The sequence below is a fragment of the Dromiciops gliroides genome, chromosome 3 (assembly GCF_019393635.1).
Source record: "Dromiciops gliroides isolate mDroGli1 chromosome 3, mDroGli1.pri, whole genome shotgun sequence".
NCBI classification, from domain to species: Eukaryota; Metazoa; Chordata; class Mammalia; order Microbiotheria; family Microbiotheriidae; genus Dromiciops; species Dromiciops gliroides.
Window position 1 is genome coordinate 611,552,601 of NC_057863.1, and position 71,265 is coordinate 611,623,865.

At 48.9% G+C, this 71,265-nt stretch overlaps 1 protein-coding gene across 2 annotated transcripts; it reads left to right on the forward strand.

The window, feature by feature from the left end:
- The first annotated feature begins 3,248 nt into the window (after positions 1-3,248).
- WNT4 (Wnt family member 4) lies at positions 3,249-55,038 on the forward strand. 2 transcript variants are annotated; one of them, XR_006355466.1, is made up of 6 exons: positions 3,249-3,343; positions 34,320-34,555; positions 48,887-49,018; positions 49,173-49,315; positions 49,919-51,303; positions 53,075-55,038. XR_006355466.1 is itself a non-coding variant. In XM_043990816.1 (5 exons), the coding sequence occupies exons 1-5, from the start codon at positions 3,267-3,269 to the stop codon at positions 50,384-50,386; spliced, it is 1,056 nt and encodes a 351-aa protein (XP_043846751.1). In that variant the 5' UTR covers positions 3,249-3,266; the 3' UTR covers positions 50,387-55,038. The 2 variants fall into 2 exon arrangements, 1 of the variants encoding a protein (XP_043846751.1); XM_043990816.1 differs by having other exon boundaries at positions 49,919-55,038.
- The last annotated feature ends 16,227 nt before the right edge of the window (positions 55,039-71,265 follow it).

Here is a 71,265-nt window from a genome sequence, read left to right on the forward strand (position 1 = left end):
GATAGATAGATGCGAAATGGCATTATTATCATCATTAAATCTTCTTTACAACCCTGTAATGAAAATGTTCTCCCCCTTTTTACAGATGGGGGAAAAAGTTGGGTGCAGATAAATGACTTGCCTAAGGTCACTTAATTGTAAGAAAGTGTCTGAAACTAGATTTAAATCTAGATCTTCGGGGCAGCTAGGTGGTGCAGTGGATAAAGCACCGGCCCTGGATTCAGGAGAACCTGAGTTCAAATCCCGCCTCAGACACATGACACTTACTAGCTGTGTGACTCTGGGCAAGTCACTTAACCCTCATTGCCTTGCAAAAAAATAAAATAAAATAAAATAAAATCTAGATCTTCCCGAAGCCAAGATGAATACTCTAACCACTGCACCACCTTACCTCTCCAAAGTAAGCACAAGGATAATAACAATCCATCGGAATGTGTAGAATTCTTCAGTTACAAGTCAGAAGGAACCTTGGAAGCCATTATGTCCAACTCGCTCATTTTACAAATAGGGAAACTGAGGGTGAGAGAATTAATTAATTTGCCCAGGGCCACAAACAGCTAGAAACTGGGAGGATTTGAATCCAAGTCTTTCTGACTCCCCGTCCCTAGTTCTGTCCTTACCACCTCTCAACAACCCTTTGATTAAGGCAGTGATGATCATCCGTTCTTTATATATAAATAAGGAAAATGAGGTTAACAGAAGTAACTCAAGGAGGAAGCATTTATTAATTATCTATTATGTGTGGAGCATTTTACCTCATTTAATCCTCACAATAACCCTGTGATGTATGTTTATATCATTTTACTAATTTAATATTAGCCTCATTTTCTCACAATTTGAGAAACTGAGGCAGACAGAAGTTAAGTGACTTGCCTAGGGTCACATAGGTAGTAAGTATCTGAGGCTGGATTTGAACTCAGGTCTGCCTGACTCCAAGCCCAGTGTTCTATCCATTAGGCCACCTGGGGTCTCGGCTTAAGAAAAATGCTTCAATTCCTTGCCCAACATTCCTCACAGTAAGTATTACTTTTAGTCCCAGAAAGATGCTCCAAGCCCAACCACTGTAGTGGTTCCCATTTCCTGTTTTTCCAATCCTTTGGGGATTCAAAACAATGGTCCATGCAGGTAGCTCTAAAAATTATTTAATGGTGCCTTAAGCAGGAAATAATTGAAGAATATTATAAGTACCATATTAAATTACCCTGAGAGTTCACAAATATATGTTTTTCGTTGTTGAAAGAGGTTCGAGAAAAAAAAAACCTGTTGGGAACCACTGATCCACCCTTTCTTCTTACAAAAGAAGAAACTGAGGCCCAGAGACCTTAAGGGCATTGCCCAACATCACACAGCAAGTTTACTGCAGAACAAGGACTAGAATACAGGTCTCCTGGACTCCAAGTTCAGCGCTTCTCTTCCCCCCCCCCCCCCCCCCCCCGCACTGAAGACTCAGGAAGTATGCGATTAGGTCACCAGAGGAGTGATTCAGAGAACGGAGAGATCGATGTGGGCCAGAATAGTCAGAGAAGGTTTTATTGGAGGGCCAAAGGATAATTGTCATCCCATTATGGTATTTATTAACTTCTCTCGCCCAGCTCCGTACTGGAAGCTGCACCTTGGGTCTTTCTTCTTAAAAGGCTTCTCTGCCTCCCACCCATGACCTCACTACTTTATGAAAGGGTATGGTTTCCAATCCACGGACGGAGAAATGGAAGAGCAGTCATTTGGCCAAGAGGTGGAGCCTCACTCAAACCCTGCGGCTCACTCTTCTCTCATTAAGATCTCCACAGTCCTCATGGGTCCTTTACCCCCACTGTACCTACTGTATAACTCTGGGCTCTGCAGAGGCCTTTTCCAGAGCAGAGAACGCTCCTTCTGACCAACTATCAGACCTAGAAGGGACCATTTAGAAACCTTAGGGCTTATCGATCGTGAATCGATAAGCATTGATTAAGTACCACCGTCCTGGCCAGGCACTAGCCTACCCCCTAATTTACAGATGAGGAAACCAAGGCCGGGAGAACTCTGATCTCCTGACGCCCCCTCAGGGCCCTTTGAGTCTGCCACCCGGATCCCTCGTCTGTTGAATCCTAGAATCACAGAATGAGAAGTGGAAGAAAGGGTCTTTGAAATCATCTAGTAGAAGGATTCCTAATTTGTGGTCTATGAACTTCTTTGGGAATACATTTTACGGGGTCCCATGAGTTTGCTTTTTTTAAAAAATAGTTTGATAACTGTTTTCAGAATTAATTGTCCCCTTTGTGTTTTGTCATATAGATTAAAAAAAACCTTATTCTGAGAAGTGATTGGGGTCCGTGACACCAAAAAAGGGTTAGAAGCCCTGATGCAGTCCAACTCAGTCATTCCACAAAGAAGGAAAATGAAGCCCTGGGAAGGGAAATGACTTGTCCGGGGTCCCAAGGCTGGGATCTGAACCAAGGCCTTCTAAATTGAAACCGAGTGTCCCCTTTCCCTCCAGCATGAGAAGATGGAGAGAGCAGGGCTGCAGACCCCAGAAAGGTCTGAGAGCTGGTTGGATGCAATGCTCCGTACCCAAAGCCCCCAGAAGCGCGGGCAGCCCGCCTCTTGCTCCCCCTGGCCCGGGCAGGGCCCCTGGGTCACAGCCCCCGGGGGCCTCGGGCTGGCCCGGGGGCAGGAAGGGGAAGCAGCCTCGGAGGGCGCCGCGGACCGTCCGGGTCTGGCTCCGAGGCCCGGGCCGCGCTGACCCCCGGGCCCAGAGGGAGGCCGGGCGCAGAGGGAGCAGGGAGCGTGCCCAGCCTCGGGCCGGGCCGGCCCGCCCCCCGGGGGGGTGTCCCGGGCCGCTGGGCCCGCCCAGGTAACCCCATCCTCGGCCCGCCTCCGGCCCGCCCCCCCGCCCGCCTCTCCGCTCCCTCCTGCGCCGCATCTCGGGACTCTGGGGCTGCGCTGACAGTCGGCTCGGCGCGGAGCCGGGCAGCGGGCGCAGCAGCCGCCGGGCAGCCCGCAGCGCAGCGCGGCAGCGCAGAGACCCGGGAGCGCCCCGCCGGCCCCCGCCCGCCCGCCGGCCCCGGCCCGGCCCGGCTCAGCCGGCCCCGCCCCGCCCGCCGCGCCGCCCCCTGCCCTGCCCTGCCCTGCCCTGCCCTCCCCTCCCCTCCCCGCCCGGCCCGGGCCCCGGCCCGGCCCCGGCTCTGGCTCCCGGACTCGGACTCGGAGCCCGCGGGCTGCCCACCTGCAGCCCCGACGGGAGGGTCCCAGCGCGGCCGCTGCCCGGGCCGGGGGGCGGCGGCACGATGAGTCCGCGCTCCTGCCTGCGCTCCCTGCGCCTCCTGGTCTTCGCCGTCTTCTCGGCCGCCGCCAGCAACTGGCTGTAAGTGGGGCTGGGGGAGAGGAGGGAGAGCCTCCGAGCCGGGCTCGGGAGGGCAGAGCAGGGCAGGGCAGGGCGGGCAGGGCAGGGCAGGGGCCGCCGGGCGCGGGGTAGTGTCAGGCGGCGAGGGGCACCGGGCACTGGGGCCGGGGACCTGGGCTGCCCGCGCCGCGCCGAGCAGGTGTTCTTCAGACTCCCTGCCGCCGGCCCCCCGCCACGGAATAAGAGTCCCCCGCGGGCACCCCAGCCCTTCGGGGCCGCTGTCGGCCTGGGCAGCCCCGAGCCGGTGAGGAGCCGGAGCCCGAGCCGGGGCCGGGGCTGGGGCCGGGAAGCGCGGGGGGTGTGAGTGGGAGATGGCAGCTGGGGCTGGGAGAAGGGGTTCCTGTCCCGGGCAGACGGGCGCAGCTCTCCCGACTGCCCCCGCCTCCCAATCCCGGGGCGCTCCTGCTCCCTGCGCCCCGAGTCCCCTGCCCTTCCCCTCTCGGGCTGGGGCTCGGCTGGCTCGGCTCTGACAGGTCTGTTGTGAAAGTCAATTACTGAGAAAGACTCGGGTATTTAATAGCAGGTTAATCCGGAGAAGAGTCCCCCGGAGCTGCCTGTGCTCGGGCTGAGGTGCCGCCGCCGGCAGCCCGCGGGAGAGCTGGCGTGTAGGGACCTGTTTGTGCCCGGAGGGGCCGGAGGGGGGGCGGCGCGGTGAGAGGGGCCCGTCCCGGGCCAGGGTGGCTTCCTAAAGGCGGGGGAGATGTTGCTGACCTGGGTTTGGTCCTGAATCCCTTTCCCCAAGAAAGAACACGGCCTGGGCTGAATGGGAGGACTTCTCCACCCAATCCCCGCCTGCCACCCCCTCGCCCCCGCCCCAGCTCCCAAGCTTGTAGCTGGGCCCCTGAGGGAACTGAGCTCTTCCTACCCCTGCTCGATGGGGGGGGGGGGGGGTGCTGGGCTCCCTGGAGGGTCACCGAAGCCTAGGGTAGGAGGGGGTGTTGGAGCTGCTCTGGGGAAAGAGGCCAGTGCGAAGAGGGGGGGGGAGTCCTTCCTCCTCTCCCTCCCCCCTGGCATCTGCCCCCCTCCCATTCCCCCCAGATGCAGCAGCACCTGCGAGCATAATCCAGCCCTGTTTTATTTCGCTGCCCAGGGAGCCTAGACCCCAATATTGATCCGAAGACTAAAGGGGGGATATAACCAACAGTGTAGCCTGGGGTTTCCATGGAGACCGAAGAGAGAGGAAAAAAATTTTCTCTCTGCATGAAGACTGGAGAACAAACGTCTCCCATGAGTTTGCCTTAAGTGTCCACTGGTTGTTGCTATGAGGTCATTGTGGCCTGCCGGGCCTGCTGGGAAGGAGTTGTGTTCAGTTGGGGTCAGAGCCACCGGGGAGTTTGGGGACTGAGGTGATGTGGAACTTTTCCAGCTGCTCAGGAGACCCACTTGGGGCAGAGCCTGGGGGAGGCTGCAAGTGGCTGGTAGACACTTTTGTTTTTCTTGGATTCCTAATTTGATTAACACTTCGGGAGCTGCCCTGTGGTGCTTACACAAACCTCGGCCAGCGCCATACATCCCGTCCCCCCACCCCACCCCACCCCCGCAGCTGGGTGGGAACTGGATAGCAAACCTCTGAAGCTGGAGGAGGGGACCCCCAGGATTGAGCCTTGGGTGGGGACTGCCGGGGAGAGCCCTAGGTCTGACACCATGTAAGCAAAGTTCTGGCCTCACCGGAGAGTTGGGGTCCCAGGGATCAGTGGCCTAAGCTCCGTCTGAGTCAGGGCTATTTGTTTGTTTTGGGCATCTCGTCAAGGAGCCAAGTGCTACATGCAGCGGGGCCACCTGGGCTGAGGGCTTTCCTACCACCGGGATAGTGGAGAGTGGAAGTGATGGGAGCGATATTTGCTGGCATTTCTACAAGGCTTTCCTAGTTCGAAGGCGCTTTTCCCACAACAGTCAGATGGCATGATCTCCAAAGTCCTTCCCAGTTTCCAATCCTGTGATCCCTCTGATCCTGGTGGCTAGCTAGTATAAATCCGTGCCTTCCTATTTTTACAAATGAGGAAACTGAGGCTTAGAGGAGGGAAAGAGATTTGTCCTGGGTGACAGTCAAGTGACAGAGCCAGGAATCAGTTCCAGGTTTTTCTAACTCGTAGTGTGGATTCTTCCCGCCGCCACTAAATGTCCATTTCTGTGATCTTTTGGGGATACTGAGGGCACTACAAAACTACACACACACAGCACATACCTACACCAGCTCCACCCCACTCCCAAGCAGAAGCCCCTTCCCACTTCCCAGCCACCTCACCACCACCACCCCAGCTTCTCTGGTGGGGGGGGGGGGTCACACAGCCCATGGAGAACTTCAGCAGTCCAGTTTCTATATTATGGGAGCAGGGAGCGGCCGGGAGGCAGAGGTTGGCAAACCTGTTCTCTGGGGCCAACAGGTGGGTCGGGTTGTGGGGCAGCAGATCCTGGGGATAGCCTCACCGGCGCCCCTGCAACCACCAAAGGCCAAAGGAAGGTTTCTGAGGCTACACTGCCCTGAGCATTGGCATCCCGGCTCCTGGCCGTGTTCCAAGATGAGGTCAATCAACAGGCATTCCACATGTTTCAGAGAATCCAGGGGGACTAGACTCTCCAAGTTGGAAAGGACCTCAAAGGGCATCGAGTCCAGTCCCAACCGGATAAATGGTTATTAAATTGAAGTACTGATCATCTCCCAGTGTGTCTGGGGCTAGGCTAAAGGCACACAGAACAGCCCCCCCAAAAAACACACACACACACAGTAGGAAATAGAAAGAAAGAAAAAATAGCAATAACAGCTCCCATTTCTATAACACTCAGGTTTACTAAGCACTTTTATAAACAGGGTGTCCCAACAGTCTTAATGCAGTTTTAAAGTTTTAGAGCTTTCAACTGTACTAAGACTTTTGGGACACCCTGTATATTATCCTATTTCAGCTTCCAAAAAGCTGTTGAGGTGTTATTAGCCCCTCTTTTATAGTGACCATTAAGCAATTTGCCCAGCATGGTACAGTGGATATAACACATGGCTTGGAGGGGAGGAGAACTGGGGTTCAAATCCCCTCTCTGCCACTGACTGCCTGTGCAACCTTGGCCAAGTCACTTGACCTCCTCTGACCTTAGTTTCCTCATCAATTAATAAACATTTATTTAAAACCTGCTATATGGTGGGAATACCAAAATAAAGCAATCCCCACCCTGCAGGAACTGTAGCTAATATTTAAAATGAGATAGCTGTACTGGCTGGGTTCTGAGGTCCTTTCCGATCTAGACCTCTGATCCCCAAATGTAATCCATGGTCACAGGGCTACTAAGTGTTGAAGCCAGTCCCCAGGGCTCCCAACTCCAAGCACCATTTATGCACTTCATGGTGTCACCCCCTTGTCTCATGTTTTAGATAGGCTCTCTGCTTGAGAGCCTTGACATCTCAAGAAGCTTGACATCCATTTGGAAGGCAAGACTAACCTATGAAATAAATAGAGGCTGACGAGGCATTCTGGTGCATTGGAATTTGTCATCAGAGGACCTGGGTTCAGATTCAGATTCGGTTATTTAATGTCTGTGCCAGTCAGTCGATAAATATTTATTAAGCACCTACTATGTGCCAGGCATTGTGCTAAGTGCCAGAGGTTACAAAGAAAGACAAAAGACAGTCCTGATCTCAAGAAGCTCATAGAATGATGAGGGGACAACAAAGAAATGGCAGTGTACAAAAAAGATAAATTGGAGATAACCTCAGAGGAGAGGCACTAACTTTAAGAGGAATTGAGGAAGACTTCTTACAGAAGGTGAGCCTTTAATTGAGAGTTGAAGGAAACTGGGAGGCAAAGTTGTGGAAGGAGAGGGTTCTCTCTCCTTGAGAGACAGCCAGTAAAAAATCCCTTTAAGATAACAGGGCTCATCCTGATGCAGGTGGGCTATGGATACACAGGGAGGGTACAGCTACTCCTTCTAGGTAAGGGGACCTGCTTTAGTCTAGCCACAGAGATGGGTTCTCAGTGCCCTTCTGAAAGCTTGAGCCAATGGTGATAGAACTGCACTGGTTGTTGAGGGAATGAGGTTCTCTTCCTCTTCCTCTTCCTCTGAGGTTCTCTTAGCTACTCACTAGCTAATAGATGGTTTGCTGTGGCTAATGACCATGCACCTGGGGTGCTGTGAGGATCAACGATACAGAGAAAGAGAGAGAGAGAGAGAGAGAGAATGAGGGAAGGAATTATTGTTTTCCTGAGGAGGGAAGGAACAGATGAGTGGAAAGGAGGAAGGCACAGTGGAGTCAGGAAGACCCGAGTTCAAATCTAGCCTCAGCCACTTACTAGCAATGTGACCCTTGGCAAGCCGCTTGACCGTTATCTGCCTCCGTTTCCTCATCTGTAAAATGGGATAATAATAACACACCTCCCTATCTTCCAGGTTTGTTGTGAGAATCAAATGAGATAATATTTGTAAAGCACTAAGCACAGTGCCTGGCACATAGTAGGCTCACACTGACAGACCCTCAGGATGGGCCAAAGTAAGATACCACTCCCAGCCTTGAAGGGCACTTACTCAAAAGACTGCAGCATTTTTCAAACTGAAGCTTCATCCTTCGGAAAGGAGCTGCAGAAAGAGCCCTGGAAATGGATTCCAGAAGCCCTGCATCCAGAAGATCATTGATTTAGGGCCGGAAGAGAACTTAGAAGTAAACTAGTCTAACACTCTCATTTTACAGATGAGGAAACTGAGGCTTATTGAAATGACCTGCCCAAGATCACAGAGGTAGAAATGGCAGAGATTTGAAATCAGATCCCCTGACTGCCCAATCCAGTTTTCTATCCACTGTTACCTTTAGAGCCGACCTTGCCACTTATTAGCTGTGTGGTCTCAGACAAATGAGTTCACATCTCTGAGCTTCACTTTTACTCTTAAAATGAGTTGGAGAAGGAAATGGCAAACCACTCCAGTATCTTTGCCAAGAAAACCTCAAAGTGGGTCACGAAGAGTTGGACAGGACTGAAACAACTGAAGAACAATAAAAAACATATGGGTAGGAGGGTTTGGGGAGAGGGGAAAGACAGTGATAGCAACCTCCCCATTTGGATGCCATGAAGATCATTGTACCTAAAGCATGATGGACTAGGAATAGATATGCAAGTGTGGCTTCTTGTTATCATAGAATATTAGTGCTGGCTCCCAGTGAGTGGATGAGTGCACTGATTCCCTTGGGATCAAGCAGTTTGTGCCACATATTAAGTGCTTAAATATGCTTGTTGAGTGAAGGAAGGAAGAGAGGGAAGGAGGGAGGGAGGGAGGGAGGAAGGAAGGAAGGAAGGAAGGAAGGAAGGAAGGAAGGAAGGAAGGAAGGAAGGAAGGAAGGAAGGAAGGAAGGAAGGGAGGGAGGGAGGGAGGGAGGGAGGGAGGGAGGGAGGGAGGGAGGGAGGAAGGAAGGAAGGAAGGAAGGAAGGAAGGAAGGAAGGAAGGAAGGAAGGAAGGAAGGAAGGAAGGAAGGAAGGAAGGAAGGAAGGAAGGAAGGAAGGAAGGAAGGGAGGAAGGAAGGAAGGGAGGGAGGGAGGGAGGGAGGGAGGAAGGCAGGAAGGCAGGAAGGCAGGAAGGCAGGAAGGCAGGAAGGCAGGAAGGCAGGAAGGCAGGAAGGCAGGAAGGCAGGAAGGCAGGAAGGAAGGAAGGAAGGAAGGAAGGAAGGAAGGAAGGAAGGAAGGAAGGAAGGAAGGGAGGAAGGGAGGAAGGGAGGGAGAGAGGGAGGGAGAGAGGGAGGGAGGGAGGGAGGAAGGGAGGAAGGGAGGAAGGGAGGAAGGATGGACCTGGGCTCATGGAGGAATAAGCATGCACTAGACTGGGAGTCAAAAGCCCTGGGTTCCCATACTGCACCTACTCCTCGACATCTGAACAACCCTGGGTAAGTCATTACCCCTTTGCAAGTCCATTTCCTACTCCTTCATGAAAGGTGCAGAGGCAGATTTGGGCTTGATGTCAGGAAAGCCTTACTAGAACTTTGAGCTGCCCAGGAGTGGAACAGACCACCTTGGGAGGGAGGGAGCTCCCCTTCCCTGGATATATTCAAGCAGAGGGTGATGGATCACTTGTTGGGGATTTTGTGTAAGGGATTCTTGTTCAGTCTGGGTTGGACCCAAGGGATGGTCTCTGAGATCTGAGGTTCTGGGGGTAGAGACAGGACTGGGCTACATCAGCTCCTTCCCCTACAATCTTATGATCTTATACCGGGGCTGGTAAGAGACCTGAACCAAAGGAAGCAAGGTGGGGAAGGAGATGGGGGAGTACTGACTTCCTCCCTGGTCCAGCTTTGTAAGTGCCTGCTCTGTCTGCACGGGATCATGGGATAGGCACCAAGGATTGTGGATGGAGCAGTCTCACTGCTGTCTCCCCTTCTGACTCTTTTCCTATATTCTGTAATATTATGAGAATCCCATCCTCATCGCCATGATAGCAGAACACTTTAAGGTTCGCAAAGTACTTTGCACACATTAGCTCATTGAAGTCTTAAGATGACTTTCTAAGGTGGGTGCTCTTATTCCCATTTTACAGGTCAGGAAGTTGAGGCTCAGATTTGCCCAAGGTCACACAGCTAATAAATAGCAGAGATGGGATTGGAAACCTAGTCTTCCTGGCCACCGAAGCCAGCAGGGTGTGCTCTACAACACAGCTAGGAGGGACCTTGGGGGTCCTCTACTTCATCCCCTTCTCTCAAAGGAAGACCACACTAGAGCCCAGAGATGGGGAAGTGACTAGGGATAAGGCTGTGTAGATGAGAGCGGATGGGGATCCAAAGTCTGCCTTCTATTTTTATTCTTACCACACCTCACAGACAAGTAATCTTCCCCAAGGCTGGAGAGAGCAGGGGAGACCCCACCTGGCCTCCAGAAAATACCTCAGGGTGCCGCCTTTGTACCTCCCAGTGCCCAAGCCTGTCTCAGGGGACACAGTGTTCAGTGCCCAGTCCTCTGGGAGGGAGTGGGTGGGGAGTGGGATGGTTATCCCCATTCTGACTGATTCCCCAGGTGTGTGTCTATATCTGTATGTGTGTCTCTGTGTGTGAAGACCAAGTTCAAGTATGTCTACTCCCTGGGGCATGTCAGAAGGGCACAGGGCCCAGCTGGGTGTAATTCCCCAAACATGGGTGTGGTGTGGTGTGCCACTATGGACTCTGCTGAGCCAAGCTTGCATCTCTATTCCATGTGCGGGGTGGATCTGGAGGGCACGCAGCCGCTTCAGTCCAGGTGTGTGCTCGTTCCCTCACTCTCGATCACAGTTGAGGGTGTGTCCCACTGCCTCTGTGAAGCGCTCCATGATCACTACTGCCTCCTGGAAAGCATCTCCCCCACCACTTCGGACTCCTGTCCCACAGTTCTTTCTACTATACCACCCTCTCATAGAAGCACAGATTTCAGAAGCTACCTAGTCAATCCCCTCATTTTGCACAGGTGGAAATTGAGGCCAGGATTTGAACCCACAGCCTCTGACTTCAAATCCATCACACTTTCCATTGTGCTACAGAGCCTTGCATTAAAGCTTCATGCAAACAACAGTCAACCTTAAACTCCTTGAGCAGGGTAGTATTCAGTAAAAATTGGATGAAGAGCAGAATGAATGAATGAATGACATTTGACTCTAGGAACAGGGGGCTTCAAGTTACATTTTAGAGCTAACATCTAAGTTGTTACTTCTCATAAAAATCATAACATGTAGAGCTAGAAGGAACATAGGAGGTCATCCCCAAGGCCTTCATTCTACAGACAGATAAAATAAAGGTCAGAGGAATTAAGTCATTGAACCTTCAGCAGCTCTCTATTGCCTCTAACATAAGTCACAAACTCCTCAGCTTGGCATTCAAAGCTATTCACAATCTGGCACCAGCCTGCTTTACAAACCTCATTTTCCACTGCTTGCCTTCACGCTCTCCAGGTCCAGTCAAACTCAGCTGCTTACTGGTCTCTGAACTCAAGGTTCCATCTCCCATCTCCATGCCTTTGCATAGGCTGTGCCCCCCCCCTTAGAATGTATTTCCTGCAGCACCTTCTCTTAGAATACCTGGGTCCTTTCAGTTCCAGTTGATTCACAGTTGTTAGTTCTCTCTCCTTCCTCCACCTAGTATTTATTTACCTGAGCTGTATACTCCCCCCCCCACTACCACCCCTACCTACACATACTCTCTCTGTCACACACACACACACACACACACACACGTGCACACACACACACTCACACACATTCACACGTGCACACACTCACATTTACACACACAGACACAGAGAATATAAACTCAAGGCAGGTATGGACTATAGTTCCATTTGTCTTTGTATGCCCCATGGTACCTAATACCATGTGGCACAGAAAGTTCGCACAGACTCAATGTTGGGTGAATTGTATTGAGTAGATATCAGACCTGGGTGGCAAACTCATCTCCTCTGACTCCAAAATCCAGGGCTCCATCTGTTTCCTCGTTCTCATTCTGAGGACCTGGGTCTGGACTTGGGTTTGATTAAGTCCTTGCTCCTACTCATAGACCTGGGCTGTGGTCCCTGCATCCCAGGGTCTGGGCCAGTGTAGTCATGTACGTGGTGAGCTTGTATCTAGAAGCTGCCACACGTGCAGGCCTGGTCCTCCCCTGCCCCAGGCTATGGCCCTCAGAGTCAGGACAGATGCCCTCGCTCCCTCTGCCTCTCAGAGGCCCAGAGCTCAGGGCATTCCAGGAGAATTTGCTCAGGCACCCGGTGAACCAGCTGCTGTCTGCTCCATTTTGATTTTTCTCTGGGGCTCCTGGATTAGCAGCTGAGTGGCTCAGCCAGCATCTGACAAGAAGGGGCTCCCCAAACCTGTCAAAACTCGCCCAGCTCTTGGCCTCTGGCTCTGCTTGGAAAGCAGCATGCTCACAGAAAACCCTGCTCTGGGGCTGCTCTCTCTACACAGACAAGACCCTGGAGTGACTCATAGAGCCAGCTGGGCTCAGCTGAGAGTGTGGGGAGTGGGAGATAGGGGCCAATACCCACCACCCTTCCCTAAGCTTAGCTTCCAAAGGAACAGCAATGTCTGGGTACTAGATACTAGGACTTGGGAAAAGTACCAGAAGGAAAGTCAAGTCCCAGTGCAGCTGTTGACCTTGAACAAGTTACTCCCTCTTCTTCAGACCTTACTGCCCACCTTTGTCATATAAGGGCACTGAATTAGACCATCTCTAAGGTTCCTCCCAGCTCTGACACTCTGTGTTCTAAGGGCCCTCCCAGCTCTGACACTCTTTGTTCTAAAGGCCCTCCCAGCTCTGACATCCTGTGTTCTAAGGGCCCTCCCAGCTCTGACATTCTCTGTTCTAAAGTCCCTCCCAGCTCTGACATTCTAGATTCTAAGGGCCGCCCCCCCCCCAGCTCTGACATTCTCTGTTCTAAAGGCCCTCCCAGCTCTGATATTCTGTGTTCCAGAGTCCCTCCTGGATCAGACATTCTAAGCTCTCACATCCTAAGGTCCTTTCCATCTCTGCATCTTATCACCCTCCATTTCAGATACTGAAACCAAGAGACTGTCTGTGAAATCCACTCCCTCAATAAACCCCAATGCTTTCAACCCAGCTGGAAAGTGACCCCATGACCTGGCTGGGTCAGTCTCCAGATTTCCCCATGGGGATTGCCAGGTTTTATCTCTGTGTCCCAAATCTCATCCTCTGTGACTTAGCCAAGGGCAAAAGGAGGCCCGCTCCCTGCAGTGACCCCCATCAGCCACATTCCCTGAGCCTCCCTTCCCCCCATCCCACCTTCCTTCCAGGCACACTTTACACCAAGCCATTGCAAAAGATTCCAAGCTAGCAGAGGACTCCAGGTCTGAGGGAACTGGGCTGAGCAGAAGCCAGGAGAGAGGAAAGGAAGGAGGGCTGCCTGTGCCCAGAAGAGAAAGAACCTCTTCTGAGAAAAACATTGTGTATGCAGGGAGAGCAGGACCCCACTTCTGGGAAAGAGAGGGGAGATATGATCTCTGGGGGTTGGGTGGCTGTTGCTCTGAGATGACTCCCTTGGGCAGTTCAGTAATAGTAGAAAGAACACTGGACTTGGGGTCAGGAAAGAGCTGGGTGTGAATCTTGACTAAGCCACATAACCTTAGAAGGACAACTAGGGGGCACTATAATGGATCAAGTGCTGGCCTAGAGTCAGGCTCCTTAGTTCAAATCTAGCCACAGATGCTAGCTATGCGACCCTGGACAAGTCACTTAACCCTGTTTGCCTCAGTTTCATCATCTATATAATGAGCTGGAGAAGGAAATGGTAAACCACTAAAGTATTTCTAATATGAGAACCCCAAATGGGGTCACAAAGAGTCAGAGAGAACTGAACAAGAGCAAACATGGGGTTGGGGGAGGAAGGGAAGGAATTACCTTGACTTGTTTTGCCATAACCCTTCTTTTTTGATCTCCTTTGAAGCCTCACCCGGAGCAGCAGACATTTTATTCCTAGTATAGACATATGTCTCAAATGAGTTAATATTTGTAAAGTACTTAGCAAAGTGCCCAGCACATAGTAGGCACTTAATAATGCTTGTCCCCTTCCCATTTCTCCATATTACCTCCTCAAGCATCCCCTGGTTCCTCCTAATGATAACAGTCCCATTTCTAAAGCACTTTTTAAAGATTTAGGAAATACTTTAAACAACTCTATGATGCATGTAAGCGTGACTATTACCATATCATGTGACCTAAACATAAAATGTAATGTTTTTTAAATAGACAAGAACAAAAAGGAGATACTTTTCCGAGCAATAGTTAAGGGGAAAATTCTAAACCAAGTAAGGGACAGAAATGAGCTTTCAAAAGAAGAGACAGTTTCAAACCCATAAAATGTCAACGTTTTTGCACAAATGCCTAGAATAGGAAGAAAAATTATCAAATCAGAAAAAATCATTCTATTGTATATCTCAGTCTGATATCTAAGACAGAGGGAATGGACATAAACACATGTATATAAAATCAAGAGCCATCCTCAATGAAACTGTGGTAAAGGACATAAACAGAGTTTGCCAACAATCATATGGGAAAATTCTCTAAATCATAACTTAAAAGATAAAAACTCTGAGCCTTCATCTTAGGCTCATCAGGTTGGCATAGGTGGCGAAAAAAAAAGACTAAAAGACGGTCAATGTTGGAGGGACTGACAAAGTTCCCAATTGTTCCAACCATTCTGTAAAACATTTTGGAATTCTGGGGGCGGGGGTAAGGACAGGAAATTGCTCACATCCCTTTACTTAGTGTTCCTATTACTGAGCATATACCCCAAGGAGATCAATTATTATATGCAATTATCATCACTTATTTTTTTTACCAAGAAGGAACTGAGGCTCGGAAAAGGTGAAATGGCTTGCCCATTGTTGGACAATTAGGAAGTCCGTTAACTGAGCCCCTAGGTGTCTGACTCTATCTGTCATTCTTCACGCTCTATGTCTCCCTCTCCGTGATTTGAGGGGGCAAAGAGGAAATGACCAAAGGATCAGGAACTACGATTCCGGGGTGTAGTCAGTCCTTCTGTGAACAGAGTAGGTATTTCTAAGGGAAGGTAGCAGGATGGATTGTGGGGTGGGTGAGGGGGAACCTTTGCAAAGCCAGACCTGGAAGAGATTCTCTTTTGGCCAAGCGGAGAGGGCCCAGCCTTTCAAATCAGCTGCCCCGGAGCTCTCTGAACACCAATCTGATTGTTCACTTTTACTATGGCTGAACTAAAGATTGTGTCCTTGGTCCCCTCCTGTCCTAAGGACAGGATCCTTAGGAATTTGTTGGGAAATCCTGAGATGGGGGGTGAAGGGTGGGGAGGAACCCAGCCTGGACTAGATAGGAATCTCCCCCTAAAGTGGGGTTGGTTGTTGGGTAAACTTTGCACCAGTACCCTGATCCTGAGATAACCATTCTAAAAACACCTGGTCCCCACTCCTTCCCTCCAGGCCTGGGCTCCAGCAGAGGTGCAGGCAACCCTACCAGTGTGGGCCCAGCCAGCTCTATACCCAAGGAAGGGATGCTGCCAATCACTGGGGATTCCCCAACAGCCTTGGCTCCTGCTGCTGCCAGCCCCAGCCTGGGCCTTGCCAGGTCCCGTGGGAGCAAGAATCCAGAGAAATGCCCTTTCACCAGCATCTGGAAGCAGGGGAGGGGCAGAAAAGGGCCCCTGGAACTTGGATGGGGAGCTCAGGACCACAGGAAATAGTTAGCATTTATATGCCTTAAGATTTGCAAAACACTTTACATACATTATCTTGTTTGATCAGCAGGAAAGTTGAGTGGTTGTTGGAGCAACATACCCTTCCCATCCTGGGGACACTTCCTAACTCCAAAAGCCTGACCCCTACCCCACTTCCCCTCTCTGAGGATCAAGCTCCCTACTTCTCACATGAGACCGCAGCCACCTTACCCTGGGAGGTATAAAGGCTATCCTTATCTCTATTTTACAGATAGAAAAACTGAGGCTATGAGAGGCTAAGTGAGTTATGCAGGGTCACACAGTTATTAAGGGTCTCAGGCAGGATTGAAATACATTTCTTCCTGACTCTAGGTCCACTGTAACATCTAACTACCTAGGAACAGGAACTGGGGAAACTGAAACACTCAGAGATGGAGCTGAGGAGCAGGGATATCAGGATAGGAAATAGGGGGACTAGACTCCTGCAAAGATAAGTGAGGGGGGCTGGAAGTCATGTGGGGCTGGGCCATCAAGACAGAAAGTGGGGAGATGACTCTCAGAAATAAGATGGGGGGCGCTGGGCCCTCAAGACAGGAAGTTGGGAGCCTGGTGGGCCATTAGGCAGAAAAGGGTAAATGGACTCTCAATAGATACGATGTGAGGGAGCTGGGCCACAAGGAGCAGGTTAAAAGAGGCCATTGGTGTTTAGAGGCATAGTCAGAAGACTTGGTTTTCTGCTCTAATGCTCACTAGTGGTGTGACCTTGGACAGGTCACCCCTCCCTGAGCCTCATTTTCTCCTTCTGGGAAATGGGAATGATAATACTTATACACCCACAACTCAGAGGTGTTATAGGAGAAAGTGCTCAGCTATAGGAAGAGATGTGGCCCTTTAAAGATGGGAAATGAGAAACTACTCCCTCAGAGATAGGAAGTGGGGCAGGGGAAAGGGTTCCTGGACACAGGATAGAAAGTGGAGAGTCAGTAAAACCTGAATTCAAATCCTGCCTCAGACACCCCTGAGCAATTTTTTTTCCACATCTCTGGGTCTCAGTTTCCTCATCTTTAAAATGAGAAGGTTGGACTAGGTGACCCCCTTCTGTCCCCAAATCTATGATCCTTAGGAGATTTGGGCCTTTAGAGATAAGAGACGGGAGGATATGAGGTTCTGAGTCCTCAGGACAGGAACGGCATGACCGGACACTCGGGGAAAGGAAGTTGGCACCTCTGGGTGAGCAGGACGGGGCTCGACTCTCAGATGGGAAGTGGGGTGGAGGCAGAGCTTTCTGAGCCAGGATGTGGAGGGAAGTGGGTTTCCCAAGGATGGGGATGGTATGTTACCCCAACAACCACTCAACTTTCCCATGAATCAGGCTCCAGGGACACAAATGGCCTCATGGTGACTAAGGCGGCCACAGCTAGGTCAGCACTTGGCTCCATCCAGCCAAATTAGCCCAACTGGGCATTCCATCCCCTTCCCACCCACCCTGTTGGTAGGTCTGGCAATCAACAAGGAAGTCCCAAGGGGGAAGGGATGAGAAGGAAGCAATACCTACATACATTGTGCCAAACCCTTCTATTTCTCCTGGCCTGAACCAGTGTCCAGCCTTCACTGCATACTCTTGGCTCTAGACACTGCCCCTGCATCCCAACAGCTCCTCTGATTTTCACCTGGGGGGGAAGCCCAAAAATAACTAGAGGTCCCTAGCCCTAAGACCCCTGAAGACTCTCAGCTCTCCTCAATGAAACAGTTAAGTCCCTCATACACAAAAAGATGACCTTGTACACAGTAGGGTTAATGAGACAAGACCCAACTGGGAACAAAGAGAGCTGGGTTCAAGTCCTGACTCTGACAAAACTGGAGGCAAAATGTTGATGGCCATGAGCAGAGAGGTAATAACTGAAACTGTGACATAGATTCGGTTCATCAAGGAAAGGATTGTAATTGAGTTAGATTCAACAAACATGTAGTAAGTTCTGGCTATGTGCCCCACACTAGACACTAATGATAAAAAGGCAAAAAGTAAGTCATTTCTGCCCTCAAAAGGCTTACATTCTAGTGAGAAGAAGCAACATGTCCACAGATAAGTAAAAATGAAATATATACCGAGGACTTTGGAAAGGGAAGGGAACTAGCAACTGAGGATGGGAGGATTAGAAAAACCCTCTCCAGCTTTGAATTGAGTGTTGAAAGAAGCTAGGGATTCTAAGGGGAAGAACGGGGAGAGGCCATTCTGGACAACCACGAGACAGGAGATGCCTCATCTCTAGTTTTGGCCAGAACATAGAGTGTGTGAAGCCAGGTTGTGAAGGCCTTTGAAGGACAAACAAAAGATTTTTTTTTTTTCTGGAGGCAACTGGAAGCCATTGAAACTTCTTGAGCAGGGGAGTGATGAGGTCAGAACTGTGCTTTAGCAGCTGTTTTGGTAATTGTACATTGAGAGGGGGAAGGCTAGAGGTAGGGAAACCAACTGAGAGACTACTTCTGTAATCCAAACAAGAGATGGTGGCAAAAAGGGAATGGATTTAAGAGATAGTGTAGGGGGCAGTTAGGTGGCGCAGTGGATAAAGCACCAGCCCTGGATTCAGGGGGACCTGAGTTCAAATATGGCCTCAGACATTTGACACTTACTAGCTGTGTGACCCTGGGCAAGTCACTTAACCCTCATTGTCCTGGGGATTGGGGGAGGGGGAAGAGATGGCATGGAAGTAGAATCAATAATATTGGTCAACTGGCTGGATACAGGAGTTGAGGGGGAATGAAGAACCAAGGTCATAGACCTAGGTGACTGGGAGAAGGGTGGTTCCCTCAACAGAAATAGCAAAGTTGGGAGAGAATATGGGCTTAAGGGAGAAGATAATGAGTCCTATTTTGGGATGAGTTTGAGATGCTTTTGGAACATCTGAGTGGAGGTGGCTGGCAGGCACTTTGAGATGTAGGACTGAGCTTAGGAGAGAGAGAGAGAGACTAAGGCAGGGGGTCATGATAGCCATGATGGAGATGACAGTGGGACTCATGGGAACTGATGAGATCACTGAGAAAAGAGGGCCCAAGATGGATAGCTTTTAGGTAAATGGGCAGGGAGTGGGGTATGGACAATAACTGGGGAAAAGGATGATCAAAAAGTAGGAGGAACATGGAGAGAGGGGGGAGAGAAGGGAGAAAGGGAGAGAGAGAGGGAGACAGAGACAGAGACAGAGACAGAGACAGAGACAGAGAGAGCACACCTTGTCATTAAAAAGTAAGAGAGGAAAGATTATCCAACAAGGTGGCGGCAGGGGAATGATCAAACAGGGTCAAATGCTTCAGAGAGATCAAGAAGGATGAAAACTGACCAAAGCCATCAGATATAGTGATGAAGACATTATGGGTGGCCTTAGAAGGATCCGTTTCAACAGAGTGGTTGGGAATCCATAACAGCAAGGGGTTGAGAATTAGACAGAAGGTGAGAAATAGAAGCAAGGAGCATAGATAGAATTTTTCTAGGAATTTGGTTGTGAAAAGGAAAGGTAAGGAAACTGAGGCTAGAAGGTGATAAATGGAAGATCTGGCTCCAATTTGCTTTAACAACATCAGAGATTTTGGAGCTGAAATGGACATTTGAGGACATCTAGTCTAGCTCCCCTCTTTACAGATGAGGAAACTGAGACTCAGAGAGACTCCAAGACCAACCACCACTTTTCTCCCTGGCTACAAAAGTAGGATCAGTGGGTGGAAGTTGTGGAGAAGTAGATTCTGACTTGAATGAGAAACAAACAACAGTTAGAGCTACCCCCCAAAAGAAAGGAGCTGCATTAATAGGTGGTGGGTTCTCCCTCACTCAAGGTCTCCAAGCAAAGAGGTGATGACCACTCATCCAGCATTTTGAGGAGAGGACTCTTGGTCCAGCTTGATGATTCTGTAATACTTGGGGTTGATTTCTGTGCTCTTAGAATCACCAGCCCTCATGGGGCAGAAAGGATCTATGAAGTCATCTTGTCCAACCCATACTTCTAGGTCACTAGATAGTGCAGTGCAAGTACTGGACCTCAGGAAGACCTGAGTTCAAATCCAGTCTCAGACAGCTTTCTAGCTGAGGGACCCTGAGCAAAACAGTAAACTTCTGTCTGCCTCAATTGCCTCATCTGTAAAATGAAGATGGTAATGGCACCTAACTCCCAGGATTGTTGTGAGGATCAAATGACATATTTATGAAGTGCTTTGCAAACTTTAAAGTGCTATATAAACACTAGATATTATTATTACTTGAATTTCTCATCTCATAGGTTGTCATGAAGAAATCTCCCCATAAGCCATAAAGCACCATAGAAGTAATTCAATTCTCAAGAGTCTGTGATTCTACTAGTACTCTCTCCACCAAAAAAAAATCATAGATCACAACCCTACCTCAATACCCCACCATGCCTCAGTATCACAGATCACAGCCTTCTCCTTACCGCATGCCTTTGTACACTTAAAGGCAATGTGGTGTTCAAGGATTTGGGAGTCAGAAGACCTGGGTTCAAATCCCCACTCTGGCTTGGACAAGTCACTTAACCCCTCTGAGCCTCAGTTTCTCCCTCTGTGGAATGGGAATTACAATATCCACCCTAACCATCTCCCAAGGCTGTTGCCTGGGAAAGTGCTTTGTAAAGTTTAAAGTATTACAAAAATGGGAGGGGGCAGCTAGGTGGCACAGTAGATAGAGCACTGGCCCTGGATTCAGGAGGACCTGAGTTCAAATCCTGCCTCAGATACTTGACACTTACTAGCTCTGTGACCCTAGGCAAGTCACTTAACCCTCATTGCCCCACACAATAAAAGGGGGGGCTTTGATTGTTCTCATATAAACAAACCTGTAATGGCCAGCCTTCTGGTGATGGGTCTCCACCTTTGCCTGGTTGGTCCTTTCTCGCTGGGTGTAACTGAAGACTTTTCAGTCAGGGCTAGGGTCTTTGAAAACCCATAGTCCGAGGTGGAAAGGCCCTTAGAGATCACCTAGACCAAGCTTCTCATTCTGAGGAAACTGAGGCCCAGAGAGGCAACCAGTGCCCAAAGTCACCTCACTGTAAGTTCTAGAACAGGGATTTAAACTTATTTCCTGTTGCCTTTCAGTCTACAAAGGAATGTCGTGATCTGTTATCTGTGGCAGGATTCAAACTCAGGGCTTCTGACTCTAAAACCAGGGCACCTATAATGCTTCACACATTAGAAATTGCTAATGTGGACCATGAAGTATGACCTTCATACTATTAGCCCAGATTCACCAAATTGCAGAGTCAGAAAGGACCTCACTGACCATCCTATGTAACCTAAGAACTCAGGAGAAAAATTCCTCTCTACAGCACCCCCAAGGAGCAGTCAGCCAGCCTTTGCTTGGAGACCCACAGGGAGGGGAAGCCCAGCACATCCCAAGGCAGCTCTTCTATCCTCAAATAGTCCTCATTGTGAGAATATTTTTCCTGACACCCTGAGCCTACATTAACCTTAGTGGGGGGAGAGGGGTGAACCAGACTCTGACTTTATTAGTATAAAGAATTTCCAGGGAGAGAATGTCTTCTACTGGGGCACATCAGCAGCTACTCTACAACATAGACTTCCAGTTATGTAACTGGCCTAGGGTCATACAATGAGAGGCAGGATTTGAACTCAGATCTTCCAAATTCCAGGTCCAGTTCTTTATTCACTGTACCACCAGATAATAATAACAATAACATTTACTACATGCCATGAGCTGTGCTAAGAGCGTTACAGTTATTAGATAAGTTATGTTATATCATATCAAATGTGAACATCATTTGATCCTCACAACAACCCTGGGGAGTAAATGCCATTATTATCCCCATTTTACAGATGTGGAAACTGAGGCAAAGAGGGTGAAGTGATTTGCCCAGGGTCACACAGCTAGTAAATGTCTGAGGCTGGATTTGAACTCAGGAAGAGGAGTCTTCCTGCCTCCAGGCCTGGCACTCTATCCACTATGGCGCCCCTAGCTGTCATTGTATTGTACTATATTATATCATATCATGTCATGTCATAACATCTTTTTTTTTTTTTTTATGGGGCAGTGGGAGTTAAGTGACTTGCCCAGGGTCACACAGCTATTAAGTGTCAAGTGTCTGAGGCCAGATTTGAACTCAGATCCTCCTGAATCGAGGGCCAGCGCTTTATCCACTGTGCCACCTAGCTGCCCCCTCATATCACATTTATTATATCATATTATATCATATCATATCAAATCTAAGGATCATTTGAGCCTCACGACAATCCTAGGTGGTAAATGCTATTACAATCACCATTTTACAGATGAGGAAACTGAAACAGAGAGTGGTTAAGTACCGTTACACAGCTGGTACTTATAAAGTAAAGGACTTGGGGACAGCTAGGTGGCACAGTGGATAAAGCACCGGCCCTGAATTGAGGAGGACCAGAGTTCAAATCTGACCTCAGACATTTGATGTTTACTAGTTGTGTGACCCTGGGCAAGTCACTTAACCCTCATTGCCCTGCCCACAACCCCAAAAAAAAGCAAAGGACTTTAAATACATTTACTCATTTGATCCTCCTAGCAGCCCAGTGGGATAAGTGCTTTGGGCCCATTTTACAGGTGAGACATCTGAGGCTCAGAAAGTGTCAATCATGGAGCCAGTAAGAATGTAAATCTGGATTTGAACCCAGGTCTTCCCATCCATGATTAACTAACTGCATCCCCTCCAGACACCACATCCTTTTCAGGCCCCTGCTTGAGAATCCCAGTCACCCCACCTGGCTAGTTTACCTAACCTGAGCCTGATAATGACCAGAGCAGAAAACAGGACATTCCCTAGTGCAGGGGTTGGGGGTGCTCTAGGTGCTCAGATCTAGGCCAGGCCCTGCTTGGAGGTCACTCTATCCCCCTAGGCAACTCACTTCCACAGTCTTTCAGGTGTAGAGTATAAGAAGTGTCCTCCTCTCTAATATGGGGGCGGGGCAGGCCATAGGGGGCAGCTTGAACCTTTCATGAGAAGGGGCCTGAGAGGCCCCCTAGGGAGGAGGGAGGGAATTGAGGACAATTCCCATTTTTTTTTTTTGTGGGGCAACGAGGGTTAAGTGACTTGCCCAGGGTCACACAGCTAGTAACTGTCAAGTGTCTGAGGCTGGATTTGAACTCAGGTCCTCCTGAATCCAGGGTCGGTGCTTTATCCACTGTGCTACCTAGCTGCCCTCAAGTCCTCAATTTCAGATGCAGACTGAGACATATCAGTTTGGGACATGATCAACACAAGGATTTGTTTGGCCTGACCATGCATATCTGCTACAAGAGTTTTGTTTTTTCTTTTTTTTTTTTTTTAATGGGGATGGGAGGGAAAAGACAATAAATGCTTGTTAACTAAAAAAAAAAAAAAGCTAATTTTTTTTTTCAAGTCTTGGGTTTATAGTCAGGAAATCTGAAGGTCACTAGCAGAGGGATTTTGGACAAGTCGCAATATCACGGTTCTTTTTTTTTTTTAGGTTATACGGTACAATCATGTTAAATATATTTCCACATTAGTCATGTAGTGAATGAAAAATCAACACAAGAGGGGAAAACCATGAGAAAGAAAAGACAAAAAACAAACCCAAAACAAGTGATGGTAGTACGCCTCAATCTGCATTCAGACTCCATGGTTCATTTTCCATCATGAGTCTTTTGAAATTATCTTGGGATATCACAGTTCTTAAAGCTCACATGAGACCTTAGGCATCAAATAGCCCACCCTTCTCATTTTACCAAAAAGGAAACTGAGGTTGAGGGAGGGGGGGGGTTACATCAACACCAAGTAGAGGGCTAAGCAATCACTTTCTCTTCTTTGGCCTCAATTTTCTCGTCTCTAGAATGACCAATCCTAGCATTCAGTGTGAAGCACTTTGTAAGCCTGAAGCTGACGGACAAACGTGAGCATCATTATTTTGGGTGCCCTCAGGTGCCTGGCTCAGACAGGAGTCGAGTCCAGAACCAGGTTTGTGGAGGCCCCTGTATCCTCTGCCACTGAGGGAGTACATGCCTCACTGGTTCAGGCCCCTTGTTTGGCCTCCTCCATCCCCCGGGTGGGTGATAATGGTGAGGACCATAAAGTCTCTAACTGTGACCCTGGGGGGAGGGGGGAGGGGAGAGACCAGAGGAGGGAGTGGACAGCCAGGCTCCAATGGCCTGGCGGGTGTCCCAGCCCCGACCTGGGCAACCAGAGGGTCACAGTGGGACCCAGGCTCAGGCCACTCTCAGCTGCCTTGGCCTCCCAAGCCCTGCAGCTATTTCCTATCCCCTTCAGAGGGCCTGGTTTTCTCCAGAGGTTGAGCCAGTTGTAGGAGCTGCTGAGAGGTCCAACTTTTACTCTAGGAATTTGTACATTAAAAAAAAAAATAAGGAAAAAAGAAACCTGGTAGAGCTTGGGGCCGGCCCAGCTAATTTTAGTTTTAATGAAAACAGCAGGTGGCCAAAGGGATCGGATCTTCCTGGCAGGGCTGAGGCCTTTAAGAGTTCCAGGCTGGTGGCCAAGGGGAGCCAGGCACAGGACAGGGGCTTCTTAGAGGACCCTGCCACCCCCACTTCAGGGCGACCCTTTTAAAGACAGAGGAACCGGCCCCCCAGCTGCAGGGAAGCAGAGTCTTCAGAGCCAGCAAGGGTAACCTGACCAATAGCGATGGGCTGGCTCCGGCCCTTGGGCAGCTCAGGAGCAGGTGGTAAATCAATAACCTGATATTTAGGGCCAGGAAGAAGCCTAAATGTGAGTGTTAAAGATGGAACTGGAGATGCGGCATGGAAAAAGGCAGTAGCCAGGTCATCCTATAGGGCCTGGGATGGACATGAGGAGCTGAGAGGCTCAGGAACTCACTCCTCAGTCCCTTCTCCCCACAGATGCCTCCAGGAATGACCTGTACCATTCATAATTGAGAAGGGACCTCAATTTCCTCCTGCCTCTGGGGGAAAGGTCAGGCAATTCTATAAGCCAGAGGGACTCCCTTCTGTCGCTGCGGGGGGCCCATGGGCTCCCCAGACCCAGGTAGCTTAAGACAGTATCATACGGGCAGCTAGGTGGTGCAGTGGATAGAGCACTGGCCCTGGAGTCAGGAGGACCAGAGTTCAAATCCGGCCTCAGACACTTGACACTTACTAGCTATGTGACCCTGGGCAAGTCACTTAACCCACATCGCCTTATTTAAAAAAAAAAAAAAGACAGTATCAGACACTGAGGGAGAGCTTCAAAAATGCTTGTTGCCTAGACATCAGGTCCTGCTCCTATGGATATCCCTAAATATCAACCAGCTCTCATAAGGTCTAGAGCTGCAAGGCCCTTTAGAACACAGAATGTCAGAGCCAGGAGGAACCTTAGAACAGAAAATGTTACAGATGGGAGGAACTTTAGAATATGAAATGGCAAAGCTGAAAAAGTACCCATAAACACAGAATGTTTCAGCTAGAAGATCGCTTAGAGCATTGAATGTCACAGCAGGGAGGTGGCTCAGAACATAGAATGTTAAAACTGGAAAGGGTCTTGGGGCACAAACTATTAGAACACAAGGCTAAAAGGGACCTCAGAAACCATCTTGTCCAATCCCCATCCCATTTTTCAGGTAGGAAAAGTGAGATACAGAGAGAAATAAGTTGTCTATGGTCGATTACCAATGGAAAGCAAAGGAATGATGAAGTCAATCATCTATCTCTAGCCCTCCCCTCCTCAGGGGCCCTTGACCATACATGACTGGGGTCAGTAGAAAGAAGAAGAGTCCATGGTGGGGTCAGAAAAATGCAGTTGTGCATACTCCCAGCTACTCTTAGCTTGGAAATGACATGGAGCACTGGGCAGTAGCCAGTCATTAGCCAAAATGACTGGAGTCTGGTCAGTGCTCTGCTAGGGATAGCAGGGGGACAGGGAGGCAATAGAACAGTGGGAAGGGTTCTCAATTTGGACTCGGGGGCCCTTCCTGTGTGACCTTGGACAAGTCGCTTCCTCCTCTTATAAAACATGGAGTTGAACTAGGTGGGTAGGAAAGTTGAGAAGTCAGACTATCTTCTAAAGCCAAAATCTCAAGCAGAAAAGGGATGTTTCCCAGAGAGCCAGGGGCAAGGTCTTACATGGACTAATTCAGGAAGGGATGTTCCCAGCTAAATCCTGATTCTGGAGGATGGTTCGCCTCTCTTCCTGGAGATCATGGTGAACTTTAGAGAAGAATAACAGCAGTCCCGGTTCCTATAGACCTTTGTGGTTTAGAGAGAAGATCTGGGTTCGAATCCTAAGTAGCTTGGATGGTACAGAGCAGGTCTTTCTGGGCCTCCATTGCACCATCTACAAAAAATGTGGAGGTTAGAGTAGGTGATCTTCTTGGTCCCTTCCAGCAGAGAGTTGCTAGGATTCTCTGATCAGCAAAATGGTGTCTCTAGTGATCTATAACCACCCAATAGTTTTGGGAGAAGCTGATGAAGAAGAAAGCAGATGGAGCTTACAGAGAGACAATTTTTAACTTAACAAGGAAGAAAAAAAACTTGCTAATAATTGGACCCATCCAAAAGTAGAAAGGGCTGACCTTGTGAGGTAGTGAGTTCCCCATGCCCGGGGGATTCAAGCAGAGCCTTTCAGCTCTGAGATTCCCTGTATGATTCATGGATTTGAGAGCCAGGGACCACCTTTTATTACCTTTCTTTGTATTTTCCACCACTTAGCATAAAGCCTATGCCCCCACACAATGGGAGCTTCATGAATGCTTGTTTTCTGACTTTAGAGAATGACAAACACTAAGGGATAATGACAGTGAGAGTGAGGATGATTTGGGAGAGCTGAAAGTCTGTGAGTCGGTCCATTTGACCCCAAACTCGTTCCTCAGGGAAATGAGGGGATGTCAATAGGAAAGATGCCTCTGGTGATTTTGCAGACCCTCCTCTTGCTATCCACTCCCTGAGATTTCCACACAACCCCTGCCTTACCGAGGATCCACAGACCCTGGAGAGGCTGACCTGAAAAATGAGATGGTCCTTAGATTATGGATGAAAACCAGGCCAGAGATAGTTGGGATGATGCCCCATCTGGGCCTGAAGGAGCCTGGGGTGGGGCCACAGATCCAGTGACTGAGAGGCCCTGTGGGGCAGTGGAAAGTAGTGCTGGATTTTGGAGTCCAAAGACCTGGATTCAAAACCCAGCTCTGTTACTTACCACCTTGGGTTCCCTTCACTACGAAATATAAGGGAATTGGTGATAATGACCTAGATGATCTCAGAGGTCTCATCCAGCTGGGAATCTATATTCTTGTTTTGTTTTTGCGGGGCAATGAAGGTTAAGTGACTTGCCCAAGGTCACACAGCTAGTAAGTGTCAAGTGTCTGAGGTCAGAATTGAACTCAGGTCTTCCTGAATTCAGGGCCAGTGCTTTATCTACTGTAGCACCACCTAGCTGCCCCAGGGAATCTATACTCTTAATCAGGGGACTGAGCGGGGACAGCTGCCCAATCCCTGAGATCCTGGAGAAATCTTTCTCATCCTTCAAGGTCCAGCTCCTTGTTGCCTCCCACAGGCAGCCCTTCCTGATCAAACCTTCCTTCCCCACACCCATACTAGAAGGGAGCCCCCCTCTATTTGAATGTCTCAGGATTTTCTATTCAGCCTGTTCCTTTATGTTAATGACATTCTGACCTTTTTTTAAGTCTAGAGACATGATATAATCACTACCCATGTACTTGTAATACCAACAACAAAACAAGTAACATTTTTATGGATTATGTGCCAGGCATTGTGCTAAGCACTTCACAAATACAGTCTCATTTGATGCTCACAACAACCCTGAGGGGGAGGTGCTATTATTATTATTTTACAGATGAGGAAACTGAGGCAAACAAGTGAAGTGACTTACCCAGGGTCACATAGCTAGTCAGTGTCTGAGGTCAGATTTGAACCCAGATCTTCCTGACTCCAGGGTCAACCCTCTTTCCACTCTACCATGAGCTCTCCCTTCCTGACTTCAGGGATAGGGATTCGTGTCCGTGTCTCAAACCCTGCCCACGCTCTCCCCTAGATGAAGGGGAGGAATCCCATGTTATCTCATCTCTGTATTCCCAGTGCAAACAAGCACCAGGCCTGCCTCGCCACAGGGGAGGCGCTTCATTATCATTTTTGAATTGGGGCCGAACATCTGCAGGGAGAGGACGGGAAAGGCCAAGCCCTGAGCCTCAGGAATCCCTCCCCAGTCAGCCCAGAGTGTAGCCCCAGCATGGAGGGCCAGTGGAGGAGAAGTCAGGACCCGGAAGCAGGAGACTGGGCTCATATGCCGCCTGTGGTACCTCTTCCCTCAGTGACCTTGGACCAGCCTCTTCTCTTTTTGCCTCACGCTCCTCAGCTGTTAAATGAAAAGGTCGGACTATCTGTGTCTAAGATCCTTTCTTCCACCTTCAACATTCCATGTTCTGTGTTCTAAGGTCCTCCCAGCCCTGACATGCTATGTTTTAAGGGCCCTCCCAGCTCTCACATCCTGGGTTCTAAGGACCCTCCCAGCCCTGATATTCCGTGTTCTAAAGCCTCTCCCAACTCTGACATGCTGTGTTCTAAGGGCCCACCCAGCTCTGACATTCTTTGTTCTGAGCGCCCTCCCAGCCCTAACATGCTATGTTCTAAGGGCCCTCCCAGCTCTGACATTCCATGTTCTATGGCCCCTCCCAGCTCTAATTCTAATGATCTGTTTAACTTAGTCTCCATTTTCTTATCTAGAAAATGGGGATCATGCCTCAAAGGGTTTGTGAAAGGAGATTGCTTTGTAACTAACTGAAAAGTGCTCTGAGCCAGGTGGTTGCTATTCATTGGCACCCGGCAGAGGAAGAAGATGCATGGTGGTAGCATTGTCAGGTTGTGGGTCGCTGGCCAGCTGCCAGGGGCATTCTGCATGAGGAGGTCTGGTGCAGTAGATGGACCATTGGGCCAGGACCAGAAGTCCTTGCCACCAAGTCCTGTCTCCACCTTTATCAGCCTGTGGCCCATCCACTAGTCTCTCCGTTCCTGGAGTCTGTTTCTCCCTTGGGGAATATCAGCTCTTAGGAGGCTGAGGGCAAGAAGCTGGTCAGCTCTGAAGTACTCGCTGAACATGAGCAAGCTGTTATTACAACGCAGGGGGTGGAAGCGGGGCCCGGCCTGGGGAGTGGCACTCGCCCTCCAGGGGCAGATTTCCAGTCTTTTCCTGGAACCTGCCCGGCTAGAGCACGATGCCCGTCACAGCCCAGGCCTTCCTTAAAGCCCTCCAGGAACTGGCAGCCGGCAGCCCAAGGCTCTGGGGCTGGGCCGTGGGTGATGACCTTGGTGCTACCTCGGCCCAGCAGGCCAGGAAGCCTTCTCTCCAGGGGATCCTGGGTGTGGGGGGAGGGAACGGGAAGAGGCAGCCTCTCTGCGTGTCCAGGAGGGTTGAATCTGGAAAATATGACTCCCTGGCCTGACTTCCCTGCTGCTGCTCCCTCATATGAACGTGCAAACTCTTAGGCATCTCTGGCAGAATAGAGCACTCACTGCACCAGAACCCAGAAGACTCAGTTGTACAGCCTTGGATAATTTGTATCCCCTCCTTGGACCTCAGTTTCCTGGTCTGTTAAATAAAGAGGCAGGGGGGCAGCTAGGTGGAACAGTGGATAAAGCACTGGCCCTGGATTCAGGAGGACCTGAGTTCAAATCTGGCCTCCGCGACTTGACACTTCCTAGCTGTGTGACCCTGGGCAAGTCACTTAACCCTCATTGCCCCACGAAAAAAACAAAAAAAAAACCGAAATAAATAAAGAGGCAGGACTAGATGACACCATACATTCCTTTCCCATTCCTGTAATTAATATACAAGTAAGAGCATTTATTTAAGAGCCTACTATGTGTCAAGTACTGTGCTAAGCACTTTACAAATATTATCTCATTTGATCCTGGCAACAACCCTGGGAAGTAGGTACTATGATTGTCCCCATTTTGCAGTTGAGGAAACTAAGGCAGACAGATGTTAAGTGACTTGTTCAAGGTCACATAGCCAGAGGCAGGATTTGAATTCAGATCTTCCTGACTCCATGTCATTGGGCTCTAACCACTATGACACCTAGCATATAGTAGGCATTTAATATATGTGTATTCAATTGTAAGATTGATTTGGGGTAGAATATCTGAGTTCAAATACTGACTCTGCTAAGTATTTGTCTCTGTATTCCCTTAGCCTTAGTAAACACAAAAATGCCTGTCAACTGACTGTGTGACATTGGGTCTCAGTTTCCCCTCATCTTTCAAATGAGAGGGTCAGATAATTGGACTCTAAGGTCCCCTACAACTTGAGCTCTGCTCCTGTTACTAGAAGAGTTCTCAGGGTCTTTCTGATTCTCTGTGATGAAGACACAGGGCCTCTGGTCCTGGCAAGAGCCAAGAAGCCAGGACTCCTGGGCTCTGCTTCTATCTCAGCAGATTAGGGACAAAGGGATCCATTTCCTGTCCCCTCACCCCTTAAGTGAGGAAGGAAGGAAACGGGAGGGAGGAAGTGAAGTAGGAAGGAGGGAGGAAGGGAAGGAAGAAGAAAAGAAGGAGGGAAGGAAGGAAGCACTTATTAAGTGCCTACTATGTGCCAGACACTGTGCTAAGTACTTAACAAAAATGATCTCATTTGATAAAGGCCTAAAGATGCCCAGTAGAAGAACCAAGTAATTTGAACCAACGTATTTTGTATATAGAGTCATAAATCTAGAGCTGGAAAGGACCTCAGAAGCAATCTTGTCCAACTTCCTCATTTCACAGATGAGGAAGTTGAGGCCAAGAGATATTTTGTGACTTGCCCAAGGTCACAAAGGTATCTATTGGAAGAGCCAGGATTTGAATTCAGATCCTCCAACTACAGATTCAGTGTTGTCTCCACCATACCAGTCTGCCTCCTTGTTTATATAGTATCTACCCTAAGAAAGTGTAAGCTTTTTGAAGGCAGGGACTATTTTTCTCTCATCTCTATAGCCTTAGCACCTAGCATGGCAAATAATTAATTAGTTAATTGATTGATTGGTTAATTAATGTTTGTGGCTTGATTTAAGATGTGAGATGCACAATACTGAGAGAAAGAGGTACAGACTCCATTTCTCTCAGAGGCCAGAGTTTTGGAGAAGGGGATGAAGGGGTTTAGAAGGGACCCCAAAGGTCATTTGTTCCAAGTCTCTTGTTTTTAAAGGAGAAAACTGAGGTCTAGAGGGGAGAAGCACCTTGCCCAAGGTCACAGAGCTAGGAAGAAGCAGAGAGAAGACTACAGTGCCTCTGGTTATGAATTGGGAGGAGGAAGTGAGAGACAGTATCTATGATGGCCCCCAACACTGTGGGGATCCTAGGGACGCAGCAGCCTCCCCCACCTCAATCCCTTGGGGCCAGGCCCAGCCTGTACCGTCTCAGACCCAGAGCAAAGAGAGATCTGGAACCAAACTCCTGACCCCTTAGATGGGGGACCCCCTCCAGCAGCCTGACCACAGATTCACACCACAAACTTGGCTGTTGGTGCCCCCTACAGGCCTTTGGTGCTATACACAGCAGAAAGAGGTCAGGGTCAGCAGGTGAAGGGGAGGGGAGGAAGAGGACATAGGTTAGCCTTCATCTTATAAGACTCCCCAGAATCTTTTCCCTAGGGAGTTATCTTCTCATCAAGAAAGATTAGCTCTGAGGAGAGAGAGAAGAGTAGGAAGAAATGTCCCCAGAAAAAGATAGTAATGAGGATGAATGAGTGGGTAGGTGGATGGATGGATAAATGGATGGATAGATGGGAGGGAGGATGGATAGATGGGTGGATGGATGGATGGAAGGGTGGGTGGATGGGTGGATGGATGGATAAATGGATGGATAGATGGGAGGGAGGATGGATGGATGGATGGATGGATGGATGGATGGGTGGATGGATGGATGGAAGGGTGGGTGGATGGGTGGATGGATGGATAAATGGATGGATAGATGGGAGGGAGGATGGATGGGTGGATGGATGGATGGATGGATGGGTGGATGGATGGGTGGATGGATGGGTGGATGGATGGATGGATGGGTGGATGGGTGGGTGGATGGATGGGTGGATGGATGGATAGATAAAATGAGCGGAAGAGACAAATTTCTTCTTCACCTAAGTCTTCCAATCTCTTTTCCTCCCTCCTTGTCTCTCTCTCTCTCAAGCTGTCTCTATTTCTGTGACACACCCACCTCACCTCCAGCCCCAACCAATCATTCTGTCATCTCTTACTTTAGGAGCTGTCCCCAGACTAGAAGGAGCCCTTCTGGAGGTGAATTTCCTAACACTCAAGGTCTTCAAACGGAGGCTCGATAGCTACTAGTGAAGAAAGTTGCTTTTTGTAGGGAATGGTTTGGACGAGATTTCTCCTACCCCAGATCCCTTTCAGCTCTGAGATCCTGCAGTTCCAGGAGCTCAGGGGCATTGGCTCCTCCACAGGTGTCTGTCCTGCCTGGGGGGATGACTTTCTAAGGTCTCCATCCTAAGGGAGATAGCAGCATCGCAAGCCCTAGAGGCTCCATGTAGATCCAAAGAGGGGTGCCCAGTGGAAAGGAGTATGAGGAGCCACAGCTCAGGAAAGTTTGTTCATCCAGTCCAACTGGGAGGAGGAAACAGAGGGTAGAAGAGGGGCTTGCCACAGGTCACACCAAAAGTTGGTGATGTCTACCAGAGCCTTGCCCCAGGCCTTCTTACTTGCCAGTACAGTGTTCTTCCCACCATATCATGCTTCCTTTCTTTTCTTAACCTTTCAGTCACCCCCCAGGACTCCTTGGCTTCTTTTTGTATCCCCAGCACTTAGCGCAGTGCCTGGCACATAGTAGGCACTTCATAAATATTTATTCAATTGTTGAGGGTTGAATGACCCACACAAACCTTAACACACCATAGAGTCACGAGCTGTTTTTGTTACAGCCTCAACGTTCCAGGGTACCACAAAATTCAGCATGGCGGGAGCCTAGGGTGACCCTGGGAGGTGGGCCAAGTGTGGACTTGAGAGGGAGGTGGCCACGGCGAGGATCTGACTGGGTGTCAAGGGCTGCTGGCAGGAGCCCCATGCTGCTGCTGACTTTGGCTAACTACAAGGGACCTCGGATTTTTCCTAGTAGTGCTTGGCCAGGGTGTTTCCTGGGCAGGAAGACTGGGCACATTCACATGGCAGAGAGCACCGCCACCCTCCCCACCCCCACATTTCCCTGAGAGTCCGGCAGGGAAGGGAGGAAAGGCCAGCTGCCAAGCCAGGAGGGAGCTTGGCACACAGGCCTGATCCCCAAGGCAGGACAGCTCCCGAGACACTAATGGAACTTCTAACAGTGCCCAGAAGCCCCGAGGAAGCCACAGCTCAGTGTGTCCGAGGTCACTGAGGTGATAAATAGCTGAGCTAGGATTCAAACCCAGAGCCTTATCCTCTGGAGTTGGAGGAAGTCCCAGCAGGCAGAACAAGGACTAGGAGGTGGAAGCTCCAGGGAAATGGATCTCAACTCAGCAGAAATAGCTTCTTAAATTAATACTCTCTGAGTAAAATGTACTGTGCCTCCAGAGGAGATGGGATCCCCATGACTAAAAATCTTCCAGCTAGGGGCTTCAGAGGACTATGGTTTCAGAGCCAGAAGAAACCTTGGAGATCAGAGTCCAGACTTCTCATACAGATTAATAATAATAATAGGCAGCTAGGCAGCATAGTAAATGCAGCTGGCATAGTAGATGCAGCGCCAAGCCTGGAGTGAGGAAGACCCAAGTTCAAATCCAGTCTCAGACAAGTCATTTAACCTTTGTCAGCCTCAGTTTCTTCATCTGTAAAATGAGGACAAGAATAACACCTACCTCCCAGGATTGCTGTGAGGACCAAATGAGATAATATCTGTGAAGTGCTTAGCATAGCACCTGGCACATAGTAGGTGCTAGGTAAACGTTAGTTGCTATTACTGATGGGCAGCTAGGTGGCACAGTGGATAAAGCGCCAGGCCTGAACTCCGGAAGAATAGTCTTCCTGAGTTCAAATCTGAGGCCAGATTAACAGCTGGGTGACCCTGAGCAAGTCACTTCACTCCATTTGCCTCAGTTTCCTCATCTGTAAAAATGAGCTGGAGAAGGAAATGGCAAACCACTCCTGTATCTCTGCCAAGAAAACCCCAAATGGAGTCACGAAAGAGTCAGACACAACTGAAACACCTGAACAACAAAATTATTACTACTAATAATAATAGTTACATTGTACTTTAAAGTTTGCAAATATTATCTCATTTGATTCTCACAATATACCTATGAGGTAAGTGTTATTATCATCCCCATCATTATCCCCATTTTACAGATGAGGAAACTGAGGCATACAGAGGTTAAGTGATTTGTCCAGGAACACAGAGCTAAGTAGTTATCTAAGGCAGAATTTGAACCCAGGTTTTCCTGATTCTAAGTCCAGCACTCTATCTGATATACTACCAAACTGCCTTTGGATGAAGAAACAGGGGTCATTCAGCCAACAAGAATGTGAGGCAGAATCTGAACTCAGGTCTTCCTGACTAAAAATTCCATGTGTTATCCACTTCACCATGCTGCCTCTCAGACATAGACAAAATACCCTATGAGGTTAATTTGCAATTGAAGGTTCTACATATAATTCAGCAAGAAAAATCCTTGCAACCATCTAAAATGTCAAAAATGGATGACCTTGAGGGGTAGTGAGCTCCTCGTCACTGGTTATCTTTAAGTGGAGGTTGCATCATAGAGGAGATCCCTGTTCAGGGCAGGGTGGGACAAGCCATTCGCCAAGATCGCTTCCAGCTCTGAGCTTCCAGGATTCGGCAGAGGGCAGGTGTGCTGGGCTGCAGCCTCACCTATCTGCCGTCCCTTCCTGTCCTCCCCCAGATACCTGGCCAAATTGTCCTCGGTGGGCAGCATCTCTGACGAGGAGACATGTGAGAAGCTGAAAGGGCTGATCCAGCGGCAGGTGCAGATGTGCAAAAGGAACCTGGAGGTGATGGATTCAGTGAGGCGCGGGGCGCAGCTCGCCATTGAAGAGTGTCAGTACCAGTTCCGAAACCGACGGTGGAACTGCTCGACTCTGGACAGCCTGCCTGTCTTCGGAAAGGTGGTGACACAAGGTGAGGGGATGGGGAGGGGACGGGAAGGGGACATGACTCTGGAGGCGTGCATCCTGCCACACACATCAGTGTTTCTCAGCTGTGAAAGTGGGGACCATCTTCTTTACACTAATATTCCCGGGGACTAACACATAGTAGGTGCTTAATAAGTCCTTGATTGATTGGTCATTCACTTCTCTGAGTCTTAGTTTCTTCATCTGTAAAATGTGGGCAATGATAATTTTCCCTGCCTTCTTCATGAAGGGTCATAAGTTGAAATCCTGGATCTAGAGTTAGAATAGACCTTAATTACCATCCAATACAAACCCCTTGTTATACAGATGAGGAACTGAGGCTTTGTCCAGCATCACACAACTAAGAAGCATCTGAGGTGGGATTTGAACTCAGACCTTCCTGATTCTAAATTTAGCCTTCTAAGGGGCGGCTAGGTGGCGCAGTGGATAGAGCACCGGCCCTGGAGTCAGGAGTACCTGGGTTCAAATCCGGCCTCAGACACTTAACACTTACTAGCTGTGTGACCCTGGGCAAGTCACTTAACCCCAATTGCCTCACTAAAAAAAAAAAAAAATTTAGCCTTCTATCCACTATACCAAGATGTGAGAAAAGTTTTTAGTGAGCCTTAAAACTCAAAACACTTCAATAAATTTTGGATGTCATCCATCCGAAAGTTCTCCCAGTGATGCTTAACACAATGTCTGGCACATCGTAGGTACTTAATAAATGTTCATGGAATGATGCAGATCACAAGCCATCCATTTATGCCCACCCTGTGTGACTCTTGTTCATGTTCTCCCATGACTTAGTCACAGGGGGACCACCCAATGCAATGGAACATAAAAGCTATCTATCAATTATGCTTCATAAAGGGGGAGGGAGAGAGGAAAGGAAGAAAGGAGGGAGGAAGGAAGGAAGGGAGGGAGGGAGGGAGGGAGGAAGGGAGGGAGGAAGGAAAGGGAGGGAGGGAAGGGGGGGAGGGAAGGAGGAAGGAAGGAAGGAAGGAAGGAAGGAAGGAAGGAAGGAAGGAAGGAAGGAAGGAAGGAAGGAAGGAAGGAAGGAAGGAAGGAAGGAAGGAAGGGAGGGAGGGAGGGAGGGAGGGAGGGAGGGAGGGAGGAAGGGAGGGAGGGAAGGAAGGGAGGAAGGAAGGAAAGGAAGAAAGGGAGGGAGGACATGTTAAGCACCCACTATGCACCAGGCACTGTTCTAAGCACTTTACAGAAATTATCTCATTTAATCCTCACAACAATCCTGTAAAAGGAGCTGGAGGAGGACGTGGCAAACTCCTCCAGTATCTGCCAAGAAAACCCCACATGGGGTCACCAAGACTCAGACAGACTGAATGATACCCCACACACATACTCCAGAGCCAAAGCCCTTTGTATTCTCCTGTGCTGTTTCTACACTGTGTAGGCCATCATACACCCTTCCTACAGCCAGGGCCTCCCACAAGCCCTTCTGTGTTTCACACATGCCCCACTCCTGGATACCCACCCAAGTCCCATAAATAAAAGCTATGACCCAGTTCAAGGGCCAGCTCTGGATCAGGCGGAACACAAGAGTCAGGCAACCTGGGTTCTAGTAACTAAAATCGCTATTTCAAAGTCAAATCCCTACAGTGGTGCCAGTGTGAGAACTCCTGGTGTGGAAATTCCCTCTGCTGGTGAATCCAGCAGACATTCATTCTTCCTACCCTTTCAGTCTTCTCTCAGCTTCCTGTGGTCCTCCACTGGCCTTCTTATTCCTGGTGCACAAGCCCCCACCTTGCCACTGCCCACCTTGTCCCCACTCCCCCAGGCCTGGAATGCCTCCTGACCTCTCTGGCTTCCTTCAAGTCTCACTTCCATTTCCACTTTCAGGAAATAGCATTTCCTCCATCCCCTCCCCTTAGCAGATCTTGTACATTTGCCTATTGTTTCCCCCAGTGAGACTGTGGGCTCCTTAAGGCCAGTAGCTGTCTTCATAGCTCAGCCATTAGTACTTGGCACATAGTAGGTGCTTAATGAATGCTTTTTGACTGAGAGACGGAATTAAGCCCCTCCTATGTGCCAGGCCCTGGCAACCTGTCTGTGACTGAGTCCTAGACAGCTGTTGGGGTTCAGAGAGGTAAGTGATTGGCCAGTGGTCACAGAACAAATCAGTATCAGAGGTAGCTTGCACTCAGGCCTTCCTGTCCCTACAGCCAACATTCTGTTCCCCATCCCTCTCGGCCTTCAAGAGATTGGGGACAGACTCAAAGAAATGAAGCAAGAATTAAAAATGGAAAGAAACTCACAAGAGCAAATTAAAAAAAAAAAAGCCTGAAGGATTTTTTTTTTAATCAAGGAGAAAACTCAAGCTAGAATTAAAATATGCTATAAAAAAAAAGATTAGGAGAAAATCATGAAGAAAATGGTCAGTGGGCAGAAAAATGGAAAATTTCCAAAAATCCAGAAAAGCAATAAACAAGAAGCAACTTCACCGGGAAACAGGATGGCTCACAACAGAGGGCAAGTGAGAGGAGAGGTTGGAAAATCACTGAAATATCCGAAGAATTAAGGGATGGGCCTAGAGGGCAGATCATGACACAGCAATCTCAGAATTATTGCCAGCCCAGAAGATTCTGCAAAACTGAACGAAACAACAGATGGGAGACATTAGTATAATCACATTTGGGTCACTATTCTTAGTGCCTCAGTTTCCTAATTTGTGAAATGAGAGAGTTGGACAAGATGGTCTCTAAAGTGCCTTCCAGCTAGGATACTTTCTGTTCTAAGGGCCCTCCCAGCTCCATATTCTTTGTTCAAAGGGCCCTCTCAGCTCTGATAATCTGTGTTCTAAGTTCCTTTCTCGTCCTGATAGGCTTTGTTCTAAGCTTCCATCTATCCCTGACATTCTATATTCTATGGTTATTGGAAGCACTGATGTTCTCTTCTCTATATTTTTTTTTTAGTTCTTACATTATATGTTCTAATAAAGCCCCTCCCAGATGTACATCCAACACCATGATTCTGAAAACTTCCTTTCTTATAATCACCTCCCGGTGTCCATTTTCCATGCTCTTGAGGAAGTTCACGGAAGACAATGAGGAAACAAGTTTTCCTCCCTACAGTAAGCTGTAATTCTGAGGACGATAATAAAAAAAACAACAATACCTCCATTTCTCTGAGGCCATCCCCCTAATGCCTCAGGCTCACATCCTCCACTCCTCTCTCACTCTCACCCCATCACCAAGTCTTGTCCTTTCTCCTTTTACTGCTTCTCTAGTATACATCCTCTTCACTCCACTCATGTAGCCACTCCCCTCATTCAGGCCCCTCTTTTCTGGACCACTAGGGTGGCCTTCTAACTGGTCTCCCTACCTCGACCACATCCCTCTCTGCTCCCGACCAACTTGGCTACCAAAGGGTGAATCAGATTGTGTCACTCCCTCCACAATGGGCTCTAGGAGGCCACTATTTCCTCCAAGATCAAACAGAAAATCACTTCTTTAGCCTTAAAGTTCTTTACAGCTTATTTCCTTCCTACCTTTCCATTTTTTTTCCTGCCTCCCCTCCACATCCTCTACAGTATGCTGGCCTCATTGCCAGAACAGCACACTCCATCTCTGTATCTGTGACTCTTTCTCCATGGCTGCCTCCTATGACCGGAATGTCCTGTCCCTTCACCTCCACCTCCTGTGACCACCTCCACCCTGAGTCCTCCAAGATTCATATTAAATCTCACCTCCAGGAGTCCTTTCCTGGGCCCCTCCACTTCGAATCCCTTCCCCTTTCAGAGTACTCTCTCTCTCTCTCCCATATACATATATGTTCGTGTATATGCACATATACATATGCACACATACATATGCATGTGTGTATATGTGTGTTTGTATATAGAGATATATAGATATACCTATTTACCTCTTGTCTCCCATATTAGAATTTACATTCCTTGGGGCAGCTAGGTGGCGCAGTGGATAGAGCACCGGCCCTGGAGTCAGGAGTACCTGAGTTCAAATCCAGCCTCAGACACTTAACACTTACTAGCTGTGTGACCCTGGGCAAGTCACTTAACCCCAGTTGCCTCACTAAAAAAAAAAAAAGAAGAAGAAGAAGAATTTACATTCCTTGAGAACAAAGACTCTTTTTCTCTCTTTTATTTTTTTTTGTATCCCCTATATACACAGTGCCTGGCATAGAGTAAGAACTTAAATGACTATTGATTAATGAATGAGATTATTATCCTCATTTTTCAGATGTGCAAAACTGAGGCCCACAGAGTTTAAGTAACTTTCCTAAATTCACACAGCCAGTAAAGAGTAGAGCCTAAACTCAAATCTAGCCCATCTGACACTAAATCCTGTGCCCTTTCCACCATAAAGTAGGATAGGACTCAATAAATGTTTGCCGAGGCAACTAGGTGGTGTGGTGGATAGAGTGCTGGGTCTGGGGTCAGGAGAACCTAAGTTCAAATCCGGCCTCAGACACTTAGCTGTGTGACCCTGGACAAGTCGCTTTACTCTGTTTGCCTCAGGTTCCTCATCTGTAAAGTGATTTGGAGAAGGAAATAGCCAGATCATGTAAGTCCTTTATTTTACAGATGGGCCCAAGTCCCTGGCCCAAGGTCACCCCACCACTCCGTGCCGCAGATGGGATTTGAACTCAGGTTCCTTGACCCCCTAGGCCAGGACTCTTTCAATTCCACCAGAAATAGAATATCATGCCCTTGTTTTTCTCTAAGTGAGGTCTGGTGCTCACATGCCCTTGCCCTCTACTCCCCCCACCCCCGTATTGTGCTGACCCTCAGAGTTCCAGTCATTCTGCTTCAGAAGAACATCCTTAGTCATGAAATCTCCCTCAGTTTCTCACTGGAGCATCTGCCAGATAATTGAGGCATTCCCTTTGTCAGGGGGCTTCCCTCTCAGCCCCTGCTCATCCCCGGCAGTCTGATACACTCTGGATCACCCCCCACCGTCAATCAAGTTAAATGTTCCCTCTTCCTCTTTGGATTTTATACCCTACAAATATCTCCAGACTACCTCAGGGTCCCCCAAATCCTTCCCACAGTCACATCCACACCAAACTGTCTCCTAGCCAAGTCAAACAACTTGGTCTTCTCTGATCCTCCTTCTGAAAGCCAGGCCATCCCCCCAACACATGTCTATATGTACACACACACACACACACACATACAACCACCCTCATTTCTTCCAAATCTTCTTACCATTTATCTATCATTTTGATGCCCAGATTAAATGCATATTATCAGATACCCAATTCTCAGGTTCCTGGAGGAGGGAGGGAAGGAAGAAGGAGGGGAAGATAGAGTCTCTCAGTGTCCTCTTAGTGACTCTGGTGGAAATTATCCATCACCAGCTCATCAAGACCAGCTCCCCCTGCATCATTCCTGAACAACTGGAATTCTGCTGGCTAACCTCCACTTTCCTTCCCCACCCAGAGCGTCAGAATCAGAAGAGACCGTTAAGACAGAAAATATCAAAGTTCAAAGGACCCTTAGGGCAGGAGAATGTAAGATTGTGGAAGGGACCTTAGGTCATGGGATGTCAGAGCCCAAAAAGGACCCTAGACTGTATGATGTAGAAATAGAAGGAACCTTGGAACATACAATGCCACAGTTTAAAGGGATGTTAAGACATGGAACATCAGAGCTGAAAGGGAACCTTAGAATATATCCAAAAGGGGGCAGCTAGGTGGCGCAGTGGTTAAAGCACCGGCCCTGTATTCAGGAGTACCTGAGTTCAAATCTGACCTCGGACACTTGACACTTACTAGTTGTGTGACCCTGGGCAAGTCACTTAACCCTCACTGACCCACCAAAAAAAAAAAAAAGGAATATATTCAAAAGAGGTTAAGACACGAAACTCACAATCTGCCCAATTCCCTGGGCCTCAATTTCCTCTTAATGATACTTCTCTCATTCTGTCTGGCCTCAGACACTTACCAGCTGTGTGATCTTAGGCAAGTCACTTAACTTCTGTCTGCCTCAGTTTCTTCATCTGTAAAATGGGGATCATAAATAGTACCTCCCTCCCAGGGTTGTTGTAAAGATCAAATAAGATATTGGTAAAGTGCTTGGCACAATGCCTGGCACATGGTAGGCACTATATAAATGATTGTTGTTATTGTTGTTATTGATATTATTATCATCACCACCACCAACAACAACAACATTATTTAATGATCTACTTTATAAGGTAGTGTTGAGAAAAACACTTTGTAAGCTCACTATTCCACATATGGAAAAAGAGAATTCTGTTTATCACAATGAGAAAGTGTCAGATATAAGCCAGGATCAGAGCATTGCCCTTAATGCCTGGAGTAGACCGAAGTGTGGGAAATGAATGAAACTGTAAGTTGGAATTAAACCGGAGAATTCGTTTAGATGCCAAGTGAAGAAGTTTCAACCATAGAAGCTATTGGGAAGGTCTGCCTGCCTCTGTGTCTGTAACACTGGCCTTTCTCAAATTCTGTCTCATGAACTTTCAATCCAGGATAGAAAAATAGAGCTTTTCAGAGCCCACAGGAAACAACTGGGACAGGTAGTCTGGAAACAGCACTGGCTGACTCTCATGTCAGAGGACATGGGTTCAAATGCCGCCTTTAACACTATCAGCCCATGTGAATCTCCTTGAACCTCAGTTTCCTCATCTGTAAAATGGGGAGTTAGATCAGATGACCCAGAAGGTCCCTTCCAGGTCCCCTGACCTTAAGCAGAGTGGCTGCCTGTGCTGAGTTCGAATTTCCATATCTCCTCTGTGACAGATTTTTACCGACCTGTCATCTCCTCCCCTGGAGCCCTTCATCCTCAGGGTAGCACGTGTACCCTAAAGTCCAGATCTCTGGCCTCCTTTCTGTTCCTCACACAGGCCTTTGGCCTGGCTCACCCCCATACCTGGAGCATTCTGCCTCCATCACTTAGAATTTCTGGGGTTGCTGCAGGTTCACCTCAAGCTCCACCTCCCCCAGGAGGCTTTTCCTGGTCATGGACCCAGCTGCTGGAGCCTTTCCCCCAACACCACCTTCTACCCTATTCTACTTGAATTTTTGTCCATCCCCCATGTTTTCTCCCAATAAGACTGAGAGAGCTTCTTGAGGGCAGGGACTGTTTGCCTTCCTTTTTTTTTATTTGTCTTTTTCATGTTTTTTTGTTGGTTGATTGGTTTTGGAGGCAATGGGGTTAAGTGACTAGCCTAGGATCACACATAGCTGGTTATTGTCTGAGGTTGAATTTGAACTCAGTTCCTTCTGACTCCAGGGCCAATGCTCTATCTGTGGCGCCACCTAGCTGCCCTTTTGCCTTCCTTTGTAGCCCAGTACTTAGCAGGGTGCCTGGCAGGCACTCTACCAATGTTTGTTGACTGATAGAATGGTAGCAGAAGGTCCTGGGTATGTCCTGAATGCATCTTCTGCCAAGTCCCTACCCAACGGAAGCAGTGTAGGTTGGGGGGGAAGCCCTGGGTTCGAATGCAGAGGTTCAGTCTTTGGATTCCGATCCCTGGCCTTCCTACTTGCAATCTAGATGTAACCTTGACACTTCCCTTCTGTAGGAAACAGCTTCTTCATGTATAAAATATGGTCATTCCCCAAGCTGTGGTCTCAGTGGTTCCAGCCCCTGCTGAAAATACCCTGAACAAGATTCCCTATAGGCCCTCCCTGAGCAGCAATGGTGAACTTCAGGATTCACCCCAGTGGTCGTCATGTCGGTGAAGATTTGATTTTTGTCCTTGTTGGAAGGGATATAAGCATTTATTAAGCACCAACTGTGTGCTCATAAGCACTTTTCACAACTATCCTCACAACAACCTGTTGTTATCTCTATTTTACAGATGAGGAAACTCAGTCAAACAGGGGTAAATGAATTGCCTAGGATCACACACCTAGCAAGTGTCAGAGGTCAAATTTGAACCCACATCTTCCTGACTCCAAGCCAGATGCTCTATTTCCTCTACCACATAGTTGTGAAGTACAAAGACCAGCAGATTTGGCATCACTGCCTTGGGAATCATAGATTTAGAACTGGAAGAGGGGAGGGGCAGGGAACCTAAAAGGTCACCTATGTCCAACCTTTCTTCTTACAGATGAAGAAAATGAGGCCCAGAGAGATTAATGTTAGATCTTGGGGAAGACCTAAAGACACAAAGATATTAGCAATAGAAGGAACTTCAGACCATGAAATATCAGAACAGGAAGGGACTTTGGAACAGCATTTTAAAGGTTGAAAATCCCCACAAGAAGCTAGGGAACTTAGAAGAGCTAACTTAGTCAGAGCTGAGAGGGCTCTTAGAACCCAAAATGTCCAAGCTGGGAGGGCCCTTAGAACACAACATGTCAGAGCTGGGAGGGCCCTGAGAACACAGGGTGTCAGAGGTCAGAAACAATCTAATCCAATTCCCTCATTTTACTAACAAGAAAACTAAGGCCCAGGGGGGTCAGGGATTTGCCCAAGATCACCCAGATGACTCAATCACTACCAGAACTTCTGTTGGAACTCGATGCTGATCCCACACCCACACCCACACCCCACTCCACTGTGCTGATTCTTCTTGCCTTCCCATGAAGAAATAAACCAAAGGAAGTGGGTTTAAAGCAGAGTGTGAGAGATTTAAGCTAGATACCAGGAAGTACTTCCTGACCTCAAGCTTAAGAAGTAGTCAAAGCTCCTTCCCTACAAATGTTTGTCATCCCGTGGCACAGGGGCCTGGTCCCAGTGGGTAACTAGCAGCTCTAACTGCTGGCTCTTTACCTCCAAGACTTCCTTTTCCATTTTAATTTCTTCATTCAGAGTAAGGAGGCTACAGAATGATGGTAACTGCTCATGAAGGTTGTTGTACTAGTATATGGAGGGGGTGCGTGTGTGTATGTGTGTGGGATGTGCTTGCATGTGCTTGTGTGCATGTGTGTTGCATTGTGTGTATGCTCGTGTGCATTGTGTGTACATGTGCTCGTGTGTGTATGTTGCATTGTGTGTATGCTCATGTGCATTGTGCTTGCATGTGCTCGTGTGCGTGTGTGTTGCATTGTGTGTATGCTCGTGTGCATTGTGTGTGCATGTGCTCGTGTGTGTGTGTGTGTGTGTGTGTGTGTGTATGCACACACACGTGTATGTAGGCAGGTAATTAGGTAAATAGTGTTCCCTGGCCCCTGTCACACACAGGAGCATGAAGGAGGCACCTGTTGGCAGGGAAGACAGAGACTGCCTCTCTATGGGCAAGTCAGCTGAAGAGGCAGCTCGGACAATCCTCCAGTCCCCTCTCTAGCATCCGGCTCAGGCCCTGCTGCCTTTTATGATAAGCAGCAGCCCACGAGGGTGATCAAGTCCAGAGAGGATGTTTCCTGGCACCCCCCCAACCCCCACAGAACAGAAGACCCAGCCCTCAAGCCCAGTTCACCAGTATGAATGGGGTTGGGGGAAGGGAAGAAAGAGAGGACAACTGCCCCAAAGCAAGGGGAAGATGCGAGCAGATGAGAGGCGAGTGTGGGCAGTGGGAGGAAGGGAGAGGCTGAATTGAGAGGGTCTGGGAGAAAATGGATTCGGAAGCAGGAAGATGTGGGCCAACTCGAATCCTGGCTCGGTTATTGACTAGCTGTATGACTTCGAGTCACCGAATGTGTTTGAGGCTCACTCTTGTCCTCAGCGAAGTGATTGGAACAAAGGATTCTGAAGCTTTGGACTCTCCCGTGCCCTGAGTTCTAAGCACTGTAGGCCTCAGCTGAGCCTGGCCTCTGCCAGGTGGGGACCTCCTCGCCCTGCCCCTAGCACCTCCCTTTGCCTCCAGATCAACCCCATCTCCCAACTTAACTTTTCTTTCCCCATCTTCGGGGCACAAGATTTGTGCTGGTTCAGGCCTGGAAATGCCAGAAATACCAGAAACTGAAGTCGTCTCTTTTCCGGCAGCCACAGCACAAACCGACCAACACGATCCTGCTATTAGCCTCGATTAACTTGGAGAGAATTCAGTCCCCACAATGACTGAAGCCCGCAGGCTCCCAGTCCCCATAGCGGCTCCCACTGCCAGCCGTGGGTCAGGGCTCCCCACCCTGTCCTAGGCCCTGACCCCCAGAGTGTCCAGGATAGGGAAAGGGAGATAGGTTGTCCCCTGTAGCCTGAACTTCAAGGTGGGAAGCACCGTGCCTCCAAGCAGGCTGGGGTAGAAGCTGCGTCCTGCCCCAGGGCCCTGACCCTCCCTCCTTCTGGCCTGCAGTCCACCCTATCCACAAAGGAGTGCACAGAAGAGTCCACTGTTCCCTCCCGACCACGGCGACTACTCTCTGGGACAGCTGGGAAAGCAGGGCCGGGTGTCCCGGGAGATGATTGCCAACCACCAGGCCAGTGGGCTGCCCCCAGCCGCCCCCACACACACAGACACCCCCAGTGAAAGACAGAAGGACAGTCACCACCACACAGAGCCCTATACACGGCCCAGGAAAAGGAGAAGGTCACACATGCCATGCCAGAGCCACACACACACACACACACACACACACACACACACACACACACACACACATAAAACAAGTAATTTCAATAACTCTAAAAGACTGATAATGTGCTTTCTTCAAAATAACTCTCTGAGGTAGGTGGTACAAGCAGCATTGTTCTCTTTTTGCAGATAAGGAAACTGAGGCACAGAGGACTTGCCCAGCTAGGGAGTGGTAGGATTGAAATTCAGTTCTCTTAAATGCCCAGCCTGGTGTTCTTTTTTCAGTACAGATATAATACACACATTCACTCAAGAAAGAAACCCTCCTGTCACCGATACCCACAGTTAGAGAGTCCTTGGGGACATGGTCCCTGGGAGGGCAGAAACACACCCAGTTACAGGGCCGCTCCAGGCTAAGGGAAGTCACAGAACTTACAAACACATCCCCTTCATCATACAAACAGAAACCACATACGTTCCAGCCCTCACTGAGCCCAGCTTGCAGCCATAGGCATTTTTTTGTTCTTCTGGCTCCAATATTCCTCATCTTAAGATCCCTCCAGCTCAGTCTATAAGTCGTAAGGTCACGGAAATAAAACTAGCCTGTGGTAAGTAGCATGGGTTAGCCCAGCCACTGTGTCCTATTTCCCTTTTTTCCTGGCCTCCTATATGGGTTGAACTATAATGCTTTCTGAAATCCCTTCCAACTCTGAAATTCTATGAATCTGGGCAAACCAGTTAATCTCCTTGTAAAATAATGATCTCTCCCTAAAATCTTCCCTTGCCTTATCAAGATATGGAAATGTCCCTGGGCTCTCAACACCTAGAGGGGTAAGTTCTGTCAGGTCTCACAAGGGTGGGAATGCTTTGATTCTGGACCAGTGATGAAATGTATGCCTATCTATCACCCAAGGACCAGCCTACCTGAGTGTTGTGAGCAAGGGGGTAGAGGAGGGAAGAAGGGTAAAGCCATAGAATCATGGAATTTCAGAGTTGGAAAGGACTTTAGTAACCATCTAATTCAACCCCCACTTGGGGGTGTGAGGAGGGAATCCCTCTGCTATATGCCTTACCTGACCCTTTAAAACAAACTCAATGAATCCAAGTTTGCTTGAAGACAGATAATGGGGGAGAGACCAAGGAAGACGCTACCTTCTGAGACTGCCCATTCTACTTTAGGGTAGTTAGAATTTTAAGAAAATTCCTGGGGCAGCTAGGTGGCATAGTAGATAGAGCACCAGCCCTGGAGTCAGGAGGACCTGAGTTCGGATCTAGCCTCAGACACTTGACACTAGCTGTGTGACCCTGGGCAAGTCACTTAACCCCAATTGCCTCACCCAAAAAAAAAAAAAAAAGATTCTGAGAAGGGCATCACTCCTGGGTTTCTTCAGACTGCCCAGGACACAGACAAGGTTATAAAACTATATTAGCTTCACTCTGATGTTCTAGGTTAAGATATTTTTGGATCCAGTGTGTTCTCTCTCCCAGCTTTGAGTCACCTACAAGTTTGGAAAGGTACCATCTATGTCTTTATCTAGGTCATTGATAAAAATGTTTAAAAAGCACAAGATGGGGGACAGCTAGGTGGCACAGTGGATAAAGCACCAGGACCTGGATTCAGGAGGACCTGAGTTCAAATCTGGCCTTGGACACTTGATGCTTACTAGCTGTGTGACCCTGGGCAAGTCACTTAACCTTCACTGCCCTGAAAAAAGAAAAAAAAAAAAGCCTAAGATGAAGCACAGATCCCTGGAGCACTCCACTGCAGACCTCCTCCCAATTTGACCTCATGACATTAATACTTTGGGTTTGGGAATCTAACCAATTTGGAATCCATCTGTATTCTTCTCTAGTCCATATTTCTCCAGCTTTTCTACAACAATAATGACAGAGACTCAAGTAACCCACTATCAGCACTGGTTAGGCACCCCCTCCACCTTGTCCTTACCCTCTTTCCAATACCCCATCCAAGTACTTGTGGGCACTACAAATATACAATGTTATGTATTCTTTCTATTCTATTATATACATATACATACACACACACACATTGACAAGCTGGAGGAGAGTATCCAGACGTGGGCATCCAAGATGGTGAAAAGCCTCTGAGATCAAGCTATATGAAGACCAGTTACCAGAACTGAGAGTGGTTAACATAGAGAAGACTTGGGGAAGGGGACAAGGGTCAACAGGAAGGGGGAAGATACAAACCAAGCAACTAGTAGAAGGTACAAAGAGGCAAACTGTGACTTCATATCAAGAAAAACTCATCACAAAGGAGGTGTCCCAAAGTGGAGTAGACTGCCTTAGGGGGCGGTCAGGTCCCCGTCACTGCAGGGCTTCAAGCCAAGGCCAAGCAGCCCCTTGTCCAGTGTGCTGTGACAGGCCATGAATTGGACAAGATGGCCACTGGGGTGCTCTCCAACTCTGCAATTCTTTGGTTCTCTTTCCATGGGCAAAGCACATACCTTTCTCCCCAGGACACAGAAAGGCAGTAGACCCCCTAGGAGGGGAAGAGTAGCCTGGTGCCCATTTAGGAAGCTCACAGTGGGGCAGACAGAACAGGAAGAAGTCTTTTGGCCAGGGTCCCAAAGGGAAGGGAAAGAGAAGGAAAGGGAGGCCAACCAGCACCCACATTAGGAGGTAAGAGGCAAACTGCCTTCTACAAGGCCCACAACTAGGTCCGCTCTCCGGACTGCTGACTCAGACACCCTCATCTGTGTCCTTCCCTCCCCACCACCAATCATATCAGAGACATAGACTGAAATTGAGTCAGAAGAGACCTGGGTTAGAATCCTGCCCTTGGCATTCATTCACTGGCTGTTTGACTCTTCAATTTCTTGAGCCTACATGTCCTAATTGGAAAAATAGACATTATAATCCCCTTACTACCTGTCTGGTGACTGTTGTTCAGTTGCTTCCAACTCTTTGTGACCCTGTTTGGGGTTTTCTTGACAAAGATGATGGACTGGTTTGCCATTTCCTTCTCTGGTTCATTTTACAGATAAGGAAACTGAGGCAAACAGAGTGAAGTGACTTATCCAAGGTCACACAGCTAGTAAGTGTCTGAGGCTGGATTTGAATTCAGAGAAATGAGTCTGTTCATGATTCCAATCCCAGTGCTCTAACCATTGACCTACCTGTCTGCTGGGGTATTGCAGACTTTAAAATGCTACATAAATGTGAGCTAGAAGTATCTTTTGTCATCAAAATAGATCAAGCAGACTAGGGAACTTGAAAGACCATTTTATCCAAACCTCTCATTTTACAAAGGAGGAAATGGAGATACAGGGGTCTTAGAGGAGACTTGCCCAAGGTATATGATGCTGTAGCAAGAACTCTGAACTAGTTTTCCAGTGTGTTTGGGTACTGGTGGGTTCATATCATATAATGTGCCCCAAGAGAGGCAGTGTAGTATAAGGGGAAGGGCAGCCAACCTAGAATCAAGGAATAAGGGTTTGAAACCTGGTTCCAACACTTACAAACTGTGAGTTTGAACAAATTGCTTAATGTCTCTCAACCTGTCTCATCTGTAAAATGGGGATAATGTTTGCACTGGTATTAGGAGGAAGGTGCTCTTACAGTTGACAAGTACTAAAGAAATCTGAGTTCTTGCTATGATAACCTCTCTCAGGGAGCCAAGTGTCTCGTAAAAAGGGACCCTCTGGAGACATACAGCTCCTTAATGGGAACTTTTAGGCACTGTGGTAGGCCAGTAGAAGGGGGATATTTTAAGCAGCTGTGGCTTTGGGGAGCCTTCATGTCTCTCTGTATAGAAGACCACCCATCTGTCCTCCATGTAGGTCCAGTCCTGTTTCCCTTCCTTCCCTGGGTGATGTCGGCATAGTAGACCCCAGGAGAACAGGAACAAAGAGAGGGGGAAGCACAGGGAGAAGGGGGTGGAATCACCTTCCCCTTTTGTGCCCCAACAGGGACCCGAGAAGCCGCCTTCGTCTATGCCATCTCCTCTGCGGGCGTAGCCTTTGCTGTAACCCGGGCCTGCAGCAGTGGGGAGCTGGACAAGTGTGGCTGTGACCGGACCGTTCATGGGGTCAGCCCGGAGGGTGAGTGCCAGGAGGAGGGGAGGGGGAAAAATTGTTGGTCTGGGGGAAGGGAGGAAAGGAGAGGCTGTCCTTCCCAGAATGGCCTTGTTGGGGAAGTGAGTACAAAGGACCCCCAAAGCGAAGGCTCACCCTGGCCCCCTCCCACCCACCACAGGCTTCCAGTGGTCAGGTTGTTCAGACAATATTGCCTACGGAGTGGCCTTCTCCCAGTCTTTTGTGGACGTCCGAGAGAGAAGCAAAGGGGCCTCCTCCAGCCGGGCTCTTATGAACTTACACAACAACGAGGCTGGGAGAAAGGTAAGAGCTCCCCAGACCCTGTCCCCTCCCCAGGCCCTGAGGCTCAGGGCAGAAAGAGGATGCTCCTGTTCCTGCAAGGTTCTGGTCCAGGCCCAGCCCTGAGCAGTTGGAGAGGCCCATGAGATCCGATCATCCCCTGACTTCTGACTGCCCACAACACAACACTCCCACCATATCCCCACATTCATGCTTGCCTGCCCCAGCCTTCTCTCTCGCCGTCTCTCTTTGGTTCTTCCCAAGCTAGCGGTGCCAGTCTGGGCCCCAGAGGTGCCCCTCCTCACCTTCCCCTGAACCCTCAGACATCCTCTTTGGCTCCATCCCTCAGATACCCTACTCTACATTTCTCCCTGTGGCTCGTTTTCTGGAGACATTCCCCTGTGTCCTCTTTCCTGCAGACATATTCCCATTCCTCTAATGCTACCCCCCAGTACCTCTAGGCGTCAGTTTCTTTATGTGTAAAATAAGTAAGAGGGTTGAACTGAATGGCTAGCTCACATCCATGTGCCACCCTGCCGGGCCCGCCCTTCCCCTCAGCCACCTGACTCCCCCACCTCTCTCTCCCATCATTCCCTGGATGACCCACCCTTCCCTCTCCACCCCTAGGCCATCCTGAACCACATGCGGGTGGAATGCAAATGCCATGGGGTGTCGGGCTCCTGCGAGGTGAAGACCTGCTGGAAGGCTATGCCCCCTTTCCGTAAGGTGGGCCACGTGCTCAAGGAGAAATTTGACGGGGCCACGGAGGTGGAGCAGCGGCGGGTGGGGTCCTCCAAGGCCCTGGTGCCCAGGAACTCCCAGTTCAAGCCGCACACGGACGAGGATCTGGTGTACCTGGAGCCGAGTCCGGATTTCTGCGAACACGATGCCCGCAGCGGCGTGCTGGGCACCTGGGGCCGGCAGTGCAACAAGACCTCCAAGGCCATTGACGGCTGCGAACTGCTGTGCTGCGGCCGGGGTTTCCACACCTCCGAGGTGGAAGTGGTGGAGCGCTGCAGCTGCAAATTCCACTGGTGTTGCTTTGTCAAGTGTAGGCACTGCCACCGGCTGGTGGAAACGCACACCTGCCGGTGATGGGCTCCGCGGGCCACCCCCGGGACGGAGACAAAGGAACAGAGAGATGGTGGATGGAGGGGGGAGATAATTTAAAAGCCGCCATTCCCCCGGCCCCCAAAAAGATGCTGGTTGTATTTTTTTTTAATGTCTTCATAGTATTTATTACAGAGGTCAGAGGCCCAGACCCGGGGCATGCCCTGATCCCGCCTCTCACCAGCTGATCAGAAGGACCCCAGCCCCGCAGTAAGCCTCCTCACGCTAGTGTTTTCTGTGCCTGTTGTCGATGCACACTTTTCAGACTTTCAGGGAGAAACAATGACCACACTGGCAGAGCGACCACACTCCCTGATGGGTCTGTGGGGAAGGGAAGCCCCCTAGCCCACTGGGCTTCCTTGAGGAGCCAAGAACAGCCAGGTGGAAGCAGCTCAGGAGACCACCCTCAGAAAGTGGTTGTGCTCACTCCCCTCCTTCCTGTCTCAGAGGCCTCCGGAGGGGCCAAAGGAGCCTTGTTGGGTGATAATGACCCAGATCTAGGAACCTCCAGGCTGAGCAGATGGAGCATCGAATAACTGATACCATCCCAAAATCACAGTGTCAGGCTTGGAAGACACCTAAAGGATCATTGAGTCTAATGCCCTCCTTTTACAAAGAAGGAAACTGAGGTCCAGGAAATGACTTGTCCAAGGTCACACAGTGAGTGACAAAGCCAGGGGTAGAAGCCAGGTCTCTTCATTCGAAGCCCAAGGATTTCACTGCCCCTCAACCCCCACAAAACTACTGACCTACTGACCCAGATGAAGCGGGACCCTAGAGAGGGAACGTCAGGGTGTCCACCCTGGAGGCAGAGCTGGTAGCAACCCCAATCCTGTCCTACAGCCTCTCCCATCCAAACCTTCCCCGTCATCAGCACATGTTCCTACCAGAGGTAAAAAGAGGTGAGAGGAATCTCAGAAACCTGGTCCTGCACGTTCAGTTTAAAAATGAGGAGACTGAGGCCTGCAAAGGTCAAGCTACTTTCCCAAGTTCACACGGAAGAATCATCATTCATAGCTTAGAGACTTGGATCCTTTCTAAGGTGCTTTTCCAACAAATCGGAAGCAAAGGGAGGAGGTAGCATCAGCCCTACTCAAAGACAGGGAAGCAGGGGTGCAGGAAGGGCCTCTTGCCACAGTGAGTCAGTGCCAGGGACACCTGTCTCCTGATTTCTAGTCCTTCAGTCATTTCAGTCATGTCTGACTCTTCATCACCCCATTTGGAGGTTTTTTTGTCAGATACTGGAAGAATTTGCCATTTCCTTCTACAGCTCATTTTACAGATGACAAAACTGAGGCAAACTGGGTGAAGTGACTTGCCCAGAGTCACACAGCTACTAAATATCTGAGGCCAGATTTTAACTCAGGTCTTCCTGACTCTAGGCTCAGCACTCTACCCACTATGCCACTGGTCCTAAACTCTCCATTATACCCCAAAGCTTGGGCATGGGCCCTCTGGGCCAGTCCTAAAGAGGCAAAGGATGGCGGGGGACAACTGGTGCCCCGCAAAGGTAGGGAACCAAAGAATACACTAAAGCCTGGGGTACCCTCAAGCCCCAGATTGGGGGAGAAAGGTTTGCATGAAAGATTGACCATGGTTCCCGAGGGCTGTATTTGAAGCCCACTCACCCACCAATACCTACGGCCTACTTGGGAGACTGGGCCCCCCATTCTCTTTGCCTCCCCTATATCTCTGGGCTGTGGGAGGGCTGCACTCAAGCTTAAGGCCTCCAAGGAGATGACCCTTTCCAAGTGGTCAGCATCTGTCCCTCTGCCAAGTATTCTGTCTGGCCCCTTGGCTCCCCCTCCATGTCCTTCTCTTGGGGTGAAGCAGGACAACAAGGGAAGGAATGAGCCAGCCAAGATCATCCTTTACTGAGCGCTGACTCCCTTCTAGGTAAAAGAAAAAAAGTGGGACAGGTTAGTACCCATCTGAGCCAGGGCTGAGATGGTCCTTGGCCTAGGGAACATGGGGGAAGGAGGAACACTTTCCAGGGAACTAGGGCACATCCGAGATGTGAGAACTCAGCTGGGCTGTTCTCTTCCCTTCAATGTCCCTAACCCCCCTGCCCCTGCCCACAAAGAGCAGTGGGGTTCTCCATATACTTCAGTGGGAGCACTCACAATAGACCCCAGCCCATCCCTGTTGAAGGGGCTATTTGAGAAGGATGACTCCCTGGGAACTGCACCTTAAAGAGGACAAACCCAAAACAAAACCCTTTCCAAACCTGGGCCCCTCTCCTCACTTCTTTTTCCAGGACTCAGGCCTCCCAGCTCTGCCCCAGGCTGGGCCATAGGATATCAGAGCCGTAAAGGGCCTTAAATATACACTATCAGAACTGGGAGGGGCCTCAGAACTTAGAACGTCTGAGCAGGAAGGCCTTTTGCCCTCTCTGTTTTACAGAAGAGGAAACTGAGGCCAGAGAGAAGCAATTTATTTAGCAGAAGTCACAGAGCAAAGAAGAGTCCCAAGCTTGGCCCAGGATGCCTGTGACTGAAGTCTCTAATTCTAGGTTTGGGGGCTTTGAACTGCTTGTTCTCAGCTCTGGACTTGGGTGTGTAGGAAGAGTCTTCCCAGGGCCTTGCGGTTTCCCTCCCCATGTTTCCCAGCTTGCTCAGGGAGGGTCAGCAACCTCAGGCCCTGGGCCAAGTTTTCTGCTCATTGTCCATGTAGGAAAGAGGCCAAAGCTGAAGGAGATGCTGCAGATAGATGCTCTTGGTGCGGGGCCCTGGCTCGGATGTGGATGAAAGATGAGCTGTGTAAATGTCACTGCAACATCCGAGCCCCCCTCGGCTCGGTCTGGCTCCGCTCAATTGTCTCCTTCAGCCCCAACAAGGGGCAGGGGGCAGGGAAGGAATCACTTATTTATGGAGAAGCCGGATGCAGCCAACAGTCAGCCCCTGAGAGGAGGACTTGGGACCTCTCTTCCTTCAGACAAAGGGGTCAGTCCAATGGGCGCCCCACCCTCCGCACCAATGAACTCACCAGGAGGTTTTCTAGTTTGGATCAAAGTCCCCCCTGCCCTGTAGTGTCATGTGGTTCCCCTGGTGCCCGGACTCCCCTCAGAACCGGGTTAATCCTGGCTGTTTCTAAGAGTGGAGGCCTGAAGGTGCCTACAACCCCCGTCTCTCCTGAGTACCTGGGGAAAGGATTGAAGTAGCGCCCTAAATGGCTGCTGCCTGTGTTCCCTGGGGACCTCAGGAATGTGCCTGGGTTAGGGAAGATCTCAAGGGAGAAGGATCTTCCCCACGCATAGTCTCATTTCCCCCCAGCACCCTCCCACCAATCAATGATTCCCTTCGGTACCAACCCATTTCCCTTACCCTCCACTCTAATCTCCAGAGTTTGGTCTGAAGCCCCGGGCTGACCTCTGCCCTTCCTTGGATTCTGAAGCAATGGTAGCCAGGTCCAGTCCTGCCTGCCCATTCCTGGGAGCTTCTTTCTCACGATGTGGCCTGGCTGGGGCTAGTCTGTGCCCTGGAGTCCCAGACCATTACTCTCTCTCCCCAGCTCTGTTTCTGCAAGCTGGTCCTCTCCAATCAAGACATGGTCAGATTTTCCAATGACTTCTCAATAGCCAGTGGGTGTCCACCCCACCAACTGTCCCATCTGTGCAGACTGGGGGACAAAATGAAAGGGCCAAGCTGGAGTCCAGGATACATCTGTCCACGGGCCTCGGTCCAGCCGAGTAATTCCTTGTTGTGTTCAAGGAATTGGCACAATTTGTCTGATACCAACCTCCCCCGACCATGCCTTGTGGAAAGGGGAGGAAGAGAATGCTCCATTTCCTGCAAGAGGTACCATAAACTCTGGATGCTGCTACCCTCCTCCTGACATCCCACCTTCTAAGGATCCCCAAACCTTGTTTTTAGGCTAAATTGCCAGGCTAAACTGACAATTCGAAGGGGAGACAGTCGGACTCACATTGTAGTGGTGTTCACTATAAAAATGGTTATTTCTTTAACTAGGGTGTGTGGCTGTGACTTTGTCAGGGTCTGGGGATGTGCCAGAACAGAAAACAGGCCTCAGACCTGACCTTGAAGAGTCCTGTCGGGTCTAGACCTGGGCCCGCAGGTCTGGACTGCAGAATAGAACCCCAGGCCTGGCCTGGATCAACAATGGCAAAGAATCCACCTCGATGGGACCTGAGTGAGCCTCCTGAAGCAGCTTCATCCAGCTGCTGAGGCCTGAGATGCCCTGAGCATCATCCTCTGCTTCAATGCAAATAACAGCTGTGAGAGGGTGGCCCAGTTAGTGAAGAGAGGTAGTGCAGCATGCCGGGATCTCCTGTCTTGTACAATGAAGTTCTCTCCCCTGCCTCCCAAGCCGAGTGGGACTGGTGGAGGGAGTGCTTGGCCCGAATCAGTGCTTGTGGCCTGATTGATTCATGTGACAGTGAAGAGCAATGGGCTTGGCCTCACAAGGCTTAGATTCCAGTTCCAGTTCTGACACATAGGAGGCAGGGTGGTACAGTGGGGATAGTCAGCAATGAGCATCAGAAGTGAGATTTGAACCCAGGTCTTCTGAACCCAGAGCTTAGCCCAGGGTCTGGCACATAGTAGGTGCTTTAAAACCTGTTTCTTGACTATTGGCTGAATGACTCTAGAGCCAGTGACTCCTTTGATGCAAAAACAATGGCGCAGTGGATAAAGCACCGACCCTGAATTCAGGAGGACCTGAGTTCAAGTCCGGCTTCAGACACTTGACACTCACTAGCTGTATGACCCTGGGCAAGTCACTTAACCCTCATTACCCTGCAAAAAAAAAAAAAAGAAAGAAAGAACCATGGGAACCCCTTAGCATTCTGGGGGCTTTACATCCTTGGCCTCATTTGATCCTCATGGTGGCCCCCTGGAGGGAGGCAGAACAGGGCTTATTAAAGCCCTTCTATGGCTCTCTCTCTTTAATCTCAGATCGGGAAAGGACTTCAATTCCACCCTGATGTCACAGGGATCCCCTACAGCGTACCCCTGACCAGTGGTCATCCTCCAGGGAAGGAGGCCTCACCATCTCTACAGGCCCCCCGTTCTACCCTGGGATTGTGCCGAGCACTAGGAAGCCTTTGCTGAAATCCCACCTGCCTCTGCCTCTGCGGCTCCCCACACCCCTTCCCTGCTCCTGCTCCTGCCCTCTGGAGCCAAACAGAACAAGGGTAACCCGTCCTCCACTGGACAGCCCTTCTAGACCTTGGACACTGCTGTCATTTCCCCCCAGAGGCTTCTCTGCTCCAAGATAAATATCCCCACTTCCCTCAAATGAGCATCCAATGAACTAGACTCAAGGCTCCTCACCATCTGGGTTCCCTTCCTCTGGACCCAGTCCAGATGTTTACTGTGCCTCTTCAAAGACCTGAATGTCATATCCCAGATGTGCTCTGAGCAGAAAGGAGAACAGCAGAATAATCCCCTGCCCAGCCCAGGACACAACCTATTCTTTAGCGGGCCCTACGATCACATAGCTAGTGAGAGGCCAAGGTGGGACCCTAGAACTCGCGTCTCCTGCCTCCCGGAGTAAGGGCCTATTGCCAATGTGCATTCAGGCACAAGGGGGTGCTTCCCTTCACACACTTCAGTCCTGGGCCTTCCCCTGAAGTCCATCCCACTTTCCACCCTTCATTCCCCACTGTTTTTCATGGTGGTCTTTCCTCTCCAGTGCCTAGCACAATGTAATACTGAATAAATACTGAATTCTGCCAAGCATTTAGATACAGAGTAAAGGGTGTAGAGAGCTTTATCAATATCATCTCATTTGGGCTTCACTATAATCCTGGGAAAGAGGTACTATTAGGATCCGCATTTTACAGAAGAGGAAACTGAGGCAGAGAGAGATGAAGTGACTTGCTCAGGGTCACACGGCTCAAATTTAAATTCAGGTCTTCGAGATCCAGCGTTCCATCCACTGTGCTGCCTCGCTGGTGTTCACTATTCAACTCAAATGTCTGTCGAATGAACAATTCCATGAAAAATGAACAGTCCCATTCCTTCCAGCTAAGTGTAAAACTGGGCCAGCACTCGCCTCCAAAGGAAGAAGGATCTCCCGTCACTGGTAGATCACGAGTAGCGAGTGTGTATAAAAAATGAGAACCCTACACTGAACCATCATCTGTTTCAATTTAGCCAACAAGCATTCACCAGGCTCTTACCACCTCGCGGGTACTATGCCAAGCACTAGGGAACAGAGAAAGGCGAAACACGCTCCCTGCCATCAAAGAGAAGAACCTCTCATGGGGGAGACGAGATGTAAATAGCTAGATACATAAATGATGTGTGCAGGGTAGATGAAAGACAGCCTGGGAAAGGAAGACACGAAGATGGGGACAGGGGCGGGGGGACCGGGAGGCAAGAAGGGTCTCCTGCGGAAGGCGAGACTTCAGCAGAATCTTGAAAGACGTTGGGAAAACTAAGTTGTGGAGGGGGAGGGACAGAGTGTTCCAGGCCTGGAGATGCAATGGACTTTTGTGTTGGAGCAACTATAAGTAGGCTAACGTAGCTGGATCATACGGTGTGGGGAAGGGAGTGAGGTGTGAAGGTCTGGAAAGGGAGAAAGTGGTGGAATTATGAAGAGTTCTAATTTACAAGAAGATGATTTTCTGTTCGATCCGGGAGGAAATGGGGAACCCGAGGAGTTTATTAAAGGGCGTGTGTGTGTGTGTGTGTGTGTGTGTGTGTGTGTGTGTGTGTGTGTGTGTGTGTGAGAGAGAGAGAGAGACAGACAGACAGACAGACATTGTCAGCCTGGCTTTTAGGAAAATCACTTTAGCAGTGGAGTGGAGGATGGATTAGAGTATGGAGAGATTTGAGACAGGGAAAGCAGTTAGAAGGCTACTGCTATAGCCCAGGCATGTGGCTGTATGAATGGAGAGGAGATGTAAATGGGAGATGTCGGCCATGGATGGGATCTGTGGGGTGAGTGTGAGATAGTAGTGGAGGATGACAGAGGTTTGGTGCCCGGGGGGCCAAGTGAATGGTGGCGCCCTCCGCAATAGCAGGGAACTCTGGTGGGGAGGAAGGTTTCGAGGGAAAATCAGGGGTTCCATTTTGGGCATATGTTTGAGATGTCCATAGGACATCTGATTCCAGTCGTCCAACAGGCAGCTGGGGACGGGTGACTGCAGCTCAGCAGAGAGATGAAGACCACATGTACAGGTCTGAGAATCATCTGCAGAGCGGATGGTTGGACCTATGGGAGCTGATAGTCTCACTGAGGGAAAAGAGAAGGGGATCCAAGACAGGGCAGTGGAGGACATTTAAGGACACATTTAAGGGGGACGACATGAAAGAAGGAGCAGAGACTGGAAAGGAGTACCTGAAAGAGTTAAGCAGACAGGGGGAAGCTGGGTGGTGCAGTGGATAGAGCACCAGCCCTGGATTCAGGAGGACCTGAGTTCAAATCCAGCCTCAGACACTTGACACATACTAGCTGTGTGACCCTGGGCAAGTCACTTAACCCCAATTGCCTCATTAAAAAAAAAATTAAAAATAATAAAATTTAAATTTAAAAATAAAAAAATTAAATTAAATTTAAAAAAGAAAGGATCCATTATCAGCTCCTTCCTAAGGGAATAGTTGGATTTTTGTGAGAGATGACACTGGTCCCTAGGATAGTATTGGTAAGGAAGAGGACCCAGAGGGAAATGATGTAGATATTCACAGAAATGATCCAGTATTTTTGCCATGAGATGAATCCTGGAATTAAATAGATTTAGGATCATGCAAGGGCAGGTAGGTGGCTCAGTGGATAGAGTGCCAGGCTTGCAATCAGGAAGCCTCATCTTCATGAGTTCAAATCTGGCCTCAGCTACTTACTAGCTGGGTAACCCTGTTTGCCTCAGTTTACTCATCTGTAAAATGAGCTGGAGGAGAAAATGATGAGGCATTCTCGTACCTTTGCCAAGAATACCCCAAGTGGGGTCACAAAAAGTCAGACACAACTGAAAAACAAAAGGCCTTTTTAGGGTCACACAGCTAGTATGACCATTCCCCATACTTAGACACATTGTCCAAAGAGCTCTTGTGTCATCTTGAGCGTCCAAACAGTCCTTTGAGCTGGTTAGAGTAAGCACTGTGATGGCCATCACACAACATCGACATCATCAATGGGGCCAAGACTAAATCCCAAGTCTCTTTCATTTACATTCCAATCTCTCCCCTTCTGAGAAGGCCAAGAAATGAAGAATAGGCTACAAGGGAGAAACTGAAGGATGGTGGAGAGACTGAGGAAAGGGAGAGAGTGAGGGGGAGGGAGACACTGGCAAACAACTAAGAGACTAAGGAAGATTGAAGAACAGAAGAGGGGGAGGAACAGCGAAGGGACAGGAGAAAGAGGTAGACTGAAGACGGGGGAAAGTGAGAAGTAACCGGGAAAAGAGGCAAAGATGGAGAACTGAAGAACATGGATTATAGATTTTGAACTGGGAGTGATCATAAATTCTCTTAAATTTAGGGCTAGAATAGACCATCAAATGCTCCTCCCTTATTTTTCAGATGAGGAAACTGAGTCTGGGAAAAGATTCAATGACTTGCCATAGCTGGAAAGAATCTTGAGCAGGGATTTGAACTCAGATCTTTCTGAGCTCTAGCTACTCCCATACCTAGCTGCCTCTGGCAAGTATGAGGGGCAGAGATAAATAGAAACTGAACTACAGATGCCAGAGACAAGAATTGGGCTCGGGGGAACGGCCCCAGAGGGAGACCAAGGAGTCCCCCAGCAGCATGTGGGGCTTCAGGCAGAGCACCCAGGAAGAGAAAGATGTAAGTGAGGGATTGGTGAGACCAAGTCTGAGGTTAAGCACATGGGTGTCTGCAGAATAGGTAGGTCAAAGGATGTGCTAAGGAGACTAATGAACAAGAGGCAGAGGAGATTAGAGTAACTGACCAATGACGTGAGTGGGGAGGAGGAGGAGAAGGGGCGACAGGTGAAGGGGCCCAACCTCGAGTAAAAGGAGAAAGTGCTTTGCTCCAGGGAGGAGTAAGGTGAGGAGTGTTGTGGGGGAGAGATGTGAGGAGCAAGGCCTGGTACAGCCAGAGAACAAAACAGAGATGACATCATGAGCTGCTCACCCTCGACCCCGGGCCTCCTTGCCAGCCCCATAGCCCCCAACCTGCCAGGGGAGGGAGGGGGAGAACATGCAAGAGCAAGCGCCCACAGGGGAGGAGGATGGAACTCTTCACAGACTGGAGTGGGGGAGCCCTAACCCTGGGCCAGGGCACCAAGGTCCAAATGGCACAATACCCACCAGGGACGAGGAAGGAGGAAAAGCCCCCTCCCACCCCAAATCTGGGCCCACGGCAGCTTCTTGGGCCCCACTTTGGAGGCAATTAGCAGCCCAGCTGAGCTAATCCCCCTGCCGGCCGTTCCAACATAAACAGGGCAGCCGGCTTGGGCCCGGCCCCTGGGTGCACACTCGCCTCCCTGTTTGCTGAGGGGGGCCAGGCAACCCAGGCCAAGAACAACAGCAGTAACCCCGAGCCTTCTTCAGGTTAAGAGGCGGCCCTGAGGCTCAGCTTTGCTGCTCAGGCCGGGAGAAAGGCGGCCTCTGTTCCTAGACCCAGGGCCAGCTTGGGGGGAAGGAGGGGAGTGTTGCCCGGCAGGAGCTGGGAAAGAGACTGGGACACAAGGAGCCGTGTATTCAGGAGCTGGGGGGAGCTGGAGGGAGCTGGGGGCAGAGATGGGGCAGAGGGCGGAAGGACTGGGCCCCTCCTGCCTATTTTAAACAACACCTGCAAGGTCAGAAGCCCCCCCCCCAATCACTTCCTCCTTCCCTTGGCCATTCCCCAACCAGGCCAAGATGCCCTCCTCATCCCAGCAAAGGAATCAGATGCAGTCTGGCATCGTCACCAAAGTGCTGCCCTCCCCAAGTCAGGAAACTGAGAGTCAAAACACCCCCACAACCCCACCAGAGCTCACGGGTTGTAGAATTCTGGGCATTGATTTTGTTTTCTTGAACCTGTTTGTTTTTTCTTTTTTCATTTGTAAATTCAATTTAGTAAGTATTATTAAATGACTACTCTGTCTCAGGCAATGTAAGACAAAAAGGAGAACTCTCCCTACCCTCAGGGAGTTTATAGTCTACTGGGGATTGACATAAAGACACAAAGAAATACAGATCAGATAAAAGAAAATCACCGTGCTGGGGGAGTAGCTTGGAAACTACTGGGGTGATCCTGGTGAGGCCTCAGGCCTGTGGGAGGGGTTCCAAGAGGCTGAGGGGAGATGGCAGGACGCAGCAGACAGCTCCTACAAAGGCCCGGAGGCGAATGTCGTTATCAGGAACAGAAGTGGGGTCAAACAGTAAATATCATGTTGGCACAACCCATCTCTCAGGACTCTTTGGGGAAAGGTTTGGGGAGTCGGCAGAGGTGGGGGAAGGTGTTTTTTATCTGTAAAGCCTTCCCGAAATGTGAGCTGCTATTGGCATCAGAGAATCTCAGAAGCTGGGTTAGGGTGAGACCCTCAGCCATCACCTAGTCCAACCCACCCCTGAATCCCCTCTGCAAATCCCTGAGCAGTGACCATCAGGCCTCTCCCCCAGTGATGGTGGCCCCCTTCATTTTGGGATGATGCTCAGGCTAAAAAAGATCTTTTGTCCACATCTCAGGAATCCATCATCCTGTGCTGTGTCCGTTGGCCATAGTTCTAGTCTCCAAAGCCAAGTGGAACAAGTCTATTGCTGCTTCCCTTCAGATGTCTGATGACAGACATCTTGCATCCCCCTCCCCACCCCAAGTTCATTCCCAGCTCCTGCAGAAAAAGAATGCATCTAGGGTGTGGCCAAGTCCACATTCACGTGCTCCCCAGCTTTCCCTTATTACCATCTGACCCCACTTCTGTTGCCCATACAAGACATTCACCTGTAGGCCTTCACAGAAGCTGTGTCTAGAATGCCCAGCCATACCCCCTGGACCTCTCGAACCTCTCTGTCTGCCATCACTCAGCTCAAGCTGCACCACAGGCCTGAGGCCTCACCAGGATCACCTACAGTTTCCACGTCACCCACCCATTCCCTTGATTTTCTTTGTATTACTTTGTATCTTTATGTAAAATATAAACTCTTTGAGGGTAGGGAGCATTCCCCTTGTCTTTGTATCACAGGCAAGTAGCACAGTGACTAGGGAGTAAGCTCAGTTTGGCTTTTAAAGCCCTCCCTCCCTGGGCCCCTTCCTCCCAGTCATTCTCTGACCCTTTCCATCACCCTCTTGAGCCAGTGACACTGGCTCCTGGATGGCCCTCAAACCAGACCCTCCATCTCCCAATGCCTGGAACTCTCTTCCTCTTCCTTCAAGTCTCAGTTAAATTCCTATCTTCTGCAAGAAGTCTTTCTCAACTCCCCTAAATAATGAATCCAAATAAATCCTCTCTCAATTTCCCCCTTAAATCTCTTCCTTCTGTCTATCTCACTCTGTCTATATCTTGTTTGTACGATGTTCGCACATTGTCTTCCCTAGGACGCTATAAGCTGCTTGAGGACAGGGACTTTTGCCTTCTTCTTCAGCCCTAGTGCTCTGTACAAGGACCTAGCATACAGTAGGTGTTTAATAAATGTTAGTTGACTAAGAAAATAGACCCGGGGTGCATGCAGAGTAATCTCAGGGGGAAGGCTTATCGTTAAAGGCACAAGCATGGTTAATGGTTCAGGGTCATAGAGGAGGAGGGAAGAATCACTAGCAGTAACATGGGGGAAATGAAAGGTACGACCTTTTAAGGCGGTTCAAGAAAGGCCAATCAAGGATCTCCCATTCAGGGTTTGGGTGACTGCAGAAAAAGCAGTCTCCGAAGGCCGCTGGGAGGGAGGGGGCTTGGACTTGCGTCTCTGTGGCCCCAGAAGGCAGAACTAGGAGCACCAGGGAGAAGCTGCCAAGAGGAACATTTCATCTTGACATCCAGAAAGATGGGGAGCGCCAGCATCGGTGGGTTCACCCTCACTACGTGTCTTTCAAGGAAAGCCTGGATAGATGAGTACTTGTTGGGTCTCTTTCAGGTCTGAGTTGGACTAGATGACGTCCGACATCTCTTCCAACTCCGAGATGCTATAATGTCGAACCAGAGTGTGGAACCTGGGGCCCAGACAGAAAAGAGCTCACTTTGGCAGTGATGGGAGGATGGGAGGGGGGCAGGAAAGGGAGGGAGGGACTCAGATCAATGGAAAGTATGAGCGTTCTGACTGAGATCACAAAATTCCAGAGTGGTAGGAGGAACGTAGTGGCTCATACCTGAGATATCCAGTCTTCACGGGTGTGTGTGTGTGTGTGTGTGTGTGTGTGTGTAAGACAGGGATGGGAGACGGGGAGGGGCTCCACCACCTCCCGAGGCCCAATTCACTTTTGGACGCCCTTAATTGTTGGGGGGTGGAGTTGATGTGGACATGTCCTTCTTTGTACCTCCTACCCATTATTTCTAGTTCTGCCTTCTGAGGCCAAGAAGAATAAGTCGAATACTCTCTTCCTTATGGCAGCTCTTCGAATACTTTGAGACAGCTATGCAGAGACTTATCTTCTCCAGACTAAACATCTCCTGTTCCCTTAACAGATTCTCCCATGGCCTGATCTCAAGGCCCATCGCCATTCTGGATGCTTTCCTCTGGAAGCTTATGAGTGAAAAGGCAGCACCCAGAAATGAAGGAAATACTTTGACCGATACAAAGGACAACAAGATTCCCACTTCCCTCGTCCTGGACGCTACCCTTCTATTAATACTTCTTGATTAAGAAGGAAGTTGTTAATAGCTAAGTGTAAGTGTGGAAGCCACTGTTCTTCTTATGCAGACAGGCCTTGTGTCCCAGGACCACCCTGGCCTGTAGTAGTTGACTGAGTCGTGGATATGCCGATGCTTCCCATGTTCAGAAGTCTTTGTTTGACATTCAAGGCCCTCCACGAGCTGGTGCTGCCTTCCCTTTCCAGCCTTCCCATATACCAAACACTCCTTCCCATATACCAAACACTCCACCTTATGAGTCAATTTCTTATACCCCGAATATCCCAAGTGTTGTTCTACCTCTTGTTCATGTTCTTCCCTATAACGTCCTCACTCCCTTCACCTGTTGAATTCCTGCCTACACTTTAAAGCCCAGCCTCCTCCATGAAGCCTTCCTTCAGCTCCTCTCTCATCTCATTCCCTGCTGTCTTTTATATCTTTAATGCACTTACCATGCAATATTGTTATGGAGTTCTCTGGCTTTGTATCTTCTCACTATATTGTGATGAGAGCTCCTCCCCCAAAGCGATCAGATTGACGGGGGCCTTTTGGCACCACTCAGTCCATACCCCTCCTTTTACAGAAAAAGTGAGGCACGGGGGATGGAGACCAGATCTGACCTCTGACACTAGCTGTGCGGCTATGGGAAAACTCCATCTGAGACTCACTTCTTCCTTAGTAAAATGAGATCAATGATATCTGTAGTGCCTCTCTCCCATAGCTGTCACGAGGCTCAAATCAGATCATGTACGGAAAGCAGGTGGCCCACTTTGTGGTGCCATATGAATGCATTATTATAAAGAAAATGAGGAGCAGAAGGAAGAAAAAACTTACCCTGTGATCAGAGGGATTAAGCCCGGAGGGTCAGAACTGGGACCATTTTATTGTTTTTGTATCCTTTCAGTCAAGTCCAACTCTTCATGACCCCATTTAGAGTTTTCTTGGCAGAGATACTGGCATGGTTGGCCATTTCCTTTCCCAGTTTAATTTATGGATGAGGAAACTGAGACAAAGAGGGTAAAGTGACTTGCCCAGGGTCACACAACTAATATGGCCAGATTTGAACTCATGAAGACAAATCTTTCTGATTCCAAGCCCAGTACTCCATCTACTGCACCACCTGGCTGCCTCAGGGACAACATCTTATCTAAATTTTGTATCTCTATAAATGCCTGGCTCAACCATATGCACATTGTAAGCAGTCTCTGAATATTTGCAGAATGAATTAATGAAGGAATGAATAGTGTAAGACTGAGAAGTCTTTAAAGGAATGCGCTGGGCCTAACACATCACATATCCTTCCATAAGAACATGTGAGTGTCACACTAGTTGGGGCACAAAGAAATAATTTTTGTCTGGTGGTTGGGAATTATACATCAGGGTCAAAGATCTATGGGTCAATTTCCCTGCCTACAACAGGCCCAAACTCAAATCAGTGGGAGAGAGCAGCTCATCAGCCACTCAGTAGTTCTCTTGCTTTCTGGTTCCTGGAAGGGATAAGAGGAGGCCAATAAATCTGCGAAGACACGATAGAGCTCATCCTCAGATAACTACATAAAGTCTTTTTGAGCAGTTGAGACAATCACGTGTTCAGAAGCCAATCCAATCTTAACATTAAATCAAAAAAGACTTTGTCCCAGACTGCTGTCTAGCCAAGGAGAAGATGGGGAGAGGTTCCCCTATCTGAGCCTCAATTTCCTCTGCTATAAAATAACAGATTTGTACCAGAGGTACTAAGATTCCTTCTAACCCCAACATCCCGTAACTGTGACCAGATCTTACAGGCATGATGGCCACATGGAACATATTAAGAGTAATCCAAATTAACAGGTCTTATGGAAAGACCTGTGCACCGGGAGCCAAAGAAGCTGTGTTCAAGTCTTGGCTTCTCCACTGACTGTGTGACTTTGGTCAAGTCATAAACTCCTTGAGTCTCCAGTTGTAACTTAAAGGGCTAGATTAGATCTCTAAGGCCCTTCCCTTTACTTAGGACATTTTATGTTCTCAGGTCCCTTGCAGCTCTCATACTGTGGTTCTCTAATGGTGTTAAATTTCAGGTCGAGTCAGCGAATGGGTTTCAGGCAGTCAGTCCTATTTTAGAGAATTAAAAAAAAAAAAAGGAGAACTCTTAGCCCAATTCCATTTCTTCTTCTCTCATGGTACATGATGAAGCTGGCAGTAGGAGTTCTAACTCTAATCACCAAGTCAGAGAACTGATTTTGGAGAAAATAGGAACTGGAGAATGAGCTCTGTGACCTGGAGCAAGTGATCTCCACCTTCTGGGCCTCAGTTTCCTCATTTATAAAATGGGAAACAAAGTCCTATTACCTACCTCCCAGGGTTGTCGTAGAGATCAAATGAGATAATATAGAAGAGGCCTTTGTAACCCTTAACAAATAATGTCAGCTGTTCTCATAATTACATGTACAGACCAGGAAATCAGTTTTGCCAGGAGTCTGTGGGATAGGAACTTTCTCCCAGAATGCTAAGGGAAGGAGCATTTGTTCCAGAAGAAAAACAAGAGTGACTACAGAAGGGGCAGATGATCCTCCTAACAAGTTACTTCTTGACCCCTGGATTTTACCAACAGATAGAGCCCTTTTTACATTTAAAATTCAGTCTTGCCTGGGATTTAACTGCAAGATCAGGGCAGTATGGATTCCAACTTCCTCAGTATTCCAAAGAGAAACATTCTGGGGGATGGAAGAGTGCAGAGAAAAGAGATAAGCAGAGTTAACATTGATGTTCAATTCAATTCCATAAACATTTACTAGATATCAACTGTGTGCTGGGCATCACTCTAGACCAAAGTCTGTGGGAAGGACAGTGAGGAGCCAGGACACATCCTAGAGCTATGAGGATCCAGGATGGGGAGGGGGCTGCGGACCACACCAAGGAAGGCGATGCGATGGTAACATTTAACTGTCAAGGGGAAGATGGTGGGATGAGGCACCTAGTATTTGTCTTCGTGTTTGTACAAAGGACTCGACTTGCTCTGCTCTGCCCCAGTGGGCAAAACTGGAAACATGGATGGAAATTGATGGGGCAGCTAGGTGGTGCAGTGGATAAAGCACCAACCCTGGATTCAGGAGGACCTGAGTTCAAATCTGGCCTCACACACTTGACACTTACTAGCTGTGTGATTCTGGGCAAGTCACTTAACCCTCATTTCCCTGCCCCACCCCCCCAAACAAATAAACAAAACAAACAAAAAAAGGATGGAAATTGGAAAGATGCAGATTTCATCTGGATGTTAAGAAAAGGCTTCCTCAGCAGCCCCACCCGCCCGCCTGTCCAGCAGGTTTTAGAGGTGGTGGTTGTTCTGGTATATGCTGGGCTAGATGATCTCTCCAGGCCCTTCCAGATGGGAAATTTTGTCACCTTGAAAGGATTTTCACACCTATTAGGGCAGAGCAAGAGCTAAGTAAGGAAGGGTTGAGCTTAGGGAGCTGGACAGAGATCCGTGATTTCTTCCCACCAGGTTCCTCCTAATACTAATCCTGGTTCTTTTCATATCTCAGGGATCTCAATGTAATAGTCATGCTAGGTATCTGTTCTCATTCTTCTAGGAACAGCCCACCTCCTTTTTCTGTTACACAGGTCCACAGACCAGAGGATTTTAGGACTGGAAGGGACCTTAGACCAGATGTGCCAACCCCTTATTTCCTTCCGCCTTGATCACCCCTCCTGGTAACCATGTTCCTCTGGTCCCATAGTGTCATATCCTCATTGTCTGCCACTGATCTTTAACACACTTCCTGCCCTTCAACTCCACGGTGGTGGGAAGTTAAAAGTACTTTGGCTGGTATCTATAATAGAAGGGAATTTTATTATCACAGAGCAATTCCCTCATTTCCCCACTCAAATCCCCTCCCCACAAAGTCCTATCACACAAGGACCCAATCCCATCAAGATACCTAGATACCTGAATTGTTGTGATGTGAGGCCATAGACAAATCAGGTTTCTTCTCTGGACCTCAGTCTCCTCCTCTATTAAAAGGGGAGATTGAACTAGAGTCCCTTCCATCTCTCAACCCTGCATTACTATGGCTTCCTAAATAGGGACCCACACAGGCCAGAAGCAGCATTTCTGGGGAATGGGTGGAACCTGGGTTGAAGCCTGTTGGTCTGACTGAAAAAAAAAATGCTTATTACAGGTTCCAGCAGGAAGGGATTGATATCCACAAGTTTGTGTTTCTCTCTCTCTCTCTCTCTCTCTCTCTCTGTGTCTCTTTCCCTGTCTCCCCCTTCTCTCTCCCTCTGACACTGCCCTCCCATCTGTCTCTACCCCCTTCCCCCCACCCTGCTTCCCCCAGGTATTCACACACTAGGCTATGGAGTGTCCAGCTCTTTCTGAAACTCTAGAACTGCAAGCAGCCCCACATTTCACCACCAGGGGGCCCTACGAACCATCTTTGATGTCTTCATATAATTGGATAGATTTAGTTACCTCCTCCACTAATACACTGGCATATCATCTCATGTTAAACACTGGTTATCCATATCCTCCCATAATCCTCCCAAGGAATCACTCAGCACAATGGAGGTGTCCTCCTGGTTCTTTTACTATCTCAAAAGTGCCAGTGTAGCACTGGGATTGGCTTATGGCCTCATTCTCAAAATTGATTGGTCAGTCAATGAACACTGAGTGCCTACTATATGACAGGCACTGGGCTAAGCCTATGGCTACAAAAAGAGACAAAAGACAGTCCAAGCCCTGAAGAAGCTCAAAGTCTAATGGGAGAAACAACAAATATGTGCAAACAAACTAAATGCATACAGGATAAATAGAAAATCATTAACAAAGAGAAAGTGCTAGAAGGGATTGTGGAAGGCTTCCAGTAAAATATAGAATTTTAGTTGGGACTTAAAGGAAGTCAGGAGGCAGGGATGAGGAGAGGGAGCATTCCAGGCATGGGTGGCAGCTACAGAGAATGCCCGGATGGAGACGCAGCGACTCGTTTGGGTAACAGGAGACCAGTGTCACTGGGTCGAAGAATGTGTTGGGTTTCAAGTATAAGAAGAATAGAAAGGGGGCACGGCTAGGTGGTGCAGTGGATAAAGCACCGGCCCTGGATTCAGGAGTACCTGAGTTCAAATCCGGCCTCAGACACTTGACACTTAACTAGCTGTGTGACCCTGGGCAAGTCACTTAACCTCCATTGCCCCACAAAAAAAAAAAAAAGAAGAAGAATAGAAAGGGACCGTGGGGGGTGGGGGAAGAAGAGCAGATTATGAAGGGCAACAGGGAGGGAGCCACCAGAACTCACTGAGCAGGGGACAGCATGGTCAGACTGACACTTTTATAAAGTCACTGGTAGATGAATAGAGAATGGATTGGACTGGGAAAAGAGGAGACAGGAGGACCCACCAGCAGTTATTACAATAGTCCAGGTGTGTCTATGAGGGTCTGTCCCGGGGTGAGGACAATATCAGAGGAGGGAAAGGAGTGTATTCAGGAGATGCTGCAAATCAACAGGCCTTGACAACAGCTTGAATAGAGGGAGTGAGCAATAGTGAAGTGTCCAGGATGACTCCTAAAGTGGAAGCCTGAGGGAGGAATAGGGAAGGTAGGAGCAGGGAAGGATTTAGAGGGAAAGATGATGGCTTCTGTTTTGGGCACAGGGACTTTAAGATGTCTGCTGGACGTGTCTGAAAGGCAGCTGGAGATGTAAGAAGTAGTCAGCAGAGAGGCTGGAGCAGGACAGGTAGACTTGAGAATCATCACCAAGTGAAGTTACAGAGAGGGAGAAGAGAAGAGGGCCCAGAGCAGACCCTGAGGGACCTCTATAGTTACAGGGCCTGATCTGGAGAAGGATCCAGCAAAGAAGACAAAGAAGGAGCGGTCAAAGAGGTCGGGGGAGAACCAGGATCGGTCCCTCCTTTTCAAAGCATACATGTCCTTGTCTTTTGCACAATTTATTGAGCACAAGCCCAGGACCTTAGAACAGAGACATTGGCAAGCACCAGACCAAACCCCTAACTCTAAAGAGAAGGAAACCCAGACCTAGAGAGGGGAAATGAGTTGCCCAAGCTGACAGACTCAACAGGGGGAAACAGAGGTAAAATTCAAACCCAGTTCCTGGTTCTCAGTACCAGCACTCCCCACTGCAGCGTGCTATATTATATGCCTTTGCTAAGTCTGTCCATTGTCCTTTAGGCTATCTCACTATTTGGATCTTCTGCTATTACATGGGATAATATTTATAAAATGCCTGGCACATGGTAAACACTTAATCAAGACTTATTCCCTTCCCTTCCCTTCCCTTCTGACACCCTGATGTCTCAGAATCAGCCATATGGCCCCCAACAGAGGAATATCCAACAGTCTTTTTGCAGTAGGAGCTGCTTGGAGTCTATGAAAATGTTGGCCAGTTTTTCCAATGTGGCCAAGTCAAATCTCCATCTACTTCATTCTGAGCCCAATTCATTCAAGGCAAACAAACATGCTGAGTATGAATGCTAGGGCCTAATGGGCACTACAAAGATGTCTAAAACAGGCCCTGCCCTCGCAAAGTTTATAGTATAGTCGGGAGATGAGAGAGCAAAAACCTTTCATATTTGGCAAAACATACTAAGCCGAGGCACTCTGGCATGGTGGGGGAAATATTAGACTTGATCAAAGACTTAGGGGAGAGGAACCCTACAAACCATTCAGTCCAGCCCCCTTGTTTTTCACAGAAGGAAGAAGAGGCATAGCGTGTTAAGTGACTTTCCCAAGACCACCCAGACTCGGCAGAGCAGCGATTTGAAAGTTCACAAGTCCCACCTTTGCCATTAGCTATGTCACTGTGAATAAGTCACTTCACCCCACTGAAGTGGACCTGTCTTCCTCTAAAAAGTGGGGGCAATAACTACTCATATTGCTTTCCTTAGAGGGTTGTTTTGATGATAACAAAATGAGATAAAGGTTATGAAGAACTCTGTAATCATCTTAAAGCACTAAGACCACTAACTTTCAGGATTATCATTTCCTTTCCTGAAGTCAAGACAGATTGGGAATTCTCAGAAGAGTAGCAGAGCGCACTCACACACACACACACACACACACAGAGCCCAGTTTCTGAAGTGCGGATTTCTGAGCACGTCCAGCTTCCCTCATTCCCCCAGTTGGTCTCCTTGCTCAGCTGGCCCTTCCTGGATAACATCTACTACCCTGCCTACCTCACAAAGTTATGGCAGTATATACTTGGCGTATCTTTGGCTAATAACGCCTCGACATTAGGGTTAGGAAGGGAAAGCAGCAGGTGAGTGAATGAATAAGAATCTGTAAACTGCTATGTGTCAGGAGATGTGTTAAATGCTGGGGATACGAAGGCTACTCGGAACCAGCCAAAGAGCAGGAGCTCAGGGACAGATTGGCCCTACTCCCCCCTACATCTCTGTGGACATTTCCCCAAACAACTAGTAGAAAGAGGTCTGAGACTTTGGGGCGATGGCATGGTCAGGGAAGAACCAAATTTGAGAGCTGAGGAGCATGGGGATGGGAATAAGCATTTATTAAGTGCCTACTACATACTAGGCACTCTGCTAAGTGCTTCATAAATAGGATCTCATTTGATCCTCACAACAACAACCCTGCAAGGTAGATGCTTTTGTTACCCCCATTTTCTAGTCTAAGGAACTGAGGCAGACAGAGATTAAGTGAGTTCCCAGGGTCACACAGCTAGTTAATGTCTGAGGCTGGATATGAATGCAGTTCCTCCAGACTCCAAAGGCCAGAATTCCATCCCCTGCATCCCTTAGCTGCCACCTGGTTCTCACACTAGCTACGTGGCCCTGGAAGAGTCACTTCTCTGAGATTATTCCCTCTTCCAAAAAAGCAGGGGCTTGTGAGAAAAACCCTTTTCAAGCCTTAAAATTCTATAGGAATATGTATAATGGCCACTGACCACTAACCCCATGCCCAGCAGCTGCTTTGCTCACTCAGGTCCCTTTGAAAGCATGCCAGATCCCCAGGGACCCAAAAAGTCTGCGTCACACTGCTGTTCAGTTGGCTAGAGGGAATGAGAGCACCAGGCCATGGGGTGCTGGACGCTGTACTGCTGCAGGAGATACTGTTTTCTATAAAACAGCCAGACAGTCTTGGGAGCTGGAATGCCTTCCCAGCCGTATATCTCCAGGAGGGGGACAGGCCCAAGACATCTGAGATAATAAAGACCTGACTGGTTCAT

Coding starts and splice junctions, on each gene's coding strand:
- WNT4 (XM_043990816.1), top strand. CDS start 3,267: ATGAGTCCGCGCTCCTGCCTGCGCTCCCTGCGCCTCCTGGTCTTCGCC. Junction 3,344..34,319: donor GCCGCCGCCAGCAACTGGCT/GTAAGTGGGGCT, acceptor GTCCTCCCCCAG/ATACCTGGCCAAATTGTCCT. Junction 34,556..48,886: donor CGGAAAGGTGGTGACACAAG/GTGAGGGGATGG, acceptor GTGCCCCAACAG/GGACCCGAGAAGCCGCCTTC.